General features: G+C 41.7%; 1 protein-coding gene across 1 annotated transcript; it reads left to right on the top strand.

Annotated features, from left to right (window-relative positions):
* The first annotated feature begins 30,429 nt into the window (after positions 1-30,429).
* LOC117667884 (vomeronasal type-2 receptor 26-like) lies at positions 30,430-69,819 on the top strand. The gene is made up of 9 exons (XM_087885229.1): positions 30,430-30,516; positions 44,666-44,721; positions 44,983-45,274; positions 59,553-59,792; positions 61,932-62,156; positions 64,272-64,505; positions 65,283-65,409; positions 67,678-67,748; positions 69,498-69,819. The coding sequence occupies exons 1-9, from the start codon at positions 30,430-30,432 to the stop codon at positions 69,594-69,596; spliced, it is 1,431 nt and encodes a 476-aa protein (XP_087741355.1). The 3' UTR covers positions 69,597-69,819.
* The last annotated feature ends 2,270 nt before the right edge of the window (positions 69,820-72,089 follow it).

Here is a 72,089-nt window from a genome sequence, read left to right as displayed (position 1 = left end):
GCACTGGTTCCATTCATAACCTGACTGTTTTAACCCATACAGACTTTTCTTTAATAACCAACAGTCAGCCTTCCCATTTTCCTCAAATCCTGAGGGTTTCTTTAAATAAATTTCATGCTGTAATGGTGCATGCAGATATGCGGTCTCTACATCTAAATGGTTGACTGTATATTTATTTCTAGCTGCCCATACCAACGCTGCTCTTAATGTAATGGCTTTTAAGCTTGGAGCGAATACTTCATCGTAATCATTAGGAGACTGATTAAATCCTTGAGCTACTAGCCTAGCTTTATATATTGGTATCCCATCTATCCCACTCTTTAATTTATATATCCACTTACTACCGAGTATAGTTTTTCCTTTTGGAATTGTTACAGGCTCATATACTTGCAAATTCTGCAAAGATTGTAGTTCTTTAGTCATTGCACATCTCCACACTTTCTGGTCTTCAGGTGGAAACATGGTCAACTCATTAAATGTAGTAGGGACTTTATTTACTTGATAGACTGTAGTTGCCTGATACCTATCAGGTGGTCTTGTTACTCTACTCGACCTTCTTGGGCGTTCAGGACTTACAGATTGCCTCTCCACCTTTACCTCTTGCTGTACTATATCTTTCTCTACCTCTTTGCTCTGGCTATCTGGCATTTCATTGGTAGCTTCAGTCTGAGTTTCAATGATAACCTCATTTTCAGTACCTAATTTATTCCACCCTACATGCTCCATAAACCTGGCATTTGCACTGTTAACTACCGTTGCTGTTCCTTTTACCCAAAATCTGTAGGACCTGTGGTTTGAATTATAACCAACAAATATTAATTGTTGTGCCCTACTCTGGCCCTTACGCCTTAACTGCGCTGGAGTATGTACCCATGCAGGTGATCCAAATGTGTGTATGTAGCTCAAATCTGGCTTCCTTCCATGCCATACGGTATATGGAATTTTGTTAGTGGTTGTATTTATGGTGTTGTTTAAGAGTGTATTTGCACACATAATGGCTTCTCCCCATAAATTAGCCGGTAAACCTGCATCAGCTAACATTGATCTCATCATTGCTTGTAGAGTTTGTCCTCTCCTTTCAACATATGAGTTATGCTGTGGTCGATATGGAGCTGAACATTTGTGCTTTATACCAGCATTAGCTAACATTGATTTAAACCTTGTGTTGACAAACTCAGTACCATTGTCAGTTACAATAGTAACTATTTTTTGATTTGATTTCCTCTCTACAAACTTAATCCATTGAACAAAATACCGGAAAGTATCTACCTTAGACTTCAATAGGTAGCAAAAACCATACCTGGAATAATGGTCAACTATACCGAGAACATAGCAAGCACCCCCTAAACTAGCCTTCATTGGCCCTATTAAATCAGCAAATACCACTTCCAGTGGTCTCTTCGTTTTAAACCCGTCAAACCTATTAGCAGGTATTGTTCTACTTTTCTGCTGATTACAAATATTGCAATTTAAATACTGGTTACATGGTTTCAGCTTCAACCCATCAACTAATTTTACAGTTTTCTGTAACATCTTAAAACTGATATGTCCCATACGTCTGTGAAGCAAGTGAACACATTCATCATGTGGTTTGACATTTGAGTATACAACATTTGTAACATGGTTACTAGATAATACATATAAACCATCTTTCAGTTTTCCAATAATCTTGGTTTCACCTTTTTCAATTAAACAATCATTGGTTCTAAATGTTACTGTATATCCTAGCTTAACCAATACTCTAACCGAAATCAAATTAAAGTTTAGATTTGGAACATATAACATATGCATTTTTTCTTTTACATATGGACATATTGCCATTCCCTCACCACATGCCTTTAGCTTCCACCCATTTGCTAAAGAAACCTTATTATTACTAGGCAACATTTTCACAAAATAGTTTTGTGTTCTGACAATGCATAGCGACGCCCCGCTATCAATAACCCACGAATCGTGGTTAATTGGTTTCTTATCAGACATAGCTACATTACATTGTTTTTTATCATTAACCATGGTTTTTGGTTTCAGCCTTCTGCAAAACTTGGCTATATGAACCTTCTTGCCACAATTAAAACAATGTTTTACAGCATATACATGGTTATTTGCCTTTACATTTACATTAATCAACTCGGGTTCTTCCCTTAGTTGTTTTCTTTCTTCTCTCCTTCTGTCCTCTTCTAGTAGTCGTGAGGTTACATTGGCCAAAGTTAGTTCCTGCTGTGTGAGAACTTCAAATGATGTTACTACGTCATCATAGCTTTCATCCAGCGATAACAGTATATAAACTTGTTGCTGCTCGGAAAAAACCACCTCCTTCTGTTGTAGCTCTTGAAAAATGCTTTTTATGCAATTCAGGTGTGTTAACATGTCACCACCTTTAAGGAGTCTTGTGCGAAACAACTTTCGTGTAATGTTAATTTGCGCCCCTACAGTGTCACGAACATAAAGACGTTTCAAATTTCCCCAGCATTTTGCAGCAGACTGTTCACCCTCAATATGAACAAGCTGGGTATCGTCTAGAGACAAACCAATAATACACAATGCACTCTCATTCTTCCTCTGGAACTCGGCTATCTTCCTGGCATCCTCAGCATTGTCAGCATTCCAGGAAGTCACATCTGGTGGATTCTGCACTACATCCCATAGCCCTTCTTTGCACAACAGGAGACTGCACTTGGTGGACCAGGATTTGTAGTTGGTGCCATCCAGCCGGGTAACCAGCGATAAGTTGGGAGCTTGACCTTGTGCCATCCTCACCAGGATATTAAATACGTATCAGAATGTCTGGAGCAATAATGTGTGTCGCAACTCTCTTATTGCTGTAACTGGTACACACACTCTGGCACTGGGCCCATAACCAGTGTTGAGGGTAAACTGCCCTCTGCAGAGTAGAGCGACGGACCAGACAGCGTTGCAACACAGATACTCTCAGACTCTGAACGTTGTTAGAAAAATAAATAGTCTTTACTTGTTGTAAAACAAACAAACCTGGCTTCTCATAAACAAAGATAACACTTTCAATACAAAAAAAAGTTTGCTTACAGTTCTAGTTCCGTAACACCGTCACAGTATCTTTAGCAGTAAATCACGAGCAGGAGTGAGAAGGAATGAATGAACTTCCTGCCTTCCTTTTATTTCTGTTTTAAGCACTTAATCAATTAGTCATCTTGTAGCAGTTAAAGTTACAGTACATATTATCTACCCAACCGTAGGATAAGGATCCAACATAGTGTACCAGAGAAATGCTGTGGACATATTATATTTGGACTTTACATTTGGCATTTGACAAGGTAGATCCTAATCTATTTCTTGGTCAGATAGAAACAAATGGGATAGATAGCATGATCACCAGATGGATCTGTAACTGGTTGACCAAGTGCACTCAATGTGCAGTTCTCAACGGAACTACATCTACAATACATAGAGGGAAGTATGCAGAGGGGTACTCCAAAGCTTTTTCCTAAACCTAATAGTCATCAACATTTTCATAAACAATTTAGATCAGGGGAAAGAAGGGGAACTCATCAAATTTGGGGACAATAGCCAACACTTTAGAAGATAGGCTAACGATCCAGAAGGATCTTGACAGACTTGAAAACTGGGCTCTACCCAACAAAATGCAATTCAGTAGTGAGAAAAGCAAGAGATTACAGCTAGGCAATAAAAGCCAAAATCACAGATATAAAACAGGTTGTACCTGGCTCAATAGTGGATAACTGAAAATCATCTGGGAGTCCTAATAGACAAAAATTTACCGTATTTTTTGGAGTATAAGACACACTCCCCCCCAAAAGGGGGTGAAAATTTGGGTGCCTCTTATACACTGAATGTAGCCCTCCCTACCCACTGCCCCACCCTTTGGTCTCTGCCTCCCAGCAATTTACCTCCTTGCAGCAAGCAGCAGGAAGAAATAGTCCGTTTCAGCTTCAGCACAGCCTAATTAGCACAAGTTGATTGTCAGTTGGATCAGCCTCCCGAGCCTCAGCTGTTTCAGGCTGCAGAGATTGCCATTGCCTATTGCTGTGCAGGATTCTGCTGCTTGCTGCAAGGAGGTAAATTGCTGGGAGCAGATTTTTTTTCCCCTTGTGCTAATCAAGTTATCCTGAAAACAAAAATAAAAGTAAAGCAGGCTGTTTGCTGTTTGTGCAACGAGGCAAAATTGCTGGGAGGCAGAGGCAGATTTCTTTTTCTTGTTTCCTCACCAAAAAAAGGTACGTGCGTCTTATTGTCCGGAGCGTCTTATACTCTGAAAAATACGGTAAGTATGAAGCAGGAATGTGCTGCAGGTGCTAAAAAAAGCCAACACAGACCTATGCTGCATCAATAGAGGGATAGTATCAAGATCACGTGAAGTGTTAATACTGCTTTGGTAAGACCACACTTAGAATACTGCATCCAGTTTTGATCATCACGATAAAAAAAAGATGCTGGAACTCTAGAAAAAGTGCAGAAAAGGTTATCAAAGATGATTAGGGGACTGGAGGCTAAAACGTATGAAGAATGGTTGCAGGAACTGGGAATGTCTGGTCTAACAAAGAGAAGGACTAGGGCTGACATGATAGCAAATATCTTCCAATATTTGAGGGACTGTCCCATTAATCAGAGGAATGGCTTCCCTCCAGAAGTTGAGGATGCTCCATCATGGGAGATTTTTTTAAAGAAGAGATTGGAAAACCATTTGCCTGGAATGGTGTTAAGTCTCCTCTTCAGCAGGAGGTTTTAGTAGAAGACCTCTAAGGTCCCATCCAACTTTGTTATTCTGTTATTCGCTTTCCAAATCGCGTTTTGCAGCTGTCTGGAAATCACGGGGCCTGTCAGGCTGCCAAGTGGAAGGCAGACCTCCCTTTGGCAGGAAAGGTGAAGAATAAAATAAGAACAGAGTTTTTTTCCCCCCCTAGCTGTAAGGGAAAAGGACCCCAAACCCCCCCCGGTGGCTATTTCACTGCACCCTCTGCAGATATCCAGAACACAGAGGTTCAACATATTACTTTTTTGCTATCTTCACTTGTGGCTCATTCAGTTCTTCTGGTTTAGATTCCACATAAAACTTGGGCCAGCAGGGTTTTTTTTTTTGGAGAGGGTGGGGGTTCCTTCTGTTTTAGGTCACATTTCATAGCGACATCACCTATTTCACTGAATGCTCCTTTTCTTTATCTTTAGCCCCTGCCAAGCTCTCGGTGTGTGGACAGTTGCCTGCCTGGATTTGTCAGGCTGCTTGATAAGAATAAGCCAGTTTGTTGTTACAGTTGTGTTCCTTGTGCAGAGGGGACAATCTCCACTCAGGAAGGTGGGTGACTCCAGAGGGAACAGCTGTCTGTGTCTTCTTACGTTTTATTATTTATTATTATTTATTTATTAATCAAATTTCTATACCGCCCTACTCCTGAAGGACTCAGGGCTGTGAACAGCCAAGATAAAATACAGATAATACAAATATTAAAAATCCCTTAAAATTATTAAATATTTTGGCCGAAACACAGATTAAAACACCCAATTTATAAAATCACGAATTAAAAATTTAAAAGAGGAGAGTTAGGCCAGTGCAATTGATATCCACAATTATTTCTACCAGTTTAATTGGTTCTTAGCCTACATTACGTTTATATTTTTACACAACTATGAAACAAGGAAATGCTTCTTTCCCATGAAAGAGAGAGTGTTGAAAAATTGTTTTATTGTATTTTTAAAGATGGTACAGAAGTATAAAACAAAAACCCAGCCTACCATAATAAAACTATGAAAGAGAAGGACATCATTATTAATAAAAAAATAGGAAGGAAAAAGAAAAGAAATACAAAAAAATAAAAGAAAACTAGATGTATCATCTCCACTTGAAGTGTTTATAAAATAATATTATTTTATTTCAAATATATATATCTATAAAACCAAAAGGAAAATTAAATGTAAGGAGAAAAAAGGGGAAAGGGGAAAAGGCAAAATTAGAGGTACAACCAGTAAGGAAAATTAGTACAAAAGAAGAAATATTTTTGACTTTCTTTGATAAAGAAATAAACTTATAATACAATGACCTTTATATAAACTGTTCATATTTTGTCTCTCAACTTCTGAAAGTTTTGGCAAATTCAGGGGGTTAGGGTTACCTATTGATCAGTCTTCCAGGGAAATATTTTGTCTTTTATACGGATTTGAATAAAAGCCACAGAAGGATTTCTGAATAGTTATATTATCTAATATGGATATTTCCAGATGCAAAATTTAATTTGGTGTAAAATAGTGGAATCTGCTGATGCTTTCTGTAAATAGCAATAGCAATGGCACTAAGACTTATATATCACTTCACAGTGTTTTACAGCCCTCCCTAAGCGGTTTACAGAGTTAGCATATTGCCCCCAACAATCTGGATCCTCATTTTACCTACCTTGGGAGGATGGAAGGCTGAGTCAACCTTGAGCCTGGTGAGATTTGAACTGCCAAATTGCAGGCAGTCAGCAGAAGTAACTTGCAGTACTGCACTCTAACCACTGTGCCTCCTCTTTCCTTAATTTCATCTAGTATCATATGCATTTTTCTTGGGATTTTGTTTTCCGCCATGAGAGGTTGCCATGGGAGGTTACATTGAATAAAATAACCTCTTATGGCAACTTTGCAGGCATCCCAAATCAAATTCCATATAAACAAAAATTCATTTAGTGTCTTTTTGGAAATTTCTACAACCCCTTCTGTTTTCAATCATTTCTTCATTTAGCCTCCACGAAAAAGAGGAAAACAATTTGTTTAGTATTACATTAGCTGTATTATAATTTTTTAAATAGAATATCTCAAAGACTTCTGTACATCAACTATTAAACAGCATATGAATATAGGTGTAGAATATTGCAAAATCTGAGCCAACGGTAAATAGATTTCATCATTATTTTACCTGGTGGGGAAAACTGCCTGTTCTCTATAAATGACAAAAGTCATGAAACCAATGTTTAACGTGTAAAATAAAAGTTTTTTCATTTTTTAATTTTTTTAATGATCTTCCAATTATTGTCTTAGCATTCCCTCCAAAATCAATGTAACCAAAGTTAATTAAAAACAGTCGAATGCCACGTTTTTGGAACATAATTCAACATTAGGTTAATCTCTTCATCATTGAAAAAATTCCACACCAGTGAAGAATGTAAGTGTCGCATTTGTTCTTTGCAGATGCTGAACAGTGTGTGAGATGCCCTGAGGACCAGCGAGCAAACAAAGAGCGAATTCAGTGTGTTCCTAAGGTGATAGTCTTCCTATCCTACACAGGAGATCTGGGGATCATCCTTATTTCTGTTGCTTTATTTTTCTCTTTGAGTACTGGCTTTGTTTTAAGAATATTTATTAAGCACCTGGACACTCCAGTAGTCAAAGCCAACAACCGGGACCTGTCCTACCTGCTCCTCATTGCTCTCCTGCTGTCCTTCTTGTCTACCTTCCTCTTCATTGGCCAGCCAAGAAGAGCCACCTGCCTTCTACGACAATCAGCCTTCAGCATCATTTTCTCCGTGGCTGTCTCTTCTCTCTTGGCCAAAACCATCATGGTGGTGCTGGCCTTCCTAGCCACCAAGCCAGGAAATAGTGTGAGGAAATGGCTGGGGAAGCTTTTGGGGAACTTAATAGTCATTTCATGTTCTATTGTCCAAATTATGATCTGTGCTATCTGGTTGGGAACTGCTCCCCCCTTCCCAGAGTCAGATATGCATTCCCAGGCAGGAGAGATTGTGCTGCAATGCAATGAAGGCTCAGTCACCATGTTTTATGTTGCACTTTGCTATATGGGCTTCCTGGCAGCTGTCTGCTTGGTGGTGGCGTTCCTGGCCAGGAGCCTGCCTGGAGCCTTCAATGAAGCCAAGCTGATCACCTTTAGCATGCTGGTCTTCTGCAGCGTTTGGATCTCCTTTGTGCCCACCTATCTCAGCACCAAGGGCAAGTACATGATAGCTGTTCAGGTTTTCTCCATCTTGGCCTCCAGTGCTGGGCTGTTGGGTTGCATCTTTTTCCCCAAGTGCTACATTATCCTTTTTCGACCTGATTTGAATAGAAAGGATCATCTGATTCTGAAAAACAAAACAGAAATGTGATTTTAAATGTGCACAGTTTCTCAAGCACCAGGATACCCATTTCCTTATTTCTGTTCCCCAAGACAAATGCTTAGATCTAATGTGATGATTTCCTAGGGAAACTCAATCTATTTGCTTTAGACTTCCCTTCTAATAACACACAATTCGTTAAAAGATCTCTTCTTTTAAAGGTATAGTAGAATCTGAACTTAACTTTTTAAACAACAACCACAAAAGATTTTAACATACAGTATAAATAAATAAAAACAAATCCTTTTGCAAAATCAAGCTCTCGATGTTTTGTACTGCAGTGGGTCAACTTGCTGTTTTCTGAATGTCTTTTTTCACTATGTCAAAAGATTAGAAGATATTGATAGTAAACTTCAATATTGTAAATTGAATGATGTAAGTAACTCCAAGAACACAGAGAACTACTCTAAACATGAACCACAACAGACTTTTGCATCTCAATGAGGGACCTTCAAAAGGTTGATTGCAATGTGACCTAAGTGTATAAATTTCAACTGAGCTACATTTCAAACATTATACAGTTCGACCCAATGGAGCATTATTCTATGTCTGCTGCTAAAATTTAGCAATGTTCTATTACTATTGACCATTGTCTACTTTCCACCTTCTAGGTTCCAATTTAACAATTTTTGGAACAAATTTGAAGGATATATAAATACGCTTATAGCAGGGGTGTCAAACTTGCATTGTCACAACATCATGTGATGTATCATGACTTTTCCTCCTTTCACTAAACCGGGGGTGGGTGTGGCCAGCACGTGATGCATCCTGCCTGCAGACTGTAAGTTTAACACTCCTGGCTTATAGTTAATCAAAATTTCTGGTGTCTTAAATGCAAAGGGGGCATGTAAACAATAAGAACCTTTTTATTCAGTTCTACCAATACTCTCCATAACTAGTTACAATTTCCCCTTTATCAGCTAGGAAATCTAAAGGTTCAAAAAAGTATCAGAAGGGGTTATGGTCATTGTTATGTATTGAATGTAAATAGTAGTGTTAAGCCCTGCTAAAGTGAAACTAACATTTAGATGACCCTAACTGTTTTGGAGGAAAACTTAGAACGTTTATGTTTGGGTTGGTTTTTCAAGCATTTTGATTGGTTAAGGCCCTGTGGGCCTGGAGTATAAATTAAGGCATTTGCCTGCTATTCCTCAGTTCCAGTTTGAGTCAATAAATGCTGTTGTAGCTATGCTGGTCTAGTTCTTGCCTACTGAAGCGCACTACACAATAGTTATCAATAACAATTAACTAACCAAAATTATATTTATTGGATGGGTCCATCAATAGCAATTTTCTTGGTGAATTCTCCCACTGGTTTGGCTAAAGACCTTCCTGGATTAATCACATATGACCTTGAGGAAAGTGAAGAAGAGATGGTAGCTAGGATCTCATAGAATAGACAGAGGAGCAGCTAGTGGCTTAATAATCAGAGAAAGAAACTTGAGAAGGATCCAGCGTAATGAAGGGAACAATTAAAAGTGGCTGCAGGAAGGTTGTACTTTCTGATTCGCAAGATTTTGTTAATGGACCCTTACAATAAAGTAGAATTAGGTCACCTAGTCTTGTTTCCCATCTAGTGTATCTGGGATGGCTGATGTTCTGGGGGAGAAAAGACAGCTATCTATGCTTGCACAATATGAGAAGTCATAAACCATGATTAGAAATTGCTTAGCTGTAAGAAAATTTGAGTAACCAACAAAGAAGGAAACCATAGTATGATTTCACATGTCATTGGAATCCAACAATTCCATTTTGATGTGAGACTTGCATTGTACTTGGGTTTAGCTGACAACTTGTATTTACTGATAGCCATATTAGATTGTAGTGAGAATCACTTAAAAGGTGACAAATTGAGATGTTGTATCCAAACACAGGAAATAAATGTTATGTATATAGTTTTGGAGGGAGATTTAAACAACAACAGGTCACTTGTGATTGGTCAGCTCCCTGGCCGGCAAGGTATATAAAGGGAACTGTTTGCCTGTAACCTTTGCTGAAGTCTCATGCTACATTAAAGAGCTGTTGTCACTACCTTGCTTCTGCCTCCTCAATTGCCCAACTTAACATTGGCGACGAAGGTGGGATGGAGGCACTGAGAAGCAAGCCGAAAAAGAGCTACCAACAGCGGATTCAGCCAGGCTGACGAGCCAGTACATAGCAGGACTTCCACGATGTCTGCATATATACCGCCAAAGACTTTCGACCCGGCCAGAGAGAAGTGGGGATCGTACATGATCCAGTTCGAGTGCTCCCTGGAAGCTAACGACATTCAGGGCCTCCCCGGCAACCGAAAGAGAGCCCTCTTCCTGAGCCACTGCTGACTGGAGGTCTTTGACATGGCTGAGTCACTTTTGGAACCGACTCTGGTCCAGACCGTATCGTGGGAAGTGCTACAAGCCACGCTTAAATCACATTACGCCCCGGTACCATCTAAGTTCGTGCAGCACTATGAGTTCCGGCAATGAGTACAGCGAGAGGGAGAGCCAATCAGCATGTACATGGTTGCCCTGCGTAAGGCTGCGATGCACTGCGAGTAGTGAGACCTCGATGAAGTGCTCCTAGAGCAACTAGTCTGTGGTGTTAGAGATATACACCTACAGAGAAGGTTGCTCGCAAGGCCTAACCTGACTCTGCCGAGCGCCCTAGACGAAGCAAGGGCACACGAATCATCCACCAAGGCTGCGGAGACCCTGCAATGACCAGCCACTCACAAGGAACCCCGAGGTTGACACCGGTACACCAAGAGGCCACCCAGACCGGCAGCGAGGAAGAGTTGGACGAGGACGTCTTCCAAACCGAAAGACAGACATGGGAGCAGAGAGAGCGCCGCAGGAGCTGCTCAAGCTGCAGAGGGGCACACCAGAGACAGACCTTTAAGTTCAGGGATGCCATCTGCAGATGCTGCAAAAAGAAGGGGCATTTGGCGAGAGTCTGCCGGGAAAGCCTACCAGTCAGCCACAAGCCCCGGGACAGCTTCAGCCAGTCAGAGCCAGCGCAACACAAGCAAACAAATAAAGATGGCGACCAAAGGAAAAGACGCTAATTTCAAAACCATGAGACCTGCAGCACCAGTATCGGCCAGGCCAGCGTGACCATCGAAAAGAAGGTCCACACCACGGTCAAGATCGAAGGACAATCCTGTGAGATGGAGATCGACACCGGGTCATCCCTGTCCATCATGTCCTGGGCCACCCTGAAAACCGTCCTGCCCAGCATCAAAAAGAGTGAGCTGCAGACCCAGCGGATTCGGCTTTGAGACTACCAGGGGAACCGCATCCCTGTGGAAGGAGTGGGCACATTCCAGTATGTGGGGATCCCTATTTCCTTTAATCTAGACCCTAACGTACTCTCATCAGACTAAAGGCTAGACGAGTGCCCTTTGTGCTCAAGCCCAAAATTGACTTGGAATTGGACAAACTAATAAAGCAAGGGGTGTTAGTTCCAGTGGACCACGCCAAGTGGGAGACCCCAATAGTGATCCCGGTCAAGCCAGATGGGTCTGTGCGCATCTGCTCAGACCACAAATGCACGTTAAATAAGGCTCTTCAGCAGAGCGCTTACCCTGTCCCAATCGTGCATCACTTACTCCATTCGCTGGGTCCTGGCAAGATCTTAGCAAAACTTGATCTTGCGCAGGCGTACCAGCAACTACCGGTAGATGGTGCTACCGCTGAGGCACAGACTATAGTAACTCACAGAGGTGCCTTCAAATGCACCAGGCTGCAATTTGGAGTCAGCATAGCCCCCGGACTATTTCAAAGTACTATGGAACGTCTGTTACAGGGACTGCCAGGGGTGGTGCCCTACTTTGACGATGTCCTCATTAGCACAAAAGATGAGAAGCAGCTAGGGGACAGACTCAGACGAATATTGGGGAAATTCAGGGATGCTGGACTCCATGTAAAAAGGAACAAATGCATGATCGCAGTTCCCTCTGTGGAGTTTCTCGGGTACCGGGTGGACGGAACAGGCATACACCCCACCGAGAGCAAAATAAGGGCCATCCAAAACGCGCCCACACCAAAAAACAAATCGGAGCTACAGGCTTTCTTGGGTTGCCGAACCCCTACACCGATTATTGACCAAGAATGCACCTTGGGTCTGGGGGAAAGCTGAAACTGCCGCATTCAACGCAGTGAAAAAACTCTTATCCACGGACAGTTTCTTAATTCAATATAATGCAATGCTACCACTTGTCCTAGTATGCGACGCATCCCCTTTTGGCATGGGAGCCGTCTTGAGCCATAGACTACCGAATGGACTAGAGGCACCCATCGTCTACTACTCACGAACCCTGTCCAGCGCAGAATGGAATTACAGCCAGCTGGACAGAGAAGCCCTTGCAGCCGTCTCAGGGGTCAAAAAATTTCATGAAGACCTATTCGGACGAAATTTTGAACTGGTCACAGACCATCGACTTCTTTTGGGCCTCCTGGCTGGGGATCGGCCCACCCCCGCTGCCTTGTCTCCATGCATGACACGGTGGACCATCTTCCTGGCAGCTTACTCCTACCGACTTGTCCACTGACCGGGATTGAGTTTGGGACACGCTGATGCCCTCAGCACCTGTCCACTACCAGACCTCCTAGAAGACCCAACCCCGGATCAATAAGTTCTCCTTATTTAATGTCTTTCAACTAGATTGTTAATTCCATCGACCATGTTAGGGTAACATCAAGTCCTGCTTCCAACAGTATATTCAGTATCTTCAATTACCATCTGCCCCCATCATTAATAAGTATTTCTGTATATATATATAAAAAAAAAACCGAGTGACTTTATATTTATATTCCATATGGTATCTTCTGTAATGTCTTTTATCTAGATTATTAATTCCAACAACCACATTAGGGTAACAGCCCGATCATCTGCATGCCCCAATTCCATAGTTCTCTTGCCTTATAGCTCAACATGTACGTAATCCATTTTTCAGAGAGTCCAAAATAGAAAGTTCCAATCCACTCAATCACAGGCCATCTTCCACATCCCAAAAACACCAGCACTGCAGAGATCTGTTATTCTTCTCAAAATAGTATAAGTCTGTAATTTGCCTCAGCTATATTTTCATGTATCAGCCTTCTATAAATCCCGCTTATTATATTTAATTGTCTCTTAAATAACTGGCATTAATCTGTTGGCTAAAAAAGAATTGTAGTTTAAAATTTTTTAGTTTTGTAGAACCTGCTTCTTCTTTTCTTAACTTGTTGTGGTTTAGATCTCCACCCTGGTTGTCTTTCTAGGACTTGTATATCAGCTGATTGAATTACATGCTGGTTTTTAACTTGATAAGACATTGAATCGAAATCCAAAGCCGCCTCTCTTGTATTTATAGGTGATCCAGCTATAGCCTCTGAAGGAGAATCCAAAAGCGGCTCATCCAAAAAGCCCTCTATAACTTGTCGTTTTTCCATTACCTCCATCTCCATCTGCTTAGCCTGAGTTTGAATCTCTTGTTCATTTTGCTTTTCTTTATCCCCCTCCTGTATTCCTGACACTGATGACATACGTGGAGATGTTGGGCCCATTTTAAAAACCTTGTAGTAAAATTCTTCCGCTTTTTCAACAGTGTTTAATTGATATCTTTCTCCTTGATATCTCAATATTATACCAACTGGAGCATCCCACCTAAATGGGATGTTTTGTTTCTTTAGCTCAGTCACCAAAAATCCAAAGTCCTTTCTATCTTTTAACATCTTGGACGGCAGCTCTTTATATATCCAGATCTTCATTCCATTCATTTCTAAAGTGGAGTTAAAAGACTTTTGCACAATATCATTTCTTATTCCTTTATCAGTAAAATAAACCACCACATCTCTAGGCAATTGTCTTTGCTTTGCCACCCAAGAATTTACTCTGTAGACCTTATCAATCTTACAGAATACTTCTTCAGAGCTGACCTTTAAAATCACAGCCAGAACTTCAGCAGACATCTTTCTCAAGTCCTCTTTGTTATTTTCCTGTATTCCCCTCATTCTGATCGCAAATTTCATGGATCTGAATTGCATCATTGTAACTTCATTTTCAAACCTTTGCTTTATATTATCTACATTGTAAATCTTGTGATCAGCTTCCTTTATTTTAGACTCTACTTCTGAGCTATTTTCTTGAATCATTGTCAAATCATTTTCAATTCTTTGTATTTTATTATCCAGATTATAAATCTTATAATCAGCTTCCTTCATTTTAGACTCTATTTCTAAATTGATATCTTTATCCATCTGTACAATTACTTCTGAAAAGCTTTTCAAAGCTGTTACAATGTAGCGCTTCAGGTTATCATACTTTTGTTGAACCAACTCTTTAATTTCCTGTCTAAATTTTTCAAGATTCTGGTTCATAATCTCATCATGTCTTGCCAACTCCTCCACAACAAATTCCTTTAAATCTTTAAAACCATTCTTCTGCATCTGCAAGCTCAAAAATTGCTCTTGTGATTTATAAATGGGGAAGCCCCCCCCCCCAGCTTGGTTGTCTGGCTTTGTCAGTTTTAACGCCATCCTGCCACACAAACAGACTCTTTTTAAAGAAAAAGTCTTCTCTCCACACAATATCAATATCAAGTCTCTAAGAAGGAAGAAGCATGAAACAGAAATTTTTCTCTTCTCTTGTAGCCAGCACTATTGCTTCAAATACTTTGTAACATATTAAGCCATTCAAACGGAAAGACTTTCGCTTTCAGCTTTCTTCTCAAGCCTCAGCCAGCCTCCATTTTAAACTTTTCCCCCCCCTTTTCACTCTTTCTTCATTCTTAAAATCAATCATAGGGTTGTTACAAATACTTGCGATTTGGAGCCCCAAATCCGGATTTCATCCTGCTTATTCAAGCAATCTGTTAGTTTTCACTGATTAGGTTGGTCACATTGTCTAGCTCTGCAAGGCGCAGAGTTCTCCCGAAGCCCGGAGCAGCGGCGAGCTGGATAGGGAGCCTCATCCTGCTTCCTCCCCAAGAGTAAAAAAAAAAACTCTGGGGCCTTCGCAGAGGGCTCTACCTGCTCTCGCCAGCTCTCCTCACATTTCCTTAAAGAAACAGAGTTTTTCGAGCCGCCTCTCAGCTGTAAGGGCGGCTCTTTAATGGCGGCGGGGGTGGCGGTCCCAAAAGACCGTCTAGCGATGACGGAAGCCAAACCGGAAGCCCCTATTACAGACATTACAGAAGATACTATATGGAATACAAATTTAAAGTCATTTGAGGGGTTTTTTTATATATGGAAATATCTTTTAGTGATACGGGCAGAAGAATAAAGATATTAAATATATTATGTATGATAGACCTGTAGGAAAGTGGGTGAAACAAAATTGATATGGTACAAGGTGATAGGTAACGTTACTGATTGCTTAGTTTAGGAAAAGGAATGTTATGTTTAGATATTAATATACTTAAAAGATTTGAATTAAGAGACATATGTATGGGGGTGGAGGAAATGGGTAGATTATGAGTAGAATAAATGCCAAATTAGGATCTATTATATAGTTTTATAGCCGAATGCTGTTTTGAAATGTATAGTATACGGGGGACATAATAATAATGTTAGAAAGAAATGTTTAGCACATAGGGGATGGTGTAAAAGGGTGGTAAAGTATTATATAATGTGATATTAATTTGGATTTCATCTTGCAGAAGCCATGGGGGGAGGGGAGGGTTAGGGGGGGTTAGGGAGGGGGGGGAAAGGGGGAAAAATTTGTATTTGAAAAACTTTTTGAATAAAAAAAAAGTTCTCCTTATTGATGTTTTGGACTCAGGGCCTCTCACTTCCACTGAAGTGGGAAGAGCCTCAGCTAAAGATCATGTGCTAACAACTGTAGTGAGTTGGGTCATGAGGGGTTGGCCGGCAAAGACTGAAGGCGGGGAATTCAAAGCGTTTTCAAACAAAAAGAGTGAACTGTCTATGCAAGGGGGTTGTTTGTTATGGGGTGACCGCATCATTGTGCCCTTATGCTTAATGGAAAAGGTTTTAAAAATGTTGCATGAAGGGCACCCCAGGATTGTAAGGATGAAGGGGCTGGCCAGAAGCTACGTCTGGTGGCCCCAAATGGATAATGACATTACCGAGTGGGTGGGGAAGTGTGACCCTTGCCAAGAATCCAGGCCAGATCCCCCCACAGCACCGGTCAGGGAATGGGAATGTCCCCAGAGTTCCTGGTCGATGATACACATAGATTTTGCTGGCCCATTTCACCAAACATTTCTGGTGATCGTCGATGCCTATTTGAAATGGCTCAAGATCATCCTAATGCAATCCACGACTTCCGAAGTGGTCATAAAGGTGCTTCAGAAACTCTTTGCTACCCACGGATTGCCCGATACCCTCGTATCGAATAATGGGCCCCAATTCACCGCCACCCAGTTCGAGGGGTACCTGGCAGAGTTGGGCATCAGGCATGCACTCTCTGCCCCGTTTCATCCGGCCAGTAACGGACTGGTTGAAAGATTTGTGAGAATGGCCAAAGAGGCACTCTCATGACTGGACGCTGGAGATTGGCAGGCCAGGGTAGATAAGTTCCTAGCTGTCCAGCATGCCACACCATGCACAGCGACAGGGCACAGTCCGGCCAAGCTCCTGATGGCCAGGAAGCTGCGGGGCACCCTTGACCAATTGAACCCCAACTACTCCCCAGACAGATTCAAGGGAGGGAATAAGAAGTTGAGGGAATTCCAGATAGGGACACCAGTGTTCGCCAGGAACTATGTGAATGCACCCCTATGGGTAGCTGGGACAATCTCAGATGACACAGGCCCCAAGTCATACACCGTAGACATGGAAGACAGGAGGATCTGGCGAAGGCACGTAGATCAAATGAGAAAAAGGTCGGCCGGGGAACCAGAAGGGTACTCAGAAATTCCAGGCCCTGACTACCAAAGTCTTCCCACAACAGCTAACTCAAGCCCGAGAAGGTCGGAAGACTTAGCTGTGAGTCCCGGGATCCAGCACCGCCCCAGTGAGACACCACTCCCAGCCGAGGAGATCAACACCCCCGAAGAAATCCAGGAGGTTCCATTGGCGGAGCCGGGAGAAACAAAAGGTCCCTCTGACCGGCTCGACGCCATGCCTCAGACTGAACTGTGCAGGTCAACCAGAGTCTGGACATGCCCTGGTCACCTGTGAGATTTTGTATGCAAATGTATAGACTAAGTGCCTTCTGGGAGGAGAAGGGTGTTATGTATATAGTTTTGGCGGGAGATTTAAACAACAATAGGTCACTTGTGATTGGTCAGTTCCCTGGCCGGCAAGGTATATAAAGGGAGCTGTTTGCCTGTAACCTTTGCTGAAGTCTCACACTACATTAAAGAGCTGTTGTCACTACCTTGCTTCTGCCTCCTCAATCGCCCAACTTGTTCTGTCCCCAGCCACATGCACACACACCAACAGACGTTCAAGAGTTAAAGACCAAACCAGCCGGCAAAATCCTTTTCCTTATGATAACAGAACTTGACAACAACCTAGTGGCTGCCTGCCAAGAGTTTAATATTTACGAAGAGAAGAGATAACTTCTCCTCACTTCTGATACATCAAAAGAAACAGCTCAATAATTACAATCAAGTCCAGAGATAATCCAGCAAAGTCTTATACCAAAAGTCCAGCAATGCAGAATGGCGTGGAAGCTTTCAGCTTTGTTCGTCACAAGGTTTGACTGGCCACCACGCTCCCTTTTATATCCTGTGGGGTGTGGTCCAGTGACTCAGCCTAATCTCGGGCACGCCTTTTCTTCTGTTGCGTGTGCTTATCTCTGCGACGCTTGCGTGGATCCAGCCGAGACTCATTACCCTCATCACTGTCCATCTGTGGCTGCGTGGACGTGCTTGGCCCTGGCCCTACCTCTTGCTCTTCGGCGGACACCGAAGGCATTGCCAGAGAGGAGGGTCCTGGAGAGGGAGGCCTTGCCAACTCCTCTCCTTCACTCTCGGAGTCCTCTCCTGCCGATGACACAGGCTCAGGTAACGGAGCCACAACAAAACTTAACAATAAGGGAGAAATCTCACATCTCTTTGAAAAAGCAAGGGCAATATATTGGCCATTGGTGTTCATGGGGAAGTCTATGGGTGGTGGGTGAGGGTTGAAATCCACCATCTTTTAGCCCTTCCTTTGAGGCCTCCGCAAGGCTTCCTGCAACCCACTAGTTGAAAGAAAGCTTACACTATTGTTGCATAACTTAGATAATTATTTGGGTCCTAATTCTTATTAAGGTGGATCACTGAAAAAGTTGAGGGTTGTAAGAATTGCATCAGCAAGTTTTCCAGCTGTGTTTTAGCCCATGAGATCCCCCAGAGCTTTGGACATTGCAGAGGGAACGATTCCTATTACAGTTGGTCACGTTTGCTTGTCTTCTTGCCGGTTTCCCCAATGATTGCCTTCAGTGTAAACAACAGAGTTATGAACAATATGATTTGATGACTTATTCCAGAAAGTCCAGGTGTTTAATGCATTTCGCCACTAATGGATCTGAAGGATGCGTCTGGAGAGAATTTATTTTCATCTCCTTCAAATATAAAACGTTGGCTGAGCTCTTGAATAAGACAAATCACAGAAAATATAGTCCTTGGATATCTTTAGACATATTTGATGAGAACAAGCGATTCTTCCTAACATGCCAACTATGCTGATTATTCTTCTGCTTTTGCCCCATAGCATTTGTGGCATGCTAAGGTTGAAATGTCCCTTGAATTTGAAACCAGACGAAGTAAAGCTACTGAATTTTTACAGACCAGGAGAGCATCTCATCAGTGGGATCACTAATTTTGAAATTGCATATGATTCGTTATTCTTTAGGTTTGACACAGATCCTATTGTTTACTGGCCTAGGTAAGTCTCTATACCTGAACAATTACTCAAACTATTCCATGTCTTAATTAATTCATCGTTAAAGGACAGTTGGAAATCCCTTTTGTACTTTCCAAGTAACGCTTCACGCAATTATTAAAAACGTCTTCGTGAATATTTTAGCAACACATTTTCTCCGTTACTTCCTTGAGGTTGGGGAAGAACATCGTATTCCTAAACTTAAAATGCTACAGACATCCCTTAACTGGGTAGTCTGTCCCTTATCAGATTCCGTTTCTTTGCATTTCCAGATTCCCAGACTAGAAAAATAGATTTCAGCCAAATGAAGGAATTTATTTCCTTCCAGTCGGAAGAGCCTTAAACGGAATGCCATCTGCAGGTTTATCATGTTGCATGTAGATTCTGCACCAAGGGTGGAACTGCAGTAAATGAATGATTTATTCTTGTTGTGCCCAAATCAACTATTCTAGCAAGGTTTTGTGAATTGCAGCTGCTGCGAAATGAACTGTAACCGACTCTACTCTAAAATTAAACACTGAATGAAATGCTCCTCAGTCTGGATAGAAACAAAATTGAGGCCAGGAGAGTAAAGAGAGTTGGGTGGATGTAATTGTCTCTTCTGGGCTTATTGTCTAAGTTAAGAAAGCACCTGCTGGGCAAGGGGGTGGGTGGATGGGTGGAAGATGATCCTGAGATTACTTGTTTTTGGTTTTTTAGACTCCAGGTTCTAATACTGACTGCTCCAATGTAGGTCAATTTGGCTCTTTCTCACCAGAGAAGGTGTCCTGCTGCAGGTAAAGGCTTGGAAACTACTGAATATATTTGCAGGGAGACAAATTGACATTTTGGTGACTGTAAATCATCTCATTTGGGTTCTAAATCAGAGAAAGAAATACCTCAGAAATTAGACCCAGCGGTTTTTTGATAGGTATTTATTACTATTACAATGAAAAGTGAAACTTTTAAATATGTTGTTCTGAGGGAATGTAGGATGAAAACGTAATGTAGTCGTATTTCCAGCAGAGGTGACAAAGAGTTCTGGAAAGCCCTGTCCTTCCTTTTTGTTTTTGAGGAGATTAACCAAAATTCCCGAATCTTACCCAATGTCACCTTGGGCTACAATATTTATGACACTGGTGTCACCACAAAAAGAACTTCGGAGGCTTTGCTGGATCTGCTATCAAAGGGAGAGGCGGATGTTCCAAATTATAGCTGTGGAAAGAGGAGAAACACTCTGGTGGTGCTTGAAGGAGTCGGTGCAGACATGTCCATCCATATCTCACGTATGTTGAACCTCTACAAGATCCCTCAGGTAGATCACAGGTGTGACTGCTTGGCCATTTTTAAGGGGACAGGTTCCCCTGTGGCTCTGATTGGACCAAATTTGGGGAAGAAGGTTCAAGAATCTGAATTAGATGTGAATTGCATGGGATCCTTGTACCAGGGCTCCTGTGTCAGATTGGAGGATCCCATGGGCTATTTGGGGAAGAAAAGATTTAGGGGTTCTGGTGGTGAGGGAATGCTGCAGTGTTTGAGCAGGGAAGCTCTATCTTGCCTGCCTTCTTTGGAACCTCCATACCAGAAAAAATGGCCAGAAATGCAGCAGGAAAAATAAATTCTGCTCAACACTGGGAATAAAAATGCAGTTCTGACTGTACTGTGTTTCGGAACCCAGTCTTGCAGAGTAGGCAGCAATTTATAATATTTATACATAGCGGAAGTTAAACTACATTTAAGGAAGAATATTTCCCATCTTTACCTAATATCACCTAGCAGGCCATGTATAATAATTTACAGATTGGTTTTAAGTGGGGGTGAAGGGCTAAATATTGCAAATTTGCAGATATGTAAAAGGAAAATATTTAGAAAACCCACAATTCTTATTTTTTGCCTATTTTTAAATTTCTTTTTGTTCCTTTTTATATTTAATCATTTACTATTTCAGTATTGCTAATTTTGCTTATTCTTTATTTAGAAGGTACACAAAAAATCCGTATTCTTATTCATATCTGTGTATACACACATGAACAGATACACAGATACAGAAATAGAAATGTGTATTTATCATGAAAAAACATGATGGAAATTACAGCAGCAAGTAATTTATCTTAAGACCAAAACAATTATTGTAAAATAAATACTGTTTCTTTAAATATTTAATTTAAATAATAGATTTAATTATTTTATTTAATTTAACGATTTAAATATAAGCTAAAAGTTGACCTAATGCAACATTTAGTTCCGATAAATGTCACTCATTTATTCTTCTTTTCAGGTCCGTTCCACTTTTCCTCCCTTGGTTTTGAGGGACAGAAAACATTTCCCTTTTTTTTACTCTAGTTTTCCTGCAGAAACAAATCAGTATTTAGGAATCCTCAAAATCCTCCAGTATTTCAAGTGGACATTGACTGCACTGCTTGCTGCAGATACCGAAAATGGAGAGAAATTTCTGCGACTCTTCACACCTATACTTGACCAGAACGGTATTTGTGTTGTTTTTACACTGACCATTTCAGAAAATAAATTTTATTATAAGGAGAAGGATGCTGGACTTTTATATAGAAAAACTAACATCTTTATTTACCATGCTGAGGTTCAAACCTTTGTTCATGGATTTTCAACTACACTAAATTGTCTGAAGATAAAGAAGGGATATGTTGTGGGGAAAGTTTGGATCATAACGTCTATTTGGGACCTCACTTTCCGGATTTCATCCGCTACAAAGTTCAATCAAAAAATCTACCGTGTCTTTTCTTTTCTTAGTCACACAAATAAAAAAATAAATTTTGAGAAACAACTTGAGTCTTTTACTGAGAGAATTTTGAAAGAAATATATTCCTGTTCCTATTCAAAGCATGCTCCATCCGTGAAAGGCTGGAAAAGGTGCAGAGAGAAAGAAAAACGGAGGCGTCTGTCTCAAGAGTTGAAGGTAAGGATTCTGTCCATGGACGGCTACCACATTTACCACACAGTCTGGACAGTTGCACATGCTTTACATGCAGCTCATGCTCTCCAGTCCCAGCATTCCACAAAGAATGGAAACAGATCAGGAGTTCAAAGACTGCAGCCTTGGCAGGTACAACTTTTTATGGAGATTTATCATAAACCAATTATTACATTTAATTTTATTTTTATCTGATTTTATGAAGGTGGGAAATTAGATGATGTCCATATTCATCTTCAACTAGCAGAGCTTCTGCAGCTTGCCAATAAATTAAAGAAGCACTTCTATAATGCTTGTAATAATCTTCCTCTACATAACTTCAAAACTACATCACTTTAGGGTGAGACGGAGGGACCGGCTCAGTCACCAAGGAAGCTTCTAAGGCTGAGGGGGAACAAGTAGCTGGCTTTCCCATCTCCTAGACCCGTGATGGTGAACCTATGGCACGCGTGCCACCTGTGGCACACGGAGCCATGTCGCCTAGCACGCCAGCTCAGCTCTCTCTAGGAGTCTCTGGAAGCTGGGGACAGCAAAAAACGTTATTTCCTGTCCAACCGAAAGTTGGAAAACGGGCCGTTTCGGGCCTCTGGAGGGCCTCCAAGCTGGTGGGGAAGGCTGTTTTTGCCCTCCCCAGATGCATAGAGAGGATCTGGAGCCAGGTGAGAAAGAAAAACGGGCCTACTGGGCCATTGCGTGCCAGGAGTGGGGGAGTGGGGGTCGCGCAAGGATGCGCAGGGCGGAGCGCATAGAATTATGGGTGTGGGCACGTGCACGAACCTCCCCTGCCCCCCCTCTTTCTGGCACGCGATGGCAAAAAGGTTAGCCATCACTGTCGTAGACCTTCAACTTCTCTACTAGTTCCTATTTTGCAATTAAGCTATCCGAGAAATATGCCCTTCCCTTTTCTCAAGTGCTTCTTTCTGCCTTTTCCCATAGTGTCCTCTTTATCCTCAGTCCATGAGTGAGACGGTCGTAAGTTATGTTCGGCTGCATTGGTGCAAAAGTAGCCTTGCATTCTTTATTCTGAAACCATCTGGGGGCAGCTTCCAGGTGTCTCAAACCTATTCATGACCCAGAAGGGAAGTCAAGCCACTGGGAAATGACTGAGAGGAGAGACAAATACCAGACCAGCATTGGTTGGCTCCAGATCTGGGATGGATGGGAAGCTCTTTAGGCCAGCTCTGGGGAATTGTCCTTCACCCCTGGACCAAACCTTGATTTACAGGAAGGCCAGCTATGGAATCAGGAGAGTTTAGAACTTAATCCCACTTTCCTATTTTCTTCAAATGTTTCCTATCTCTTTGCTGTTTTAGCTTCACCCTTTCCTGCACATCTCTCAGTTTTACAATAATTCCATAGAAGGAATCTATTTGGATGAGAAAGGGGACCTGGCTGCTGACTTTGACATCATGTACTGGGTGAGGTTTCCCAATTGGTCTCTTTACAAAACAAATGTTGGGAGTCTGGAAAGAAAAGGATGTTCAGAAGACAAATTCAGGTTCAGAATGGACCAGGATGCAACCAGAAGGGCCATCCCGGTCGATGAGGTAGGGTATATAATTTCTTTTATTTCCACATGTTGAATATTTTGTTTAAAATCTATTCCTTTTTCAGAACCTAGCCTCACAATAGTGTGTCAAAAGGACTCCTTCAGCCATAGAATTCAGGGTTTCTTTAATGGGTTATTTGTTAAACCTGTGGCAGAACCAGACTGTCCTAAAGACTTTATCATGTTGCTACAGGACAGGACATGGTGGGTTCAGTGAAAATATTTGGATCTTAAGACCTTCACCAATTTCACTGATGCTCATTATCAGTGGCATAGTGAAGTATGTGAAGTATTAATACCTCTTTATCAAACCTTAGTAAGACCAGACCTGGAATACAGGATGCAGTTTTGGTTACCACACTGCAAAAAAGATGTTGAGATACTGGTGACATGACAGCAGTATTCCAGTGTTTGTGGGGCTGCCATAAAGAAGAGGGGGTGGTGGTTTGACTTATTTTCCAAAGCACCTGTTATGTATGTATCTATTTTGTGCGGGAAATTCAAATGTTCAGTGAATTCTGATTGGTTCATGGTTGCCTCTGAAAAGTATATAAAGAGGACTGTTGCCTGTGTTTCTTTGCTGTCTCACCCTGAATTAAAGAGCTGTTGTCACTAGCTGCTTGTGCCTCTCATTATTCCCGCGCTACAACATTGGTGACGAAGGTGGGATTGAGGCCACAAGAAGCAAACTAAAAAGAGCTCGAACTTCCAGCCAGGGTGACGAGTGGACTACGGAGACATATTGCGATGTCTGCCTACGTCCCGCCCAAACCTTTCGATCCGACCCGAGAGAAGTGGGGATCGTATCTGACCAGGTTCAAGTTCTCCCTGGAGGCAAGTGAGATGCAAGGGCTCTCAGTGAACCGAAAAAGAGCCCTGTTCTTAAGCCACTGCGGGCCAGACGTTTTTGAGATGGCCGAGTCCCTCTGCGAGCCAACCCCAGTCCAGACGGTCTCCTGGGACGTCCTTCAAGCAAACTTGAGAGCCCACTACGCTCCAGTTCCTTCGAAATTTGTACAGCGATACGAGCTCCGGCAACGTGTACAAAGGGAAGGAGAACCGGTCAGCGCATATGTTGCCGCACTTCAAAAAGCCGCAACACATTGTGACTACAGAGATCTAGATGACACGCTACTCGAGCAATTGATTTGTGGCGTTAGAGACACTCGACTACAGAGGCGCCTTCTGGCCAAGCCAGATCTAACATTAGCCGGCGTGCTTGACGAAGCCAGAGCACACGAAGTGTCTACAAAGGCCTCTGAAGTGCTACAGTGGCCACTGCCAAGCAAAGACGGCCCGAAAACAGCCCCCGTCCACAGAGAGGAGGCGCGAACCAGCACGGAGGAAGAGTTGGACGAGGACGTCTTCCACACGGAGAAGAAAAAGAGTGAGCAAAGCCGCCGCCATGAGAACTGTTCTAGCTGTGGCGGAAATCACGAGAGACAATCGTGTAAATACAGAGATGCCATTTGCAGGCGTTGCAACAGGAAAAGCCACCTAGCATGAGTTTGCAGAGCTCAATTTCCGTGTAGTCGCAAGCCATGTGACTACCGCGACCAACCAGAACCGGCTCATTCAAAACAGCCAATCAAAGATGACGGCGCGAGAAAACGGCGCGAGACTCAAAAGAGGAAAACCTACAGCACAAGAATCGGCCAAGCCAGCACAACCGACGATGAGAAAGTCTACACGAAAGTAGAAATCGAAGGCAGACCGTGCGAAATGGAAATTGACACCGGGTCTACACTGTCAATCATGTCCTGGACAACTCTCAAAGCTCTCCTGCCTAAGTTCCAGAAAGCCCAGCTGTCTTGACAAAAAGTTCGCCTCCTCGACTACCAGGGAAACTGAGTTCCTGTAGAAGGCGTGGGTACGTTCTAGGTCACCTACGGTGAGTTCCAGAAAGAGCTGCCCCTGACCATCGTAAGAAAGCCGCTACCAAGTCTCCTGGGCATGGCGTGGTTCCGAGCCCTCAGCATGGGTTTCACGGGCGTCCACAGCATCGGCGGGCCATCCCTCAAAGAAACTCTTCTTCACGAGTTTTGGGACGTTTTTGAGGAGACCCTAGGCAAGTACGTGGGGACCCCTATCTCCTTTAATTTAGACCCCAACATAGCACCAAACAGGCTAAAAGCAAGACGGGTTCCATTTGCTTTAAAGCCAAAAATTGATGCAGAGCTCGACAAGCTCATTAAGCAAGGGGTGTTAGTTCCCGTAGATCACGCTAAGTGGGAAACCCCAATAGTCACACCAGTTAAATCGGACGGGTCAATTAGAATTTGCGCTGACTATAAGTGTTCGATCAATAAGGCATTGCAGCAGAGCGCTTATCCCGTTCCGATCGTCCACCATCTACTACACTCCCTGGGGCCTGGCAAGCTATTCGCAAAATTAGACCTTGCGCAGGCGTACCAGCAGCTGCCAGTAGATGATGCTACGGCAGAATCGCAGACCATAGTAACTCACAGGGGTGCCTTTAAATGCACTAGACTACAGTTTGAGGTTAGCATCGCCCCAGGGCTCTTCCAGAGTACCATGGAGCGCCTTCTACAAGGCCTCCCAGGAGTCGTCCCTTATTTCGACGACATCCTAATTAGTGGCCAAGACAAGACACAGCTAGGAAATAGGGTTAGACAAGTTCTAACCAGATTCAGAGAAGCGGGACTCAAACTTAAACGAGCAAAATGTAAAATAGCGGTTCCATCAGTGGAATTCTTAGGCTACCGAATCGACGTCACAGACATTCACCCCACAGAAAGCAAAGTCAAGGCCATCCAGAACGCGCCCACCCCTAAATCGAAGCCCGAACTGCAGGCCTTCTTGGGGCTTCTTAATTTCTACACCATGTTTTTAAAAGACAAAGTCACCATTGCGGAGCCACTGCACAGGCTCCTTGGAAAAAATGTTCTCTGGGTGTGGGGCAAACGAGAAGCGGCTGCATTCAACGCAGTAAAGAAACTTTTGTCTGAGGACAGCTTCCTCATTCAATACAATTCAGAACTACCTCTAGTATTGGTGTGTGACGCTTCCCCCTTTGGCGTAGGCACAGTGTTAAGCCATAGACTGCCGAATGGGTTAGAGGCGCCCATCGCCTATTACTCTCGCACCTTATCTAGTGCCGAAAGGAACTACAGCCAGCTGGACAGGGAGGCATTAGCGGCTGTAGCTGGGGTCAAAAAATTTCACGAGTACTTGTTTGGCCGAACTTTTGAACTTATTACGGACCACCAGCCTCTTTTGGGACTTTTGGCTGGAGATAAACCGACCCCGGCTGCTCTTTCTCCCCGGATGACCAGATGGTCCATTTTCTTAGCTGCCTATTCCTACAGACTGCTCCACTGGCCGGGCAGAACTCTGGGACAGCCGATGCCCCTTGCCCGCCCTGTTAGACAACCCGACTCCGGAAGCCCCAGTTTTACTCATTGACGTTGTGTCCCCGGGCCCCATTTCTTCAAGCGAGGTGGCAAAGGCTTCTGCCAGGGACTCTGTCTTGTGCACTGTAATGGGCTGGGTAATGCGGGGTTGGCCTACCAAGGTGGACAGTGGGGATTTTCAACTGTACTTTAACAAGAAAAATGAACTGTCGATGTTGGGGGGTTGCTTATTGTGGGGAGACAGGGTGGTCATCCTTTCGTGGTTAAGGCACAGGGTTTTAGAAATGCTGCATGAGGGGCCTTTCATGTTCGCATGAAAGGCCTAGCTCGTAGTTATGTTTGGTGGCCAAATCTCGACCAAGACGTCACTGAGTGGGTGGGGAAGTGCAGGCCCTGCCAGGAATCCCGCCCAGATCCTCCTATAGCTCCCGTTCAGGAATGGGAAAAACCAAAGGGACCGTGGGGGAGGATTCACATCGATTTCGCTGGCCCATTCCACGGCCAGAACTTTCTAATCATTGTAGATGCATATTCTAAGTGGCTGGAGATTGTTTTAATGCCATCTACAACTTCTGATGCCGTAATTAAAGTACTCAGAAAACTGTTTGTAACACACGGGTTGCCGGACACCCTGGTATCTGACAATGGGCCCCAATTCACGGCGACTCAATTCGAGGGCTACCTAGCTGAGTTAGGCATAAGACATGCATTATCTGCTCCTTTTCATCCGGCTTTGAATGGCCTTGTAGAGAGATTTGTGAGAACGGCCAAGGAAGCACTGTCCCGGCTCGATGCAGGGGACTGGCAGGCTAGGATAGATGAGTTCTTAGCTGTGCAGCACGCAACCCCGTGCCCCACCTTGGGCCGCAGCCCAGCCGAGCTTTTAATGGGCCGAAAGCTAAGGTGCATTCTCGATCGATTGCATCCCAATTACTCCCCCGATAGCTTCAAAGGGGAAGGGGGAGGACTAAGACAATTCCAAGTGGGAACACCAGTATTTGCCAGAAACTACACCAACGGGCCATTGTGGGTAGAGGGAACCATAGTAGGAATTACCGGTCCAAAATCATACACAGTCGATATAGGGCATGGTATAATTTGGAGGAGACACATAGATCAATTGCGTAGACGATTACAGCACGAAAACTCAAACACTGTGAGTCCTAACTACCAAAGTTTTCCTGACACAGCTACCTCAAGCCCGAGTAAGCCGGAGTACTTATCTGGCAACCCAGAGTTCCAGCGCCGCCCCAGCGAGTCGACACTCCCAGCCGGGGATAGCCACACCTCCAGAGAAATCCAGGAGGTTCCATTGGCGGAGCCGGGAGAGACGGGAGGTCCCTCTGACCGGCTCGATGCCTCGCCAACAACTGAACTGCGCAGGTCAACCAGAACTAAGACACGCCCTGGTCACCTGCGTGATTTTGTATGTAAATATGTAAATAGATAGGATAAGTACCTTCTGGGAGTGGAGGGGTGTTATGTATGTATCTATTTTGTGAAGGAAATTCAAATGTTCAGTGAATTCTGATTGGTTCATGTTGCCTCTGAAAAGTATATAAAGAGGATTGTTGCCTGTGTTTCTTTGCTGAAGTCTCACCCTGAATTAAAGAGCTGTCGTCACTAGCTGCTTGTGCCTCTCGTTATTCCCACGCTACAACAGCACCAGGAGGCAGGACAACAAACCAACCAAGGAGAGAAGCAACCTGGAAGTAAGGAGAAATTTCCTGCCTATGAAGACATCTTTGCCTTTAGAAGTTGAGACAACTCGTCATTATTTTTGTTTTCCTGATATTAAGACTGAATCCTACTTTTTCACTTTCAGCCTTGATTTTCCAGATTATTTTCTCTAGGGTTCCTTATTTTCAGCCAATAGTGTTGTATCAAGTTTAGATTCCACAAACAAAACTTGGAGCAGTAGTTTGCTTGGGTCTTTCTGTTTTACCTCACATTTACTAGGGACATCGGCTCCACCTTTTCCACTGAATTCTCCTTTTCTTTATCTTCAGCCCCTGCCGAAGTCTCGATGTGTGGATAGCTGCCTACCAGGATTTGTCAGGCTGCTGGACCCCATGAAGCCAGTTTGCTGTTACCGTTGTGTTCCTTGTGCAGAAGGGACCATCTCCACTCAGGAAGGTGGGGGACTCCAAAGGGAAAAGTTATTTGTTTTTTATTTTTAATATTCACAATGATTTCTATCAGTTTTATTGGTTCTTAGCTTATCTCACTTTTTTTCACACTTACAAAAGAAGGTTATACATTTTTTCCAAAAAAAGAGAGTTGGTAAAGTGTTGAAGAACTGGGTTTTTTATAATATTTTTAAATCCCTACATGGTTTGAGACCAAGTTATCCGAAGGACCGTTCCTTCCTTCACATCTACCTGATCCATCAAATCGGCCAGGCAGGGAATGTTGCGATCCCCCATTCCTAAGGTGGTACATCCAGGGATGGGCTTCAAAAATTTTAGCAAGGGGTTCTCTGACTGGTTGCTGGGTGGGCGTGGCCATGGTGGGTGTGGCCTAGTCAGTCTCATGCACCACATGGGGGGGTGTTTTTGCCCTCCCCAGGCTCTGGAGGGTCTGTTTGAGCCTCTGGGAGGGTGAAAACGGCCTCCCCAGGCTCTGGAGGCCCTCTGGAAGCCTGAAACGGGCCTGTTTCTGGCCTTCCTGAACTTCTGATAGGCCCATTTTTTGCCATGTCTGAGCCTCCATGCACACCCTACACTTACCTGCATCCTAAACGGGCTGCCCTGGGAGGGGCAGGGTGGGGTGGGTGGGGCCAGCCAGGAGTGGGATTTGGGGGTTCTCCGAACTGCACAGAATCTTAGCTAGAGGTTCTCCTGAACCCCTGCAAACCTCCAGCAGCCCACCCCTAGATACATCTGGTGGGATGCAGCAGAAGGACCTTCTCTGTGGTGGCTCCCTCCCTTTGGAACATCTTCCCCACAGAGATTAGACTAGCTCCCACTTTGATACTCTTTCGCAAGGTCTTGTAGACCTTGTTTTGCCAATGGGCCTGCGGAACCCAGAGTGGGATGGAGCCCCCCAATTTATATGATTGATTGTTGCCCTCAGACGGCTGTGAGGGCTATTATTTTTGTTGTATGTATATTGGGTTTTTATTTTTGAAGTGATCCAAAGACAATGAAAGTGAGAGAGAGGCCATATAAATCAATAAACAAGGAAACAAATTAATAATAACTAAGTAAATATTTAAAAGTTTTACAGAAGGATCAAAAAATCCCAGCTTACCAAACAAACAAACAAACAAACAAACAAACAGGAAAAACCAAATAATAAAAATATAAAAGTGAAGTACATGATTATTAATAAAAAAGGAAGAAAAAAATGAAGATATGTCAAAATCTAGATGTATCATCGCCACATTGAACATTTCTAAAACAATTTTATTGTGTATAACTAAAATTGTTTTAGAAATGTTCGATGTGGCGATGATCCATATGCATATGCACACCTATATACAATAAAATTGTTTAAGAAATGCTTTATCTGAGACTTCCGGTCTGGACCCGCGGCGCCACAGTTGGGGGAATACCTGACTGACAAACCACCGTCCGATCGGTCTTCGGACCATCCCCCATCTTGCAGGGATGGGGGGGTGAAGAGGAGCATCTCGGTGTGCCAAGAGGAACAGGCAAGTTCCTCGGAGGCCAGAGGGAATCCTCGAAGTTGGCGGTGGGGGTAGGCAGCCATGGCGGCTGCCACAAAGCCGCGGCAGACCGGGACACAAGATTGTGCAGGAGAGAAGAAGAAGAAAGAGCGAGTATCTCAAAGCCGGGTGAGTGACACCAACCCAGGCAAAACAACAGGATTATTTGGATTTTTGGAAAAAATAAGACCCCAACTTTAAATAGCGGCTACAGATCTGTGGGGCTTGAAGATCAAATGAGGGGAAAAAATGGAAATAAAGACCCAAAACAGACTTTGTTTTAGTAAATTTGGAAGAATTGGCTTTTAACAATTTAGAAAAGTGACTTTTTATTTTCTTATTTGGAGCGGATTGGAGAAATGTATCTTTGGGAGTTAACACCTTTGAAAGTTAACGAAGCTAATGAAGAAAGACAGACGGATGGCTACATAATTGCCATCCGGCAATTATGTAGTTGCCATTGCGGTGACTAAGCAGGAGAGTGGATTGAAAAGATTTCTCTTTCCGTTTGGAAAAGAAACTTAATAAATGGCTTTTTACCTTGGATTATTTTAAAAATAACATTAGATCTATGGAATTTGGAGATCCCTATTCTGTCCTAGATGATTTTAAGAAGGAATATTTTGGACATTTGACAATGGAAATTAACAAGCTTAGCAAAAAAAAAATTAGGTGTGGCGCAGGAATAAAAGACAGGAAGTTGATGCATCACACATGGAACAGATCTTGTAAAGCATTAAAGGGACATACAGAATGTTTTAAATTGAACAGATGAACTTTGAAATGGAACATTTATGGACAGATAGAAAAAGAAAGTAAAGGAAGAAATAAAGTAGATAAATTTAAATGTAACTAAATTGAACTGTAAAGTTTAAAAGCCTAAAGGTATATATGATTTTTGGATAAAAACAGGAGGGTTTTTGGAGTAATAAAAATAGAAAATAAGAGATGGCAACTAAAATAGAGGATGATATATAGGTGGTTAAAAACAATAAAGAAGAGTATGCATTAATGTGAGACAACTTTAAGAAAATTTACTCTTTGATGTAATATGTTTTAATTTTAATATGCAAATGCTAGATTGGTGATTATGCTTGACTAAGGTTTTTTTTTGAACAAACTATAAGATACACAGATTTTAGCAACAAATTGTGATTTAATTTAATGTATGCTGGATATGATGATTATTATGAAATATATTGAGAATTAATTTGAAAGAGTATGTTGGGAAACTGACACAAAATAGATAACTATAGTGTAAGAGAAAATTAAAATAAGAGGGATGGATACCAACTAGATAAGAGTTTGAGACTCGGAGGAAATACGTTGGAAACTAGTTAAAATGCTGGAAATCAGCCAAACATTTACAGGAGAGTTGGAGGAGACTATGCTGGAAATCAGCCAAACAAGAGTGGGAGCCCTGGAAGGGACTATGCTGGAAATCAGCCAAACATAATATGCTGGAAATCAGCCAATAAAATGCTGGAAATCAGCCAAGCAAATAGGAGGAGAGTTGGAGGAAAATATGCTGGAAGTTAGCCAATAATGGTGGTAGGCTTGGAGGAGACTCTACTGGAAATTAGCCAAAAATAGTTGGTGCTCTGTAGGAGACTATGCTGGGAATCAGCCAAACATAATATGCTGGAAAACAGCCAAATAATAGAGGGAGGTATGGAAGAAAATATGCTGAAAATTAATTTAAATAAAACATGTTTTTGTGATAAACCTGTGTAACATGAAAACAGTAATAGATGATAAGTGTTTTTAAGTGTGTTTAAGATACTAAAATTCAAGGAAAAGGGTCAAGAGATTAAGAATTAGATAGAATTTTGTTTTATAGAGTGTAATAAAAATGGAGTTGTATTGAATTTGAAATTAAGATTTGTGGTGATAAAATTGTGAGGTAAATAATTAGAATAAGAGGTTAGAATATTGTTAAAAATTATTTTGACACTGATGGTAAAAGATACAAGGTGAAGAAGAACAAGATAAAATCAGGATTTATTTATTTATTTTATTTTATTAGATTTTAATACCACCTTTCTCCCACTGGACTCAGGGCGGTGAACAGCCAAGAATAAAAACATCACATACAAAATTTAAATTTTTTAAAAAAGAATTAAACAAATTTTGGCCCAATAAATTTAAAACACCCCAACTAAAATCAATTAACAATTAAAAATATCTAAAGTGGGGGGCGGGGTTTAAGTCAGCCCGGCTTGATGAAATAAAAAAGTTTTAAGGGCACGGTGAAAAGCAGGAGATCTGGGATCCTACGTATCTCCGGGGCAGATCGTTTCAAAGGACAGGTGCTGCCACAGAGAAGGTCCTCCCCCTGGGGGTCGCCAGCCGACATTGTCTGGCCAACGGCACCCTGAAGAGTCCCTCTCTGTGGGATTGTACTGGCCGGTGGGAGGCTATCGGTGGCTGAAGGCGGTCCCGTAAGTATCCAGGCCCTAAGCCATGGAGTGCTTTAAAGGTGGTAACCAACACCTTAAAGCGCACCCGGAAGACCACTGGGAGCCAGTGCAGCTCGCGCAGGAGGGGTGTCACAGGATTGATATATAGATATAAAAATGAGCTAAAGTTAATTTGAAATTAAAATTGTATTGATATAATGGATTTGTTTAGGTGAAGATGCTAGACTTTATGTTAAAATCTGTTCTTTTATGTTTTGAATTTCTATTCGTAAAAGATGTAATGGGAAATTGTGAATGGAGCTTGTTAAAGGAATGTAAGCATGGTAACCATCTATGACTGGATCGAGACTCTGTTCTTGAAAGTTATATTTTATGTTTATGTTTGAAAAAAATAAAAAATATTTACAAAAAAAGAGAAAAGAAATGCTTTCTCTCTATATATATTAAGTGAGTGAGGTGAGTCTGTGAAATTAAATAAAAATAAATTTAAAAAATGTATTTAAGATAATTGAAGAAAGGGGAAAAGAGAAAAAGGCAAAATCATGGGTAGAGCAAGTAAGGAAAAAGGCTGCAAAAAAACTCCTTTCAATTTTTATTACAATTATTTGTTTAGTGACTGTTCAAAGTTATAACGGCACTGAAAAAAAATGAGTAATGACCGTTTTCCACACTTAACCACTGTTGCATTATCCCTACAGTCACGTGATCACACTTTGGGCACTTGGCAATTGTCATGTACTTATGAGAGTTGCTCTGTGCCAGGGTCATGTGATCACCACGTGCCAGCTCCTGTCAAGCAAAATCAATGGGGGAAGCCAGATTTGCTTAAGGACTGCATGATTCCCTTAAGAACTGCAGTGATTCGCTTAAAATCTATGGCAAAAAAGGTTGCAAACTGGGCCAAAACTCACTGAACAACAGCCTTGCTTTAGCAATGGAAGTTTTAGGCTAAATTGTGGTCATACGTCAAGGACTATTCGTAGTTTTTTTCTAAATTCCACAATTATGGAATGTAATTCAACATAAGGTTAACTTCTTTATTATTGAAATATTTCCACACAAGTAAATAAGGTGAGTGTTGCATTTGTTCTTTGCAGATGCTGAACAGTGTGTGAGATGCCCTGAGGACCAACACCCCAACAAGGACCGAGATGAGTGTGTTCCTAAGGTGATATTTTTCCTATCCTACACAGAAGATTTGGGGATCATCCTTACTTCCTTTGCTTTACTTTTCTCTTTGAGCACCGGCTTTGTTTTAAGCATCTTTGTTAAGCACATGGGAACTCCAGTTGTCAAAGCCAACAACCGGGACCTGTCCTACCTGCTCCTCATTTCCCTCCTGCTTTCCTTCTTGTCTTCCTTCCTCTTCATTGGCCAGCCAAGGAGAGCCACCTGCCTCTTGAGACAATCAGCCTTCGGCATCATTTTCTCTGTGGCTGTCTCTTCTCTGTTGGCCAAAACCATCATGGTGGTGCTGGCCTTCCTAGCCACCAAGCCAGGAAATAGTGTGAGGAAATGGCTGGGGAAGCTTTTGGGGAACTTAATTGTCCTTTCATGTTCTATTGTCCAAATTATGATCTGCGCTATCTGGTTGGGAACTGCTCCCCCCTTCCCAGAGTCAGATATGGATTCCCAGGCAGGAGAGATTGTGCTGCAGTGCAATGAAGGCTCATTCATCATGTTTTACACTGCACTTTGCTATATGGGCTTCCTGGCAGCTGTCTGCTTGGTGGTGGCATTTCTGGCCCGGAGGTTGCCTGGAGCCTTCAATGAAGCCAAGCTGATCACCTTTAGCATGCTGGTCTTCTGCAGTGTTTGGATCTCCTTTGTGCCCACCTACCTGAGTACCAAGGGCAAGTACATGATAGCTGTGCAGGTTTTCTCCATCTTGGCCTCCAGTGCTGGGCTGTTGGGTTGCATCTTTTTCCCCAAGTGCTACATTATCCTTTTTCGACCTGATTTGAATAGAAAGGAGCATCTGATTCTTAAAAACAAAACAGAAATGTGATTTTAAATGTGCACAGTTTCTCAAGCACCAGGATACCCGTTTCCTTATTTCTGTTCCCCAAGATAAATGCTTAGATCTAATATGATGACTTCCTAGGGAAACTCAATCTATTTGCTTTATACTTCCCTTCTAACAACACACAATTTGTTATTTTTTCTTTTAAAGGTATAATAGGATTTGAACTTCACTTTTTTAACAACCACAAAAGATTTCAAATTATAACCAAAAAAAATATATGAAAGAAATAGAAATGAATACTTTTGCAAAATCAAACTCTCAACTTTTTGTAACACATTGACTGTAGATCAGTGAAGTATCCAAATCATTCAATGCTGTCACATTAGATTTCTTGGGTTCATTTTTCACCAGATACTTTCCCTGAACATTAATCAGGAGCTTGGGTTCTGTTTACTTATATTGATTGGCCTGCCCAAATCCCAGAGGACAGGTGTCTAGCCATCAAAGTGCCCATTTATAAAAAGGGTGTCCAAGGCCTATCTCTTAATTATAGTCCCATTAGCCTCTTAAGTACAATAGGTAAGTTCTATGCCTGACAACATATTATTTATTATACACTTATTATATTCTTCTGCAATGAATTAATTGACTGGATTGACCTAGAATATATATTGACAAGAGGAGCAAGAGGGCTTCAGATCTCAATGTTTTATCCATGGAGATGCCTTTATAGGCCCAATATTATACACTTCATTTATTTATTTTATATCTGAATTTGATGGAGTTCCCAGAGCAAGACATCTAGATCATCTTTTGCGACCTTCTGACAAGCAAATGGGGAAGTTGGATTCACTTAACCAAATTACTGACTTAGCAACTACAGTGATCCACTGTAGTAAGAAAGGTCATACAATGGGGCCCAGCTGACTTAGTTTTGGGCTTAATTGTCATATGTCAAGGACTTCCTTTACTATGTCACTGACATATTTGGGCTTTTTAAAATTATCTTTATCAAATTTCAAGATTTGAAGAAAAAAATTAAAATACATGATCATAATACATGACCAAGAGCCTTGGTACTACAGTGGTTTAAAGCACCCTGTTATTAACACAGCTGCCTGCAATTTACTGCTGGTTCGAATCTCTCCAAGGCTCAAGGTTGACTCAGCCTTCCATCCTTTCTAAGGTAGGTTAAATGAGGACCCAGGTTGTGGGGGCAATAAGCTGACTTTGTATAAATATACAAAAGTATGAAGGCTATTGCTTAACGCACTGTAAGCCGCCCTGAGTCTCCGGAGAAGGGCGGCATATAAATCAAATTAAAAAAAAATAAAATAAAATAAAAGGGAAAGGGAATAATTGGACAACTAAAAGGTGGCAAAAAGAAAAAAATATATAAAACAAACATATAAGAACAGTTGAGTTTTTCCAATAGAGAGATAATAACAAAAATACAACAACCTCTATCTAAATTTAAATGAATAACATTCCAATACTTAAAGTCTCTTAAAATACTAATAACCTAAAAAGATCATATTCTTCATTTGACTTTACTCTAACATACAATAAGTAATCAAGTATAAAAAATGATATAATTAAAAGTCAACAATATTTGTCTAGTATATCTACCATATTTTTTGCAGTATAAGATGCTCTGGACTATAAAATGCAAATTAGCTTTAGAGGAGGAAACAAGAAAAAAAACACCTGCCTGTGCCTCCCAGCATCCATCTGGCATTTATCTGGCTAGCGTCCTTGCAACAAACAGCAAACAGCCTGGTCAGCTTCAGCACGTTATTGCAGCCCCAGCACGTGGCTCATCAGGGCTCCGCTCTGTTGCGCCCACCACCAGTCAACTGAGCTGAGCTGCTGCTGCTGGCAGGGAATGCTGAAGCCTTCGCTGCTGAGCAGCTGATTGGCGATTGGATTTGCCTCCTGTAATACCTCCAATCAGCTGTTCTAGATGTGGGGATCACTGCCACCACCTATCGCCGTCTATCGCTGTCTATCACCGCTGTTCGCCACCGCCAGTCTGCTGCCATCGGTCCGCTGCTACCGGTCCATTGCTGCAAGTTCACTGCTACCAGTTTGCCGCCACCTGTTTGCCGCCACCACCGCCCTTTTGCCACTGCCACCTTCGGCCATTCGCCGCCGCCCATTCACTGCTGCTGTCCATTCACCGCCGCCGCTGTCCATTCGCTGCTGCCCATTCGCCACCACCCTTTTGCCGCTGCCCATTTGCCACCACCCATCTGCCACCACTACACTAACCCCCCTCCCCCCACCGCAATATTTGCTCTATGAGCCGCACAGACTTCTAGTTGACTCCGCAGCAAGGTCAGACACACGGAATGGGTCTCCATGCTCCTGTGCCGAGTTCCCTTCATTGGTGGGGTCCAAAAGGAGCCAAAGCTGCCCTGTAGGTTTGGTGAAGCAAAGAGGGGCACCCTGTGAGGTTGAGGAGAGTCGCAGCTCTCCTCTCTGACCCTGGGTTTTTTTTCCCTCTCAGCCACAGTGAGGTGAAGAGGCAGCCTAAAGATGACTGCCAAGAAGCTGGGACAACTGATAAACAACTAAGACTGGTGCTGGAGCAAAGTAGGTGAACAGTGATTGGAACTGGGGGGAGGCTTCCTTTTTGCTTAAAACCTAGATTTTTAAACTGGGAAGACATTGTAATGGGAAGGCATTTCAACATGCTGGAATTATTTACTTTAAAAACTTATCCTGCTTCTATAATTGATTTACAATTAAAATGACAATTGAATAGTGGCAATACTGAAATTTAAGTTGAGAGTGCCATCTGGTGATGAAAGGAAAATATACATGTCTGGGAATACTTATACGAAGGACTGTGAAAATATTTACTGGATTATATCTAACTACCCCATGACTACTGGAGACTCAAATGTGAAAACAAGGAAGCTATTTAATTAAAGGGACTCCTGAATGTTATCCTATAAGATTGAATTTGTAAAGGGGACATAAAGAAGCTTTTGATAACTTCTGGGACTATTTAAACAGAACTGATTGTTTACCTATGGGTATAAAGAACTGTGATTTCTACACTCCTTGAAGGACAACTTTAGGATTGAATAAATGGTTCTTGGACTATTGGACAAAAGTTGAATTTTCTAAAACAAAATAAGATGCTTTATAAGGAAGAAATGAGTGGAACAGTGAAGGAGATGGCGTTACTTTTCCAAAACACAAAGGACATTATAGAGAAAGGATTTAAGGCAATTATGGAAAAAATGGAAAATGCTATACAAGGGATGATGAGCAAAGATCAAGACGCCCAGGAAAGGGAGGAGCTAACAGTAGAAATGGAGGAAAAGACTGAGATGAAGAACCAGAGAATAAAAAAAGAAGACTGTTGTGGCCCGCCAGTTGCCTGCGCGGATCATGGCTGATCCCGATGACGAGGAGGCTGGTGTGGTGTCGCACCAGCAGCCTGCGCAGTTGGCGCTCATGTTGGACAGCAAGGAGGCTGAAGAGGATGTGGTGCCAGAGGCAGAGACTCAGCCAGGGCCTTCAGAACCTCCAGAGGCTCCTTCAAGTGGAGAGAGCGAAGTGGAGGAGCCTCTTCTCAATGCTTGAGCACACAGGGCTGCCAAAAGGCAGGAGTGGCTACTCAGGAGGAGGAGGTCTCCTCAAGAGTAAGGCTTGAGGATAATTGGCCATTCCCTTAGCCAATTTAAGTCACACACCATTAGTAAGTTTCTTGCTAGAAACAACTTGTAATTATCAACAGAGCATTTTTGGAAAAGTCTTATCTTGCTTTCTGGGCTTGTGGCCAACCTTTGCCGGACTTTGGTTTATTCTTGCTACTTAATAAATTTGATAAGGACCATTGGTGTGTGTCTATATCTTTGGGAATCCAGAGCTGGGGCAGAACAAAGACAAGGAAGAGACAATAAAGAAAATAACAGTGACTGATGAATTAAACCAGAGGGGAAATATATTAAGAGAGTCAAAAAGAGAATTTGAGATACAGGAAGATACCTTTGAAAGGGAGATAGGGACATGGGCAGAAATCTTGGAAACTAGGCAGTGGAGGAGGAGGGTAGAGGTGGGAAAAATACTCAGATTGAACAGCCAAGAAGCAGATGTAGAAAGAGATAAAGATCTTAGAGAGGAATATGAGAGACAAGTCAATAAGAAAAAAAGCATAGCAATTAAAGTATCGAAGCGGGAAGAGATGATGGATAGATGATTTTTCGTTTTTAGTGTTGTTTTTGATTTGCTTCTCTTTTCCTCTATTTTTCTTTTCCTTTTTTTTGTAGATAGGTGACATGATTAGAAATTAGGTAGGATAGAAAGAAAATGTTTTTTAACAAAGGATGACATGATTAAAAGTTAGAATAAGGGACAGAAATAAGAAAAGGTGAATATTAGTGTATACACTTTTATATAATAAAATAAGAGCAATAATAAGAGAAAACATGGAATAATTGAATACTGATAGATTGCAACTTTATATAAATATGTATTACTATTAGAAATATATAAGTTGAAAGTAATAACTATTACTAATGCTATCAGTTTTATTTGTATTAGAATGTATGACACCCAGGTGCCACACTGTTCACGCATTGATGTGTTTGTAAAAAATAAAATAATAATAAAAAACTTGAAACAAACAAAAAAAGACGCACAGACCCACTTTTGAGTGGGGGGGGGAGTACGTCTTATAGTGTGAAAAATATGGTAATTTGGACACCAAAACCCAGCTGAAAGCTGAATTTTCTCCTTCTCTTGGAGGAAATCCAACAATGGTCTCCAAGTTGCAAGAAATTTAGTCAGGTTATTGTCTCTAACCAAAAGAATCAATTTTGCCATAGCTAATGAAGCTTCATGGGGACGCGGTGGCTCGGTGGCTAAGGCGCTGAGCTTGTCAATCAGAAAGGTCAGCAGTTTGAATCCCTAGTGCCGCATAACGGAGTGAGCTCCCGTTACTTGCCCCAGCTTCTGCCAACCTAGCAGTTCAAAAGCATGTAAAAATGCAAGTAGAAAAATAGGGATCACCATGGTGGTAAGGTAACAGAGTTTCGTGCACCTTCGGCGTTTAGTCATGCCGGCCACATGACTACAGAGAACGTCTTTGGACAGCGCTGGCTCTTTAGCTTAGAAACGGAGATGAGCACCGCCCCCTAGAGTCAGGAACAGTTGGAATTTCATTGTTTATAACCCCATGTTGATTAACCACAACATCATCTCTCCCTTGATCTGGCATTATAGAGCTATGGCTTGACTTTGGACTGCTCAACTTGGAAATTTGTCTTGCTCAGTTAGGTCTTATCTAGAATTGTTTTGGCTGTTTCCTACCATCTTGCTGTTGGGATTTGCAGAAGCCAGTCTTCCCCTGATCTTCAGAAGTCTGGCTTCTGAAGAGATGCCCAAAAAATGCCACAACCTGAAAGCTTCTTTCTAGCCCCCTCCTTTTTTTCCCCCTTTTAATTGGGCAACAAGATGGAAGCTCATCCCCAGGAGAATCATGGTCTGTGAGACCAGCTGGAGGAGTTAGCCATAGCTATATCTAATATGCAGTCTCATCTGCATGACCTTGGTATGGCTGCTTTCCCTCACCTATTATAGGATGGCTGAAAAAAAAAAACAGCTGTGTGTGCTTAGACAATATGTGGAGTCATAAATCATGGTTACAAATTGCTGAGTTCAAAGAACACTTTGAGTCACCAACTATAGAATGATTTCAGAGGTCACTGGAATCTAGCTATATTGTATTTTGCTGTGATATTTGCAAGGTTTAGCTGGTAAGTGTTGTTTTTTGATAGCCACATCTGATTTTAGTGACCGTGGCTTAAATGGTGACATGTTGTATACAAATACAGTAACTAAGGGAGGAATCTCACATGTCATTGAAAAGACAAAGGTGAAGGATGTACAGTAATGTCCTTTAGTGCTCATGGTAAATCTAACTATTTTTCCACTCTTATTGCATCTGCAGAGAACCGCCCAACCGCTCTGTTCAGGGTGACCCGCTCTCTACTCCAATGGGAGCGAGGGAGGACCCCTTGCAGGGTAGAGCTGAGGATTTTGGGCAGTATCTGCATGATAAAATTGCTCAGATTCGACACGGCCTGGGCTCTGATTGGATAGTTTCAGACGGGATGACGGAGGCAAGTCTTGAGACTGTTATCTGGGAGGAGTTTGACCCTGTGACTCCTGAGGACATGGACAGGATTTTGGGGAGGTTTAACGCGACCACATGTTTACTGGACCCGTGTCCCTTCTGGTTGGTACTGGCCTCCCGGGAGGTTACACGAGGCTGGTTTCAGGAGATTACCAATGCTTCGCTGGGTGAGGGTGTCTTCCCAGCTGCCCTGAAAGAGGCGGTGGTGAGGCCCCTCCTCAAGAAGCCTTCCCTGGACCCGGCTGTTTTAACTAATTATCGTCCTGTCTCCAATCTTCGCTTCATGGCGAAGGTTGTCAAGAGTGTGGTGGTGAGACAACTTCCTTGATTCCTGGATGAAGCTGTCTATCTAGATCCATGCCAGTCGGGCTTCAGGGCGGGTTACAGCATGGAAACGGCATTGATCGCATTGGTTGATGATCTCTGGAGGGCTCGGGACAGGGGTTGCTCCTCTGTTCTGGTCCTCCTAGACCTCTCAGCGGCTTTTGATACCATCGATCATGGTATCATGCTGCGTCAGCTAAAGGCGTTGGGAGTGGGGGGCACTGTTTTACGGTGGTTCTCCTCCTTCCTCTCTGACCGTACACAGTCTGTGTTGACAGGAGGGCAGAGGTCGACCTCGAGGTTCCTCACTTGTGGGGTGCCGCAGGGATCGGTTCTCTCACCCCTCCTGTTTAACATTTATGTGAAGCCGCTGGGTGAGATCATCCGTGGCTTTGGGGTGAAGTGTCAACTGTATGCTGATGACACGCAGTTGTACATTTCAACCCCAAGCCACCCCAATGATGCCCTTGACGTGATGTCCCATTGCCTGGAGGCCGTGCAGATTTGGATGGGGAGGAACAGGCTCAGACTCAACCCCTCCAAGACTGAGTGGCTGTGGTTTTCGGCGTCCTGATATAGCTAGCTCACACCATCATTGACTATTGGGGATGAGATCTTACCCCCCCCCCCAGAGAGGGCTCGCAACTTGGGCGTCCTCCTGGACTCATGGCTGTCTTTGGATGATCATATGATGGCCGTGGCCAGGGGGGCTTTTTTTCAGGTTCGCCTGGTCTCCCAGTTGCGCCCCTTTCTGGATCGGGACGCCTTGTGCACAGTCACTCAAGCCCTCGTCACTTCCCGTCTGGACTATTGTAACGCTCTCTACATGGGGCTCCCCTTGAGGAGCACCCGGAGGCTCCAACTGGTCCAGAATGTGGCCGCACGAGTAATAATGGGGGCGACTCGTCGCTCCCATGTAACACCCCTCTTGCGCAAGCTGCACTGGCTCCCGGTGGTCTTCCGGGTGCGCTTCAAGGTGTTGGTTACCATCTTTAAAGCGCTCCATGGCTTAGGACCTGGCTATCTACAAGACCGCATTCTGCCACCGATTGCCTCCCACCGACTGGTACGCTCACACAGAGAGGGCCTCCTCAGGGTGCCATCAGCCAAACAATGTAGACTGGTGACCCCCATGGGACGAGCCTTCTCTGTGGGGGCCCCTGCCCTCTGGAATGAATTACCCCCGGACATACGAAGGATCCCTGACCTCCGCGCCTTCCGTCATGCAGTGAAGACCCTGTTATTCCAGCAAGCCGCTCTGATGGGATAAATGATTTTAATTTGGTTTTAATGGGTTTTAAAATTGGTTTTAAAATGAGAGTTTTAAATTCGGCCTATGATTTAATTATTTTAATTTGCTTTTAAATTCTATTTTTGTACATTGTTTTTATACTGGCTGTTCACCGCCCTGAGTCCTTCGGGAGAAGGGCGGTATATAAATTAATTAATTAATTAATTAATTAAATAAATAAATAAATAAATAAATAAATAAATAAATAAATAAATAAAATAAATAAATAAATGGTGAAGCTTGTGGTTGGTGTGTGGGGGGTGAAATCAACCCTCTTTCAGTCTTTCCTCCTGGGCTACTAGAAAGTTTTCTACAATCCATTAGTGAAAGAAAGGTTCCTGTATTGTTGCATCATTAAAAAAATATATTAAGTGGATCACTGAAAAAGTTGATGGCTGTAAGAATTGCCGCAGCAACTTCTCCAGCTTTCTTTTAGCCCATGAGACAACTCAGAGTTCTGCACATTGCAGGGCAATGTTTTCCATTATAATTAGTCACATCATGGTTGTCTTCTGGATTCTCCAGACCTTTTCCCCAATGATGGCCTTCAGTGTAAACAACAGATTTACCAAAAAAAAAAAAACAAAAAATAAAAACCATGATTGGATAACTTGTACCAGAAAGTCTGGGTGACTTAATTTCTTCTTTGCCATTTATTGCTCGGGAAGATGTGTGGCTTGAGAATTGATTTTCACATTCAAGTATAAAATCTTGGCTGAACTCTTGAACAAGGGAAGCCACCGATTATTTTATCCTTGATTATGCTTAGACGTATTTGATAAGTACAAGGGACTCTACCCAACATGTCAACTATGATCCTGCATATTATTCTTCTGGTCTTGCCCCACCTAATTTATGGGATGCTGAAACTGAAATGCCCCTTGAATTTGATGCCAAATGAAATAAAGCCACATAATTTCTACAGATCAGGAGACCATCTCATCACTGGGATTGCTTATTTCAGAATGATTGAAGATTATTTTATCATGTTTGATATGCCTCCCACTACTAATAATTTTGAGTAAGTCCCTATGTCTGACAGCGGTAAAGCGTTTCCATTTCATTTGTGAGAGAGCGTGCTGTGAGATTGTCATGGAAAGAAGGTCAGACATGAACAACCAAGATGTGTGAGGGAGCCCATTGGTAGTTATCTCATAAACAGAAATTTAACCCAAGTGGCAAGAAAAGTGGAAAGATATTAGTCAAAATATTCCATGCGTTTCTCTCTAATTTATGGTTAAGGGTAGTTGGCTATCCTCTTTGTATTTTCCAAGATTCTGTATGTATTCTTTATGGAATGATTAATTACATCTTTCTGAATATTTTCACCATAGATTTGCTGTGTTGTTTCCTTGAACTTTTTATTTATTTATTTTGTCGAGTACATATTAGATAATACATATAAGTATAAGCATGAATTGAATACATAAAATGAATACAATTAAAGGGAACATTAGGACAGGGACTGGTGCTCTTATGCACGCCCCTTACAGACCTCTTAGGAATGGGGTGAAGTCAACAGTAGACAGTTTTAGGTTAAAGTTTTGGGGGTTTGGGGAAGAAACTACAGAGTTAGGCAGTGCATTCCAGGCATTGACCGCTCTGTTACTGGAGTCATATTTTCTGCAATCAAGTTTGGAGCAGTTCACTTTAAGTTTGGATATATTGTGCGCTTGTGTATTGTTGTGGTGGCAAACTTGGCAAAGAACTTCATATTCCTAATGTTAAAATGTTACAGATGTTCTGTTATTAAGCAGTCTATCCTCTATGAGATTCCCTTTCCTCTTTCCTTGCAGATGTCCACACAAGGAAAGTAGATTTCAGCTAAATGTAAGGATTTTCTTCCTCCCAGTCAGAACAAAACTAAGACTTTAGCCTGAGCCTTAGCCAGGGAGCTGTGGCTACCTCAAAATAAACTAAGAGCAACTCTACAGTAAATTTCGAAACTCTTCAATCTGGAAAGAAAAAAAGAACTATAAGACAGGAGAGAAAAGGGAGCAGGCCTCCACAGACTTGTCTCTTCCGAGGGGCAGGGCTGTTTTAAGTGACCCTTCCTAGATTTTTAGCAAATTAACTGCTGGAAAAGGTGTGGAGGAATATTTCTGAAATTCCTTGTTCTTTCGTAGTTTACCCGATGCAAGAAGCTTGGGGCTAAATTCCCTGAAACGCAGCCTGCTCCTATGTAGGTCTTCCCCTCTGGAGAAGGTAATGTGTTGAAGGTAAAGGCCTGGGAACAATTGGATGGATTTGCAGGGAGATAAAGTGGTATTTTGGTATCTGTAATCCATCTCATTTGGGCTGTAAATCAAGTCAAAATAATGCCTCAGAAATTAGACCAAGAGGTTTGTGAAATATTTATTATTAATTCAGTAAAAGGAAAATACTTTAAATATGTTGTTTTGAGGGAATGCATAATGAAGATATGATGTATCTGTATTTCCAGAATAGGCAACAGACAGTACTGGAAAATCCTGTCCTTCCTTTTTGCCCTGGAGGAGATTAACCAGAACTCCCAAATCTTACCCAACATCACCTTGGGCTACAATATTCATGACAGCAGTTCCAACCAAAGAGGCACTTCGGAAGCTTTGCTAGATCTGCTTTCAAAGGGAGAGGCAAATGTTCCAAATTACAGCTGTGGAAATAGGAAAGATTTGCTGATGATCCTTGAAGGAGCTGATGCAGACAGGTCCATAGATATCTCAAAGTTGCTGAACCCCTACAAGATCCCACAGGTATGATTGCTTGGTCATTCAAAAGGGGTTACATTTCCCATGGCCATGATGGGCACCAAGAGTTGGGGGAGAAGATTCAAGAATTCGAATTATTTGTGAAACTATAAGATTTTTCTACCAATGCCCTTGTCCACATTGGAGGATCATATGGACTATTTGGGGAAGAAAAATTTTAGGGGTAGTGGTGGTAGGAATCTGCAGTGCCTGAGCAGAGGTGCTGTAACCTGTCTGCCATCTTTGTAACAGCGTACCAGTATATAAGAGTTTATTTTACTACACATTGAAAAAATGCAATTCCAACTCTTATCTGCTTGGAAACTCAAACTGTAACAATGGGAAATGGATGTGTGTGTGTGTAGATAGATAGATAGATAGATAGATAGATAGATAGATAGATAGATAGATAGATAGATTTTACTAAACATTGAAAAAAATGCAACTCCAACTCTTATATGCTTGGAAACTCAAACTTGCAAAAAATGCAACAATGGGAAATGTACTAGTATGTGGGCGTGTGGGTGTGTTTGTGTATGTATGTGTGCGTGTGTGTGTATTGGGGTGTGTGTGTGTGTGTGTGTGTGTGTGAGAGAGAGAGAAAACAAGAGAGAGAACGAGAACAGAGGTTTAACTAAATTTAAGCAAAAAAATCCCCATATTTATATCATGCAGCAGATTGGTTATAAGGGGAGGGGAGGCTAAAGGTTAATGTCAGTTAAAGTTTACTTTTTTCAAAATTGCTAGCTTTGCTTTTTAATGTTTTTTATATTTATATCTGTGTATACAAAGAGAGACTCATAAATACATATGCATATATTTCAGGAAAGAATACAATAATAGCGAGTAATTTATCTTGAGACTGAACTATTACTAAAAAAACAAATATCTTGATCCATGTTGTTCCTTCAGTTTTTAATTTTAGTGTATATTCATTATATCTGATTGTGCTTAACACTGACATTTAGAACTCTGATTCAGATTGATAAAATATCCATTTTTTCCTTCTCCCTTAAGTCATCAAATTACTCGTTTTAATGTTTATTAAAACATTATTATAATATTTAATATAGTAATTAATATTCCATAGTAGACTATTAAGAATGTAGTTTTACTGTATAAATAGCATTGTATCAAAAGAACAAATTGTACTACAATAGAGAACATGGAACAATAATTGGTATATCTGGCTAGATTTAATCTTATGTTAAAGGTCAATCTAGTTTTACACTAAATTTACAAATATACTTTAGCGGTCTAGCAGCTTTGCCCAAAATCTTAGTAATCAACGTTTTGGTTTTGATCTGAGAGAAAATGTTAATATTTTTCCTTTGTTTCAGGTCCGTTACAATTTTCCTTCCCAGGTTTTGAGAGACAGAAAACAATTCCCTTTTTTTTACTCAACTTTTCCCACAGAAACAAACGAGTATCTAGGAATCCTCAAAATCCTCCAGTATTTCAAGTGGACGTTGATTGGACTCCTTGCTGCAGATAATGAAGATGGAGAGAAGTTTATAAGACTCTTCACACCTATACTTGACCAGAATGGTATTTGTGTTGTTTTCATAAGAAGCGTTTCAGAAGACAACTTTGATCATAAGGAGAAGGATGTTGGCCTTTTCAATAAATGGAACAAAGTCAACATCTTAATTTACCATGCTGAGGTTAAAACCTTCACAAATGGATTTTCAGAAATACTATATTTCCTGATGAAGAAGTGGGGATATGTTGAGGGGAAAGTGTGGATCATAACAGCTGTTTGGGACCTCACCTTGCGAATGACACTTATTCCAAAGTTCAGGAACAAAAGCTACCGTATCTTTTCTTTCCTTAGTCGCATAAATAAAAAAATTAATTGTGATCATTTTGAACAACTTGAGTCTTTTACTGAGAGATTTGTAGAGCGAGTATATTCGTGTTGCTATTCAAAGCATGCCCTGTCTGTGAAAGGCTGGACAAGGTGCACAGAGAAAGAAAAATGGAGTCCAGTGTCTCAAGAGTTGAGGGAAAAAATTCTGTCCGTGAATGGATACTATATTTACTACACCATCTGGACCGTTGCACATGCTTTACATGCGGCCTATTCTCTCCGATCCCAGAGAAGGGCCACAAAGAATAGAAACAGGTCAGGAGATGAAAGAGTGCAGCCTTGGCAGGTACTTTTCTTTTCCATCACAAAGATTTCTGCTAAACAGGAGAATCCACTCTCCCATTTCAGAATTGTTGAACTTTCTTTGAGATCCCGCATAAACCAATTATTACATTTAATATCATTTTTATCTGATTGTATGAAGATTGGAAATTATAGGGTGTTCAGATTCACCTTCAAGTGGCAGAGCTCCTGCAGCTTGCAAATAATTTAATATAAGTACTTTTTTAGTATCTGACTGAGGAGATGCAATCATTTCCTTTAGCAACCTGATTTGGATAAATCTCCCTTTCTGTAGCCTGTCTTAGAAGAAGCAATCCACCTGTTTCAATTAACAGTTTTGTCACTGAATCTGTTGCCAGATACTGTATCTTGGTGGATCATTTGGAAAGTTGGAGAACAGTTGGTATGTTGAATATAACTGTTTCTTTTAATTTTCCTTTCTACCACCTTGACATATAATGATCTTTCTGTATAGAAAATTAAAACTATATCAGTTTGGGGTGAGAGGGAGGGACAGGACCAGTCATGCAGGGAACTGACTGAGAGTATAATGAGTTGCTGACTTTTTCTTCTCCTGTCCAATACCTTCCACACTTGTTCCAAATTTGCAGCTAAGCGACCACAAGAATATGACCTAATAGCATTTTCTTCCTGCCCATTCTCATAATGTTCTCTTCATTGAATCCTCAGTCCATGAGTGAGACAGTTTTATGTCATATTCAGTTGTATGTGTGCTAAAATAGTTTTGTGTCCTTCATTCTGAAACTATCTGACAGCAGCTTCAAAGGTGTCTCTATTGGGCTCAGTCACTAATAATCCTGAAGAGAAGTCAGCTCTAACTGACTTCTCTTCAGAGAGACAAATACCAGATCAGCATTGATTGATTCCAAATCCAGGTTAGATTGGAAGCTCTTCAGCTCAACTGTGGAGAATTGTCCTTAGTCCCTCGACCAAGCCCTGAGTTTCAGGAAAGTCAGCTGTGGAATTGGGAAAATTTAGATCTCAATCTAAATTGAGTCTTGGTGGTGCAGCAGACTAAAGTGCTGTTAAGTAGCACCAGCTGCCTGCAATTATTGCAAGTTCAAATCTCACCAGGCTCAAGGTTGACTCAGCCTTCCATCCTTCCGAGGTAGGTAAAATGAGGACCCAGATTGTGGGGGCAATAAGCTGACTTTGTATAAAAAAGAACACCGCTTAGGAGGGGCCAAAAGCCCTACTAAGCAGGTATATACAAAAGTATGAAGGCTATTGCTTAACGCATTGTAAGCCGCCCTGAGTCTCCGGAGAAGGGCGGCATATAAATCGAACCAATAAATCAATCAATAAATAAATCAGTGGTGAAATCCAAATTTTTTTACTACCAGTTCTGTGGACATGGCTTGGTGGGCGTGGCAGGGGAAGGATACTGCAAAATCTCCATTCCCACCCACTCCAGGGGAAGGATATTGCAAAATCCCCATTCCCTCCCCACTCCTGGGAGAAGGATATTGCAAAATCTCCATTCCCACCCTACTCTGTGGCCAGTCAGAGGTGGTATTTGCCAGTTCTCCAAACTGCTCAAAATTTCCGCTACCAGTTCTCCAGAACCTGTCAGAACCTGCTGGATTTCACCCCTGATCTCAATCTTGTTTCCTATTTTCTTCCATTGATTCATTTCACTTTGGTATTTTAGCTTCACCCTTTCCTGCGCATCTCCCAGCATTACAATAATTCCCTAGAGGGAGTCTATTTGGATGAGAAAGGGAACCTGGCAGCTGACTTTGACATCACATATTGGGTGAGGTTTCCCAACTGGTCTGTTTACAAAACGAACATTGGGAGCCTGGAAAGAGAGGGATGCTCAGAAGGCACATTCAAGTTCAGAATGGACCAGGATACAGTCAGGAGGGCCGTGCAAGTTGATGAGGTGAGGAAGTTAATTTATTTAAATTCTGCATATTTCTGTGTCTTGTAATAGCAATGGCAGATCCAGAAAATAAATAGGAAAGTAAATAAGAAAAGTGAAGAGCAGTCCACCCTTTGGCAGGAAAGGATGGAAATAACGTAAGACCAAAACTTGTCTTTCTAGCTGTGAGGGAGAAGTCTCAAAAAGCCATCTCTATGGTTGCTTCACTGCACCTTCTGTCATAGGCCCACAAGAGAGTCACAGAGGTTAAGCACTTTGTTCTCTTTGCTATATGCATTTGTGGTTCTTTCAATTCTCTAAGTTTAGATTCAGCAAATTATAACTTGGGCCAGGGGTTTTCTTAGGTCCTTGTGTTTTAGGCCATATTTCATAGGGACATCAACTCTACCTATTTCACTGAATGCTCCTTTTCTTTACCTTCAGCCTCTGCCAAGGTCTCGGTGTGTGGATAGCTGTCTGCCTGGGTTTGTCAGATTGCTGGATCCCATGAAGCCAGTTTGCTGTTACAGTTGTGTTCCATGTGCAGAAGGGACCATCTCCACTCAGGAAGGTGGGTGACTCCAGAGAGAAAAGCTATGAATGGAATGGGATGGGATGGGATGGGATGGGATGGGATGGGATGGGATGGGATGGGATAGGACAGGACAGGACCGGACAGGACAGGACAGGACAGGACAGGACAGAAGAGTTGGAAGTGACCCTGTTTATATTTTGTTTCTCAATTTGCGAATGTTTCGGTAAATTCTTTTTTTTTTTAGCTCTTCATAAAAAATATTTTTTCCTCTATCTTTTCCAGGAAACTTCTTGTCTTTTATAGGGATTTGAATAAAAACCACAGAAGGATTTATTAGTATTTATACTGTCTAACATGCATATTTCCTGATTCCAAATTTAATTTGCTATAAAATAGTGGAATCTGCTGATGCTTTCTGTAAATCCTCCTCTTTCCTCTTAATTTCATCTAGTATCATATGCATCTTTTTCTTGGAATTTTCTTTTCCATCCTGCGTACTATGAAAAAAAAATAAAATAACTTTTCATGGCAACTTTGCATGCATTCCAAATCAAACTGCATGACTATAAATTCATAACATTCTTTTTAAACAAACTTCTACAACCCCTTCTGTTTGCAAATATTGCTCCATTTAATCTCCATTGAAAAGTGGTAAACATTGTTTTCAGTATTACATTATCTGTACTATGACCTGGAAGAGACATCTGTACATCAAGTATTAAACAGCAGATGAAAATTTGAAATCCAATTGATGTAGGCTATTGTGAAATTGGAGAAAATTGTAAATAGATTTCATCATTTTTAGCTTGGTGAGGAAAACTTCCCATTCTCCCTAAGTAACACTGGCCATAAATCCAATCCTTAATATGTGAAATAAAAATATCTTTCCCATATTTCCAAATAATTCTTTTAGCCATTCCCCACATTCAATGTAACCAAAGTTCATCAAAAGCAGTTGAATCCCACAATGAACCAAGGCTTGTGACAAAAGTAAAAAAATTACAAAAAAAGCTTCTTCCAACATGTTAAAAACAAGAAAAAAGTCAAGGAAACAATTGGTCCATTGCTGGGAGAAAGTGGCTAGAAGGTGACAAGAAACAGGGAGAAAGCAAAACTACTTCACTCGTTTTTTTGTATCTGTCTTTACACAAAGGGAAAAAACAGTCCAACCTATCAAAAACAGCACCACAAAAAAACAGATTAGGAACACAAGTTAAAATAGAGAAGAAAATGGTAAATGAACACCTGTCTAGACTAGACGAATTCAAAACATCAGGACCGGATGGATTACACCCCAAGGTTCTGAAGGAACTGGCAGACGAGAACTCCGAATCACTGAACTACATCTTTCAAAGATCCTGGAGCACCAGGGAACTGCCAGAGGACTGGAAAAGAGCTCGTCTTCAAAATTCCCATCTTCAAAAAAGGGGGGGAAAAAGATCCCGGAAACTACAGACTTATCAGCCTGACCTCAATACCAGGGAAGATTCTGGAAAAGATAATCAGGCAATGAATCAGCGAACACCCAGAAGCAAACAAAGTACCGTAGTTTTCGGAGTATAAGACGCACCGGAGTATAAGATGCAGCTTAGTTTTGGGGGAGGAAAATAGGGGGAAAAAAATCTACCTACCAGGTGTTCATCTGGCTAGTGTCCTTAGTCTGGTCAGCTTCAGCACATTAGTTTGCTGGTTTTGAGCACGCGCACATGCTTTTTATTCCCTGGTTGGGGATTAAAAAACAGCTTCTAAAGCACAGCTGATTGTCGGAGAGAGAAGCAATGAGAAAAGCAGCCAAAGCGCAGAAGATCACTTCACCCGCTAGTGCCTCATTAGGGCTGAAAAACAGCTTCCAAAGCACAGCTGATCATCGGAGGGAGCAGCAATGAGAAAAGCAGGCAAAGGGCTGGGAAAAAAGCTTCGAAAAAGCTACATTTGAAGTATAAGACACACCCAAATTTTCAGCCTCTTTTGGGGGAGGGGAGTGTGTCTTATACTCTGAAAAATACTGTAATAACCAAAACCCAACATGAGTTTGTCAAAAACAGATCATGCCAGACTAATCTTACTGCATTCCTTGACAAAGTGACAAAATTAGTGGACCAGAGGAATACTGTCAATATAATTTACTTAGACTTCAGTAAGGCATTTGATAAAGTAGATCATAACCTACTACTAGATAAAGTAGAAAACTTTGGGTTAGACAGCATCACCACCAGATGAATCATAACTGGCTGACCAACCGCACTCAACATGTAGTCCTCAATGGAACTGCATCTACATGGAGGGAAGTATGTAGTGGAGTATCCCAAGGCTCTGTTTTAGGCCCAGTACTCTTCAATATCTTCATCAATGACTTGGACGAGGGGATAGATGGGGAACTCAAATTTGCAGATGACACCAAGCTGGCAGGAATAGCCAACATTCCAGAAGATAGGCTTAAGATATAGGGTCTTTGGAGAAAGGCGACATACAAGTTGAACAAATAAATAAATCTTGACAGACTTGAACATTGGGAGCTAACTAACAAAATGAAATTCAATAGTGAAAAAAGTAAGGTTCTACATTTAGGCAATAAAAACAAAATGCACAGGTACAGTATATGCGGTACCTTACTCAATAGTAGTAACTGTGAGAGGGATCTTGGCGTCCTAGTGGAAAACCATTTAAATATGAGCCAGCAGTGTGTAGCAGCTGCCAAAAAAGCCAACAGGCTGCATAAACAGAAGGATAGAATCAAGATCATGTGGTGTTAATACCACTTTATAATGCCTTGGTAAGGCCACACTTGGAATACTGCATTCAGTTTTGATCTCCACAATGTAAATAAGAGACTCTAGAAAGAGCGCAGACAAAAGTAACAAACATGATTAGGGGACTGGAGGCTAAAACATATGAACGGTTGCAGGAACTGGGCATGTCTAATTTAATGAAAAGAAGGACTAGGGGAGGCCTGATAGCAGTGTTCCAATATCTCAGGGGCTGCCACAAAAAAGAGAGTCAAGCTATTCTCCAAAGCATCCGAGGGTAGGACAAGAAGCAATGGGTGGAAACTAATCAAGGAGAAAAGCAACTTAGAACTAAGGAAAAATTTCCTGACAGAACAATTAATCATGCTTTTTTTTTTTTTTGCAGATGCTGAACAGTGTGTGAGATGCCCTGATGACCAGCACCCCAACAAGGACCGAGATGAGTGTGTTCCTAAGGTGATAGTCTTCCTATCCTACACAGAAGATTTGGGGATCATCCTTACTTCCTTTGCTTTACTTTTCTCTTTGAGCACCGGCTTTGTTTTAAGCATCTTTGTTAAGCACATGGGAACTCCAGTTGTCAAAGCCAACAACCGGGACCTGTCCTACCTGCTCCTCATTTCCCTCCTGCTTTCCTTCTTGTCTTCCTTCCTCTTCATTGGCCAGCCAAGAAGAGCCACCTGCCTTCTACGACAATCAGCCTTCAGCATTATTTTCTCTGTGGCTGTCTCTTCTCTCTTGGCCAAAACCATTATGGTGGTGCTGGCCTTCCTGGCCACCAAGCCAGGAAATAGTGTGAGGAAATGGCTGGGGAAGCTTTTAGGGAACTTAATTGTCCTTTCATGTTCTATTGTCCAAATTATGATCTGCGCTATCTGGTTGGGAACTGCTCCCCCCTTCCCAGAGTCAGATATGGATTCCCAGGCAGGAGAGATTGTGCTGCAGTGCAACGAAGGCTCATTCATCATGTTTTATACTGCACTTTGCTATATGGGCTTCCTGGCAGCTGTCTGCTTGGTGGTAGCTTTCCTGGCCCGGAGGTTGCCTGGAGCCTTCAATGAAGCCAAGCTGATCACCTTTAGCATGCTGGTCTTCTGCAGCGTTTGGATCTCCTTTGTGCCCACCTACCTCAGCACCAAGGGCAAGTACATGATAGCTGTGCAGGTTTTCTCCATCTTGGCCTCCAGTGCTGGACTGCTGGGTTGCATCTTTTCCCCCAAGTGCTACATTATTCTTTTTCGACCTGATTTGAATAAAAAGGAGCAGCTCATTCTCAAAAGCTAAACAGAAATGTGATTTTCAATGTGTGCAACCTAGCAAGGAGCCTGAGACCCATTTCCTTATCTCTGTTTCCAAAGAGAAGTATTTAGATCAAAAATGATAATTTCTTAGGGAAGCTTATTCTGTCTGCTGTATACTTACATACAATTTCTTCTTTAAAGGGTCGGTAGAATGAAAACTTTACATGATATCGTCTATGGAGATTCTCAGTCATCCAGATCATGGTTATCCCAAAGGTGCTTTTTTAGAGAGGCAACTGGAATTTCTGGTCCAGTTGTCTCTTAAAAACCAGAAAGTCCAGTTGCCTCTTGAAAAAAGCACCTTTGGGATTTACATTGTATCTCACATAAACATACGCACACTCACATAGACATACAAATTATGTAAAAAAAAAAAAAGGAAAGAAATAATAGGAATTTTGCAGAAATCAAAGTCAATATTTAGTGAGAAATTGGCTATTGTTATCTGACTGCATGTAGTTCTGTGATGTATATGAATGTTTCTGTGCTGTGACATCTGATTTCTTGGCTTCATTGTACACTTGATTCTTTCCAGATAAAAAAGGGAAGAGTTTGGTTTAACTAGTCGCTCAGAGAAACTGTAGATTTGTATTGTCTTCTCTACTACTATTTTGAGTTGATCCATTGTCCAGCGGTCCATGACCATGTAATAGCCATTCAAGGACATTAAAAATATTAACACAGTGGATCAACTTGGTGTTTTTTTGAAGGTCTTTTCTTCTCACTACAACACTTGAACACAAATCTAGTCATCAAACACAACAGTCTTCTGAAAGGGCTTTTGAGAGTCATTCCAGAATGTATTTCAGTCCATCCTTCCAGTTGTTCCCTTTTAAAAGGGAAGAAGTTGGTCAGTGATCCATGTGGTAACAATCATTTGAGTCTAGTAGCAATCCTGCCCATGGACAGAGATACGGTTGACCTATGAAAGGAGACCTTTTGAAAGTATACTGATGCAGTATTCCACGAACGCACGGAGGCCAACAATGGGGTGCATGAAGGTGGCAATAGGTGGCAGTGATGGCGATGGGTGGGGATGGCAGCGATGGGCAGTGGTGAGCCACACAGCCTGGAACAGCTGATAGGCGGTATTCCCGGAGGCAGATCCAACCACCAATCAGCTGCTCATGCTAAGTCAGGCTGTGCTGAAGCTGACCAGACTGTTTGCTGTTTGCTGCAAGGAGGCAAATTGCTGGGAGGCAGAGGCAGATTCTTTTTCTTGCTTTCATCCCCCAAAGCTAGGTGCGTCTTATAGTTTGGAGTGTCTTACGGTCCAAAAAATACTATATTTATGACCCCAACTTGTTGACTAATCACGACATCATTTCTCCCTTGATCTGGCATTATAGAGCTTTGGCTTGAGTTTGGAGCCGCTCATCTTGGAAAGCCTGGATAGCTCAGCAGACTAATGCATTGTAATTTAACTCCAGCTGTCTGCAATTCGTAAGTTCGAATCTCACCAGGCTCAAGGTTGACTCAGCCTTCCATCCTTTCTAAGGTAGGTAAATTGAGGACTCAGTTTGTGGGGGCAATAAGCTGACTTTGTAAAAAATATACAAAAGTATGAAGGCTATTGCTTAACGCATTGTAAGCCGCCCTGAGTCTCCGGAGAAGGACGACATATAAATCAAATTAAAAAAAAAAGTGCCTTCCTGAGTTATGCCTTATTTATAGTTAACTGCTGTTTCCTGCCAACTTGCTTTTGGGATTTGAAGAAGCAAGTCTTCCCCTTAACAGTGCCTAATATCAGTCTGGCTTCTGAAGAGGTGCCCCCCCCCAAAGCCACAATGTGAAAGCTTCTTTCTAGCCCCCTCCCTTTTTTCCTTTTAACTGAGCAACAAGATGGAAGCTCTTCCCCAGGAGAATCATGGCCTGTGAGACCAGCTGGGGGAGTTAGCCATAGTTATATCTAATATGCAGTCTCATCTGCATGACCTTGGAATGGCAGCTTTCCCCCACCTATTATGGGATGGCTGAAAAAAATAGCTGGTACAGTATGTGGAGTTATTTATTTGTTTATTTGTTTATTTCTTCATAAAATGTATTGGCTGCCCATCTTACTATAGGGTAACTCTGGGAGGCTCACAATTACATCTAACTAAGAAATAAAAAGTTAAAAACAAACATTCAAACCAAAGACACAAGGGGACGGTGGGGGTGCAGTGAGGGGATAGGATCTGTTATTACTCAATCAACCTCCTTTGTGCTGTTCCCCCACTGGGGCCCCAAGCCGACTGGCAAAACCACATCTTTAGGCCCTTATGAAAAGATAGGAGGTTTGGGTCCACCCTCACATGGGGGGGGGGAGATGTTCCAGAAGGATGGAGGAGCAGCAGATAACTGTTCCTCCTGGACCCCGCCTGCCAGAATAATTGGGCTGACGGGACCCATAGCATGCCTCCTGTGCTGACACGAGTGGCACGGGGCAATCCCAGTGAGCTGTAATGGTCCCTCAAGTAACCTGGACCATGAAATGCTTTAAAGGTGACCTTAAATTGCACCAGGAAGCAGACTGGTAACCTGTTGTGGCCCATCAGCAGCTAGCCCCTCTAAGCACTCAAATTACAGGAAGAGAAGGCATAGAAGTCAGGGTCAGCAGTAAAGCAACTTGAGAGTTGAGAGGGGGAAGAGAGAATGGAGCTGGAAGAGAGAGAGACAGAGGCAGAGCCTGGGCCATTCCTCAGCCCTCAGATGGAGAGTCAACATCACCCAGATCTGGAGGTGACTGATGAGGAAGAGGAGGAACAGCTGGGTCCAGTGCCTGACGCGCGGCTGCGCAGAAGACAGAGAAGAGGAGACCAATGGAAATCTGTGGGCCAATCCTTGGGAAGGAAGAGCTACTGCTGGTAATGAGGCCCCACCCTAGCTCTGAGGAAAAAAGGCAGGGGGCGGAGATGAATAGATGTGGCAGACACCTATTCATCTTCCAGCTGGTCAGACTTATTAGCCTGCATTGAGAGGAAACTTCCAGGACTCCTAATAAAGGAATCTTTGAGTTAACTTCAGAGGGGTTTGTCCTGTTTGGGGAGCTGGGTCAAAACATAATCAGTGCAGCTCACAGAGCTAGGGTGTCACACTTGCCATTCTTGAAGCCTTCAAAACTACCTGTGCTACTGCACTTTGCTCCAACTGTAGCTTCCAAATGCTCTTCAGGTGTAGCCCTATGTAGAACGCAGAAAGCATGGTTACACATTGCTGAGTTCAAGGAACCCCCCCAAAAAAGCAAACTATAGCAGGATATCAAAGGTCCCTGGAACCCAACGATTGTATTTTGCAGTGATATTTGCAAGGTGTTTGGGTTTAGCTGACAAGTGATGTTTTATTGAGAGCTACATTTGATTTTAATGACAATACCTTAAATGGGGACAGTGTGAAATGTTGTACACGGGTACAGTGACCAAGGGAGGAATTTCATGTGACTTTGAAAAGACAAAGGCCAAAGGATGTAATGGCCTTTAATGTTCATGGTAAAGTCTGGGGGATGTGATCCACTAGCTTTTAGTTCTTCCTTCTGGGCCACTAGAAGGCTTCCTAAAACCCATTGGTGAAGGAAAGGTCACGGTATTGTTGCATATCTTCAACAAATTCTCTGGATCCTGATTCCTATTAAAGAATAAGAGTCTAAAATGTTGGTGGTTGTAAGAATTGCATCAGCAACTTCTCCAGCTTTTTCTTAGCCCATGAGATCAACCCAGAGTTTTGGGCTTTGGAGGGGTGACGTTTTCCATCATAATTAGTCAAGTCTTGGTTGTCCTCCTGATCCTCCAGTCCTTTCCCCCAGTGATTGCCTTCAGTGTAAACAACAGATTTACAAAAAAACATGATTTGATAACTTGTGCCGGAAAGTCTGGCTGACTTCATGTCTTCTTTGCCATTTATTGCTTGGGAAGATGTGTGGGTTGAGAATTGATTTTCGTATTCAGTATGAAGTCTTGGTTGAACAAGGGAAGCCACTGTTAATTTATCCCTTGGTTATTCTTCAACATACTTGATAAGAGCAAGTGACTCTACCGGCATATCAACTATGATCCTGCAGACTCTTCTTCTGCTCTTGCCCCATTTAATTTGTGGGGTGCAGAAACTGAAATGTCCCTTGAATTTGAAGCCAGAAAGAATAAAGCCATTGAATTTGTACAGACCAGGAGACTATCTCATCAGTGGGATTGCTTATTTCAAAATTATTGAAGGCACTATATATATCTTCGACAGGCCTCCCATTACTAATTTGTACTTGTAAGTCCCTGTGTCTTACAGAGATACAGTCTCCATTTTTTGTGAGAGAGAGATTGTGCTATGAGATTGTCATGTAAATATGGTCAGACAGGAACAACCAAGATATATGTAGAGAGTCCATTAATCTGGGAAGAAATTAGCCAAAATGTTCCATATGTCTCTGCCATAATTAATTCATGGTTAAAGGATTCTTGGATATCCCTTGTGTACTTCCCAAGATTCTGTATTTACTCTTCATGCAAAGATTAATAACATCTGAATACTGAATATTTTCATATACATTTACTGTGTTGCTTCCTTGATCTTGGAGCAGCACATCATATTCCTAATTTTAAAATGCCACAGAGATCTTGTTATTGGGCAGTCTGACCCTTGGTATTCAGCAGGTTCTGACCAGTTCTGAAGAACCGGTAGCAGAAATTCTGAGTAGTTCAGAGAACCGGTAAATACCACTTCTGACTGGCCCCACACCCATCTATTCTCTGCCTCCCGAGTCCAAGCTGATCGGGAAGAAATGGGGATTTTGCAGTAACCTTGCCCTGCCCTGCCACGCCCACCAAACCATGCCCAAAGAACCAATAGTAAAAAAAAAATTAATCCCACCACTGCCCTCAGTCCGTGCAAAAGTCCCGAGAAAAAATGTAGATTTAAGCTAAATGAGGTGATCTTTTTCCTCTCAGTCAGAACAAAACTAAGCATCTGGGTTTGAATGCCACCTATAGATTTGCCACTTTGCATGTAGTTTTTGCACAGAGTGGGATTATACTAAATGAATGATTTACTCTTCTTCTGCCCAAATCTGCTCTTCCAGCCAAATGTTTGGGGGCTGTGACTGTCTCGGAATGAACAAGGAGCAACTCTACTGTAAATTTTGAAACTGAATGAAATACTTTTTTGTCTGCAAAGAACATAGAAATACAAGACAGAACAGGGAGCAGGTGTGTTTGTGTCTCTTCTGAGGGGCAGGGCTGTTTTAAGTGACCCTTCTTAGTTTTTTAGCAAATTAACTGCTGGAGAAGATGGGGAGGAATATTTCTGAAATTCCTTGTTCTTACGTAGTTTACTTGACGCAAGAAGCTTGGGACTAAGTTCCCTGAAACGCAGCCTGCTCCTATCTAGGTCTTCTTCTTGGAGAAGGTAATGTGTTGAAGGTAAAGGCCTGGGAACAATTGGATGGATTTGCAAGGAGACAAAATGATATTTTGATATCTATAATTTATGTCATTGGAACTCTAAATCAGTCAAAGTAATACCTCAGAAATTAGACTAAGAGAGGTTTGTGAAATATTTATTATTATTGTATTAAAAGGAGAAGAAAACTTCAAATATGCTGTCCTGAGGGAATACAGAATGAAAATGTGATGTATCTATATTTCCAGAATAAGCTCCACAGAGTACTGGAAAGCCCTGTCCTTCCTTTTTGCCCTGGAGGAGATTAACCAGAACCACCAAATCTTACCCAACATCACTCTGGGCTACAATATTCATGACAGCGGTTCCAACCAAAAAGGCACTTTGGAAGCTTTGCTGGACCTGCTTTCGAAGGGAGAAGCAAATGTTCCAAATTATAGCTGTGGAAAGCCGAAGAACATGCCCGTGGTTCTTGAAGGGGCTGATGCAGTCATGTCCATAGATATCTCAAATTTGCTGAACCCCTACAAGATCCCACAGGTAGGTCTCTCCAGGCATAATTGGTTGGTCATTTGAAAGGGGTTAAATTTCCCATGGCCATGATGGGCACCAAGAGTTGGGGGAGAAGATTCAAAAATCTGAATTATATGTGAAACTGTAAGATTCTTCTAATGCCCTTGTCCAGATTGGAGGATCATATGCACTATTTGGGGAACCAAAGTTTGAGAGGTTGTGATGGTGGGAACCTGCAGTGCCTGGGCAGAGGTGCTGTAACCTGTTTGCTATTGTAACAGCATACCAGTATATAAGAGTATATTTTACTAAACATTGAAAAAATGCAATTCCAACTTTAATCTGCTTGGAATTTCAAACTTGCAAAATATGCAGCAGAAATGTAAAAGTGTATATATATATTTATTGGTTCGATTTATATGCCGCCCTTCTCCGGAGACTCAGGGCAGCTTACAATGCGTTAAGCAATAGCCTTCATACTTTTGTATATACCTGCTTAGTAGGGCTTTCGGCCCCCCTAAGAGGTGTTCTTTTTTATACAAAGTCAGCTTATTGCCCCCACAATCCGGGACCTCATTTTACCTACCTCGGAAGGATGGAAGGCTGAGTCAACCTTAAGCTTGGTGAGATTCGAACTTGCAGTAATTGCAGGCAGCTGGCAACTAAGTGCTATTTAACAGTGCTTTAGTCCGCTGCTCCACCAAGGCTCCTTTAAACCTTTAAATCTTTAAACAAGAGTTCTTTCCATATTTCTTTCCACGCAGCAGGTTATGTATAACTATTAACAGATTGCTTATGGGGGGGGGGGGAGGCTAGAAGTTTATAAATATTGCAAATTTGCAGATGTTCAAAAGGGAAGTAAAATCCATAGATTTAGTTTTTTCTTGTTTTTTCTTAACATTTTTGCTTCTTTTAAGGTAAACTTAAAGTTTATGTTTTTCAAAATTGCTTGCTTTGCTTTCTATGTCTTTTTTTGTCTTTTTAATATGTTTTATGTTTATATCTGTGCACAGAGAGAGATATACCCACCCACCAATACATAGGCATATATTTCAGGAAAGAATACAATAATAGCAAGTAATTTATATTAAGACTGGAACTATTATTATATAACAAATATCTTGATCCATGTTGTTCCTTCAGTTTTTAATTATATTATATATTCATTATATTTGATTTGATGAAAAGTCAAAAGTTTATCGTACTTAACATTGACATTTGGAACTCTGGAAATAATATATCTATTTTTCCTTCTCCCTTAAGTTATCATATTACTCATTTTAATATTGTATTAAAATATTATTACAATAATATTGTAATAATATTTAATATTGTAATATTCCATAGTAGATTATTAAGAATGTAGTTTTTTGAATGTATCGAAAGAACAAATCGTATTACAACAGAAAAAATTAGAACAATAGATTAGGCTAGATTAGAATAGGCTAGATTCAATCATATATTAAAGGCCAATCTAGTTTATAAATATACTTTAGTAGCTTTGCCCAAAATCTTGGAGATCAACATTTGGGTTTTGATCTAAGAGAAAATGTTAATATTTCTCCTTTGTTTCAGGTCCGTTACAATTTTCCTTCCCTTGTTTTGAGGGACAGAAAACAATTCCCTTTTTTTTACTCAACTTTTCCCACAGAAACAAACGAGTATCTAGGATTCCTCAAAATCCTCCAGTATTTCAAGTGGACATTGACTGGACTCCTTGCTGCAGATAACGAAGATGGAGAGAAGTTTATAAGACTTTTCACATCTATACTTGACCAGAATGGTATTTGTGTTCTTTTCACACAAACCATTACAGAAAACAGTTCTGAACTTAAAGAGAAGGATGTTGGCCTTTTCAATAAATGGAATGAAGTCAACATCTTAATTTACCATGTTGAGGTAAAAACCTTCACATATGGATTTTCAGGTATACTATATTTCCTGATGGACAAGTGGGGATATGTTGAGGGGAAAGTGTGGATCATAACAGCTGTTTGGGACCTCACCTTGCGAATGACACTTATTCCAAAGTTCAGGAACAAAAGCTACCGTATCTTTTCTTTCCTTAGTCGCACAAATAAAAAAATAAATTGTGGTCATCTTGAACAAGTTGAGCCTTTTACTGAGACATTTGTAGAGCGAGTATATTCGTGTTCCTATTCAAAGCCTGCTCCATCTGTGAAAGGCTGGACAAGGTGCACAGAGAAAGAAAAACGGAGGCGTCTGTCTCAAGAGTTGAGGGAAAAAATTCTGTCCCTGAATGGCTACCACATTTACTACACCGTCTGGACTGTTGCACATGCTTTACATGCGGCCTATTCTCTCTGGTCCCAGAGAAGGGCCACAAAGAATGGAAACAGGTCAGGAGTTGAAAGAGTGCAGCCTTGGCAGGTACTTTCCTTTTCCATCCCAAAGATTTCTGCTAAACAGGAGAATCCACTCTCCCATTTCAGAATTTTTGAACTTTCTTTGAGATCTCACATAAACCAATTATTACATTTAATTTCATTTTCATCTGATTGTATGAAGTTGGGGAATTATAGGCTCTTAAGATTCACCTTCAAGTGGCAGAGCTCCTGTAGCTTGCAAATAAATTAATATAAGTACTTTTTTAGTATCTGACTGAGGAGGTGCAATCATATCCTTTAGTAACCTGATTTGGATCTATGTCCCTTTCTGTAGCCTGTCTTGAAAGATGCAGTCTAGTGCTGAAATTAACAGTTTTGTCACTGAATCTGTTGCCAGATATCTGGGTTGGTCATTTGGAAAGTTGGAGAGAAGTCGATGTTTTGACTATAGCTGTTTCTTTTACTACCTTGAATTATAATATTTTTTCTGTACGTAAATTTAAAGCTACATCTCAATCTGAATAATCAATCAATCTATCCGTAGTGTTTTTGAAGTTTTTAGCAAGTACCAACTCAAATCTTTAATCTCTTCCTCCTCTCATTCTGTCACTTTCAATTTCCATCTTCTTGAACCTCCACTCCCACTGCTAAAGCACCACTTTTTCCACTTTGGAGACTCCCTTGTCAGCCAACTTTTAAGTCACAGATTTTCTAAGAATCAATCCGGAATCTCACTCTATCTCATTGATCACCATCGATACTTCTCGCTGTTTTCCTCTCTCTGCTTCCTACACCATTCGATCAGGCCATCACACCTCCGGACCTGGCCATAGAAGCCAGATTCTTTTGCGCCGGATTCAAGGGGTTTCTCCTGATGCAATGGTCTCCGTTGCCCCCAGTGCTCCCCCTCTATTCCGCTGCCCCTCCAGGATCCAGCTTCGCCCTGCGGGCCTCCAAGCATGAAAAATTGGGCAAAAAGAACGGAGCCCAATTCTTTTTGCACCACACCACCATGACGTCCCATCACTTGGGGTGAGACCATGAGAGGGAGGGACAGGCCCAGTCATGTAGGGAGCTTCCATGACTGAGGGTGTACTGAGTAGCCAGTTTCCCATCTCCTGGTCCAACAACTTCCCCACTAGTTCCCAATTTGCAGCTAAGCGACCACAAGAATATGAGCTAATAACATCCTTTTTCTGCCCATTATTATAATGTTCTCTTCATCAAATCCTCAGTCCATGAATGAGATCATTTTATGTCATGTTCAGCTGTATTGGTGCTAAAATAGCTTTACTTCCTTCATTGCAGCCAAGCATACCATCTGTCCCAGTTCCTATATAACCCCGATTCTTGTCTATCTCGCAAAAGTCCAGTAAGCTTGTCTGCTTCTGCACAGTCCATGATCTTTGCAATTAACGTAGCCTCCGATGGGATAGCCTGTCTTGAAAGATGCAGTCTGGTGCTGAAATTAAAAGTTTTGTCACTGAATCTGTTGCCAGATATCTGGGTTGGTCATTTGGAAAGTTGGAGAGAAGTTGATGTTTTGACTATAGCTGTTTCTTTTACTACCTTGAATTATAATATTCTTTCTGTACATAAAATTAAATCTACATCACTTGGGGTGAGAGGGAGGGAGAGGGCCAGGCATGCAGGGAGCTTCCATGACTGAGGGTGCAATAAGTAGCCAGTTTCCCATCTCCTGGTCCAACAACTTCCCCAAATAGTTTCAAATTTGCAGCTAAGCGACTACAAGAATATGAGCATAAAACATCTTTTTTCTGCCCATTATTCTAATGTTCTCTACATTGAATCCTTAGTCCATGAGTGAGACCATTTTAGGTCATGTTCAGCTGTATTGGTGCTTAAATAGCTTTACTTCCTTCATTCTGAAACTATCTGACGGCAGCTTCAATGGTGTCTCTATTAGACTCAGTCACTAATGAAGAGAAGTCAATAACTGAGAAGAGAGACAAATACCAAATCAGCATTGATTGGTTCCAAATCCAAATTAGATTGGAAGCTCTTCTGTGGGGAATTGTCCTTAGTCCCTCGTCCAAGCCCTGAGTTTCAGGAAAGTCAGCTGTGGAATTGGGTGAATTTAGATCTCAATCTTGTTTCCTGTTTTCTTCCATTCATTCATTTCACTTTGGTATTTTAGCTTCACCCTTTCCTGCGCATCTCCCAGCATTACAATAATTCCCTAGAGGGAGTCTATTTGGATGAGAAAGGGAACCTGGCAGCTGACTTTGACATCACGTATTGGGTGAGGTTTCCCAACTGGTCTGTTTACAAAACGAACATTGGGAGCCTGGAAAGAGAGGGATGCTCAGAAGGCACATTCAATTTCAGAATGGACCAGGATGCAATCAAGAGGGCCGTGCAAGTTGATGAGGTGAGGAAGTTAATGTATTTAAATTCTGCATATTTCTGTGTCTTGTAATAGCAATGGCAGACCCATAAAATAAATAGGAAAGTAAATAAGAAAAGTGAAGAGCAGCCCACCCTTTGGCAGGAAAGGATGGAAATAACATAAGACCAAAACTTGTCTTTCTAGCTGTGAGGGAGAAGTCTCAAAAAGCCATCTCTATGGTTGATTCACTGCACCTTCTGACATAGGCCCACAAGAGAGTCACAGAGGTTAAGCACTTTGTTCTCTTTGCTATATGCAGTTGTGGTTCTTTCAATTCTCTAAGTTTAGATTCAGCAAATTATAACTTGGGCCAGGAGTTCTCTTGGGTTCTTTTGTTTTACATCACATTTCACAGGGACATCAACTCTACCTATTTCTTCTTCTCATCGTTCCTATTACCCATCTCCTCCCACTTATGACTGTATGACTGTAAGCTTGTTGCTTGTATTCTTACGATTTATATTGACTGTTCCTAATATGATTTGATTGATTATTTGTACCCTATGACTATCATTAAGTGTTGTACCTTATGATTCTTGACGAATGTATCTTTTCTTTTATGTATACTGAGAGCATATGCACCAAGACAAATTCCTTGTGTGTCCAATCACACTTGGCCAATAAAGAATTCTATTCTATTCTATTCTATTCTATTCTATTCTATTCTATTCTATTCTATTCTATTCTATTCTATTCTATTCTATTCTATTCTATTCTATTCTATTCTATTCATTGAATGTGCCTTTTCTTTATCTTCAGCACCTGCCAAGGTCTCGGTGTGTGGCTAGCTGCCTGCCTGGATCTGTCAGGCTGCTGGACCCCATGAAGCCAGTTTGCTGTTACCGTTGTGTTCCTTGTGCAGAAGGGACCATCTCCACTCAGGAAGGTGGGTGACTCCAGAGAGAAAAGTTGCCCATGTCTTTTTGGCTTTTAATATGCAGAATTATTTCTAAAAGTTTAATTGGTTCTTAGTTTATCTCATATATTTTTTTCACATTTACAAAACTAAGGGATGTTTCTCTCCCAAAGAAAGAGAGTTGGTAAAATGTTGAAAAATTGGTTTATGATATTTTTTTTTAAAATGTACAGAACCACCCAAAAAATCCCACCCTAACAACTGAAAAAATAAAAAAACACAAAAATATAAGAAACACATCATTATTAATAAAGAATCGGAAAATGAAAAAACTAAAGAAATATAAAAATATAGATGTAGCATCTTTACATCAAGGTTTTTTAAAACAATTTTCTTGTTACAAAATACAAAATACTTTCAACTTTCTTTGATAGCGAAACAAATAAAGTGACCTTTAGAACTAAATTAAACTAAATCATAATGTACAATACTTCTAAAATCAATAAACAATTCTAATAATCTAATCCCAAATGAAAGAAACTTCATTTCTGTCTGTTTCATGCAAAAAAGTCCAAGAATGATTTCCAAGTAGAGATGAAGCTAGACAAATCTTTTTCTCTAATCGAAGTGGTGAATTTTGCCATCTCTCCCAACCCCATTAACTTGGCTCTCCATTTTGCTGTATTCCAATATCTCCAAATCATTCTCTTAACAATTCCCTACACTCAGTGTTACCAAAGTTACTCAAAAATAGTTGAATACTATGAACATAGTATACTTAGACTTCAGTCAGACATTTGAAAAAGTAGACCACAACCTACTTCTTGGTAAGCTACCGTGTTTTCCCGAAAATAAGACCCTGTCTTATATTTTTTTGAACCCCGAAATAAGCGCTTGGCCTTATTTTTGAAGAAGTCTTATTATTTTGGGGTGCCTGGAGCAAGACGGGGCTCCTCTTGCCATCTTACCTGATTTCCAGCTCTGTCTCCCTAACCCTAACCAGAGGAAATGGCAGGGACAAGCTGTGCATGCATTTAAATATTTTGGGGGAGGTCTTATTTTCGGGAAAACAGGGTAGAAAAATGTGGAGTGGACAATGTCACCACCAGATAGATTTGTAGCTGGCTGACAAACATATTCAATGAGTAGTCCGTAATGATACTACATCCACATGGAAAGAAGTAAGTAGTGGAGTACCACAAGGCTCCATCTTAGGCCAAGGGCCTTTCAATATCTTCATAAATGACTTAGATGAGGGAATAGAAGGGGAACTCATCAAATTTGCAGATGACACTAAACTGGCAGGAATAATCAACACCCCAGAAGACAAGCTGAGGATCCAAAAAGATCTTGACAAACTTGAACAATGGGCCCTATCCAACAAAATGATACTTTAAGTTTTATATTTAGGCAGGAAAAAATCAAAGCTACAAGTGCAGATCAGGCGAGACTTGGCTCAAAAACAGTAACTGTGAGAGGGACCTTGGAATCCTAGTGGATAATCATTTGAATATGAGCCAGTAGTGTGCAGCAGCAGCCAAAAAAAGCTAATACAATGCTGGGTTGTATAAAGAGAGGCATAGAATCAACATCACGTGAAGTATTACTACCACTTTATAAAACCCTAATAAGACCACATCTGGAATACTGCAACTGATTTTGGTCACCATACTACAAAAAAGATTTGACACTTTGGAATAAGTTCAGAGAAGAGCAACTAAGATGATCAAAGGCCTGGAGACTAAAACATATGAAGAATGGTTGCAGGATTTGGGATTGGCTAGTTTAAAGAATAGAAGGATTAGGGGGTGATATGGTAGCAGTATTCTAGTACTTGAGGGGCTGCAACAAAGAAGAGGGTGTCAAATTATTCTCCAAAGCACTGGAGGGCAGGACAAGCAACAATGGTTGGAAACTAATGAAAGAGAGAAGCAACCTGGAATTAAGGAGAAACTTCCTAACAGCGAGGACATTTAACCAATGGAACAGCTTGCCTCCAGAAATTGTGGGTGCTCCATCACTGGATGTTTTTAAGAAGAGTTCAGACAGTCACATATCTGAGATGGTATAGGTTCTCCTGCTTGAGCAGGGGGCTGGACTAGAAGACCTCCAAGGTCCCTTCCATCTTATTCTATTCTATTCTATTCTATTCTATTCTATTCTATTCTATTCTATTCTATTCTATTCTATTCTATTCTATTCTTTTTTGGAATAGGACTCAACATTAAGTTAATCTCTTTATCATTGAAAGATTTCAACACCAATGAAGAAGGTGGATGTTGTATTTGTTGTTTGCAGATGCTGAACATTGTGTGAGATGCCCCAAGAACCAGCAACCTAACAAGGAGCGAATTCGGTGTGTTCCTAAGGTAATCGTCTTCCTATCCTACACAGAAGATCTGGGGATCATCCTTACTTCTGTTACTGTATTTTTCTCTTTGAACACCTGCTTTGTTTTAATCATATTCATTAAGCACCTGGAAACTCCAGTAGTCAAAGCCAACAACCGGGACCTGTCCTACCTACTCCTCATTGCCCTCCTGCTGTCCTTCATGTCTTCCTTCTTCTTCATTGGCCAGCCAAGTAGAGTCACCTGCCTTCTTCGACAAGCAGCCTTCAGCATCATTTTCTCTGTGGCTGTCTCTTCTCTCTTGGCCAAAACCGTTATGGTGGTGCTGGCATTCCTAGCCACCAAGCCAGGGAATAATGTGAGGAAATGGCTGGGGAAGCCTTTGGGGAACTCCATTGTCCTTTGTTGCTCTTTTGTCCAAGTTACAATCAGCGCTATCTGGTTAGGTACCTCTCCCCCATTCCCAGACTCAGATATGACTTCCCAGGCAGGAGAGATTGTTCTGCAGTGCAACGAAGGCTCTGTTGCCATGTTCTACACAGCTCTCTGCTACATGGGCTTCCTTGCAGCCATCTGCTTCACCGTAGCTTTTGCAGCCCGAAGTCTGCCTGGGGCCTTTAATGAAGCCAAGCTGATCACCTTCAGCATGCTGGTTTTTTGTAGCGTTTGGATCTCCTTTGTGCCCACCTACCTCAGCACCAAGGGCAAGTACATGATAGCTGTGCAGGTCTTCTCCATCTTGGCCTCCAGTGCTGGACTGCTGGGCTGCATCTTTTTCCCCAAGTGCTACATTATTCTTTTTCGACCTGATCTGAATAAAAAGGAGCAGCTTATTTTGAAAAGCAAAACAGAAATGTGATTTTAAATGTGCAGACCTTAGCAAGCAGCCTGAGACCCATTTGCTTACCTCTGTTCCCAAAGAAATTTTTTAGATAAAAATGATAATATCTTAGGGAAGCTTATTTTGTCTGCTTTATGCTTACATTTTAAGTAACACCCAATTTATTAAAAACAATACCAACCACCGGGAGATCCATTTACTTATCTCTCTTCCCCAAAACAAATATTTAGATCTATCTCAGCACCAAGGGTAAATACCATGTTTTCCTGAAAATACGACCTACCCTAAAATTAAGCCCTAGCTTGATTTTTACACATGTGTCCAATATAAGCCCTATCCCCAAAATAAGCCCTAATTAAAACCCCACCCACTCCAGGGTGTATGGGTAAAAATTAAGCTAGGGTGGGGATAGGGGTATGGAGTTGCCCTACTACTTACCTTCTGACAGTTACAACCAGGCCTCGCACACCTCAACACCTGCCTTGCTGGCCCATTCCTTCTGCAGCCAGCAAGGCTTTCCTGAAGGATTCTACAGCCAATAACAGAGCTCCGAATCAATCCAGAGCTCTGTTATTGGTTGCAGAGGCCTTCAGGAAAACCTTGTCGGCCTTGCTGGCTGCAGAAAAAGTTCCTGAAGGCCTCTGACAGCGAATAGGATACCAGGGGCAACGCACACAAGTGAGGTGAGTCAGTGGATGACATTCCCCCTGAAAATAAGACCTGGTTCTTTTTTGATAACAAAAAAAAAAAAAAAAAAGGACAGGGTTTTATTTTTGGGAAAACACGGGTACAGTGGTGAAATTCAAAAATTTTTACTACGAGTTCTGTGGGCGTGGCTTGGTAGGCGTGGTGCAGCTTGGTGGGAGTGGCTTGGTGGGCATGGCAGGGGAAGTATACTACAAAATCTCCATTCTCACCCCACTCTAGGGCCAGCCAGAGGTGATATTTGCCAGTTCTCCAAACTACTCAAAATTTCCGCTACCAGTTCTCCAAAACCTGTCAGAACCTGCTGGATTTCACCCCTGATCTCAATTTTGTTTCCTGTTTTCTTCCATTGATTCGTTTTACTTTGGTATTTTAACTTCACCCTTTTCTACGCATCTCCCAGCATTACAATAATTCCCTAAAGGGAGTCTATTTGGATGAGAAAGGAAACCTGGCAGCTGACTTCAACATCACATATTGGGTGAGGTTTGCCAACTGAAGAAAAAAATTAAAGATAAAAATAAAGACTACTGTAGAATTCAAACTCTCAGTGGTTTGTGAGAAATTGGTTGTTGTCTTCTGACTATGGATCTGTGAAACATCCAAATCCTTTTATGATCTCATATCAGATCAGGGATGAAATGCTCCCGGTTCGGACTGGATCGCCTGATCCGGTAGCAATGGAGGCGGGGGGTTCGGAGAACTGGTACCAAGTCCATTCTGGTTGTGAAGTGAATCCCATGCAGTAATTAGGTGTCCCATGGTCATTATTTGCCAGTTTCCTCGTTGACTTTGCTTTTCAGAATCCCAGCTATGGAGGCTGCAAGTCGGACCCTGCAACTGTTCAAAATGTGTGCTGTAAATGTGGTTGTAAGCACTTTAATTACAACCACATGGCAGTGGAGACATTGTGATGACTGCAACTTCAGAGACCAGCCATAAGTTTCTTTTTTCAGTGCTGTAGTAACTTTAGAACACTTGCTGAAGGAGAAGTCAATAAGAGAGGGCAAAAGAAGAAAGGGACGACAGAGAACGAGGTGGCTGGATGGAGTCACTGAAGCAGTCGGCGTGCGCTTAAATGGACTCCAGAGGATGGTAGAGGAGAGGAAGGCCTGGAGGAACGTTGTCCATGGGGTCGCAATGAGTTGGACACGACTTCGCAACTATCAACAACAAACACTGATATATAAGAATGAAAGAAGTTTAAAATCTCTTCTTTTTTTGACATGCTGAGATCTTTCTAAAATAGCTTTTTTTTTTTACTTCATATCCGACTTCAGAGGGGTCTTTGTATTCCGTTTTCCATGTGCCTCTTTTCACACTAATAAATGATGAAATGCTTTATGCCTCTGTATTATAGCTATTAAGGTCCCGACTGACGAACCCAACCAAGCAACCAGACTCAAAACTTTCTTTCTCAGTGTCTTTCTTCTAAACTTTATTGGATATATCATATCAGCGCAGATCGAAGCAAAACCGAGTCTAATTAATCCCCATGGATTTCGTATAGTTAAAGAATCAAATTCCCCGCCCCTCATTAGTTTGAGTTACATTGTCCAATTAGAACCAGCTCTAAATCAGGTGGATGGATTCAATTCCCTTGATGTGATGCCCAGGAATACCATATATCTTAGTTTCAGTGAAGCCTTTGATAGTGCAAAGTGAGCATCTAACCCAGTGTTTCTCAACCTTGGCAACTTTTATCTGGCTGGGGAATTCTGGGAGTTGAAGTCCACACATCTGAAAGTTATTAAGATTGAAAAACAATAATCTACCCATCAGAGTAGGAGCAAGGGTGAAATGCTCCAGGTTCAGTCCGGTTCACCCAAACCGGTAGCAAAAAGGGCTACGGGTTCACCAAACCACTAGTAAAAAATGTAAAAAAAAAAAAGTTCAGACGATCAGCATTTTAAAAATTTTTTTAGCATTTTTTTTTCTACCGGTTCTCTGGTAGTAAAAATGTTTTAAAAAAGTTTTTTAAAAAGGCTCCGACGATCACAGCTGTGCCGCACAATCGTCAGAGCCTTTTTTTTAACCTTTTAAAAGCATTTTTTTACAAACAATTCACCCAAATAGGTTGTAAAAAAATGCTTTTAAAAGTAAAAAAAAAAAAAGATCGAGCGCAACAGCTGATCACACACACACCTTGCGCGCTGTTCTACTTACCCCATGCTTCTTTTTGGCGCGCAGCGCGCATGCACAGCCACCAAACCGGTAGTAAACTGGTTCAGATTTCACCACTGAGTAGGAGTGGTGAACTATGGCCCCTTTATGACCTGCGGACTTCAACTCCCAGAATTCCTGGACTCTACTTGCACAAGGCAGCCAAATAGTAGGAGCAACAGAAGTGACTTCAGTTACACAGCTGGATGCAAAGCAATGAGAGAAAATTTCATTCTCCCAAGATCTCTGCCTATGCAACCAGTGGTATTATCTGAGCTGTATTTTGTGACTGTAGTCTCAGCTCTTATCTAGGTAGAGTGAATGAGGGCCTCTAAGCGAAGGGCTGGCTTTTTGAAGTGAAGTAGGCATAAAATCTTTACATTCAGGGCTTAACATGATCTAACTGTAGCATAGCACTTAAAATCTATGCCAATAACCTAGTACTTAATTATGTTCGTTGTCTCTTCCAACTCAATGAAAGAAATTGTCATTTCATCCCTACATTGGCTGTTTACACTATTAGCTCAAATATGACCTTTGGGAAAATCACCAAGGGTTTGGTAGGAGATAGATAAAGCGTTCTTGATGGTTTTCATAATTGTAGGTGAGAAATACAGAGTGGACTGCATCTGTGGCAGGGTGGACCACTAG

The sequence above is a fragment of the Pantherophis guttatus genome, chromosome 2 (genome assembly GCF_059756535.1).
Source record: "Pantherophis guttatus breed Tessera chromosome 2, ASM5975653v1, whole genome shotgun sequence".
NCBI classification, from domain to species: Eukaryota; Metazoa; Chordata; class Lepidosauria; order Squamata; family Colubridae; genus Pantherophis; species Pantherophis guttatus.
The sequence above is the reverse complement of the archived record's forward strand: the minus strand, read 5'-3'. Positions and strand labels throughout refer to the sequence as shown.

What these genes read in the sequence shown, in the direction of transcription:
- LOC117667884 (XM_087885229.1), top strand. Translation starts at nt 30,430, where the DNA reads ATGGCGGCTGCCACAAAGCCGCGGCAGACCGGGACACAAGATTGTGCA. An exon ending in ACCCCTACAAGATCCCACAG is followed by an intron (nt 45,275 to 59,552) that starts GTATGATTGCTT and finishes TTTGCCCTGGAG; the next exon opens with GAGATTAACCAGAACCACCA. An exon ending in GACCATCTCCACTCAGGAAG is followed by an intron (nt 65,410 to 67,677) that starts GTGGGTGACTCC and finishes TGTTGTTTGCAG; the next exon opens with ATGCTGAACATTGTGTGAGA.